General features: G+C 45.0%; 2 protein-coding genes and 1 pseudogene across 2 annotated transcripts; all 3 read left to right on the top strand.

Moving 5' to 3' along the window:
- Nucleotides 1-36161: 36161 nt before the first annotated feature.
- LOC143363927 (uncharacterized) lies at nt 36162-37013 on the top strand. The gene has a single exon (XM_076804457.1). It carries the CDS (start codon nt 36162-36164, stop codon nt 37011-37013), a length of 852 nt encoding a protein of 283 aa, XP_076660572.1.
- An 8395-nt stretch (nt 37014-45408) lies between these two features.
- On the top strand, nt 45409-46176 carry LOC143363926 (uncharacterized; annotated as a pseudogene).
- A 12268-nt stretch (nt 46177-58444) lies between these two features.
- LOC143363924 (E3 SUMO-protein ligase ZBED1-like) lies at nt 58445-60797 on the top strand. Its single transcript, XM_076804455.1, has 6 exons — nt 58445-58633; nt 58686-58993; nt 59061-59179; nt 59238-60528; nt 60650-60706; nt 60779-60797. Exons 1-6 carry the CDS (start codon nt 58445-58447, stop codon nt 60795-60797), a joined length of 1983 nt encoding a protein of 660 aa, XP_076660570.1.
- The last annotated feature ends 11292 nt before the right edge of the window (nt 60798-72089 follow it).

Genomic DNA, 72089 nt, shown 5'->3' with positions numbered 1-72089 from the left:
GTATTTGACCAGATTTGATCATTTTTGTGGATCTAGTTCCAACATTTATCGTTCGTCAGCGTAGAGGGCGTAAGAAAACCAGTTGTTTACATGGGAGACACGAAACCCCATATGGTGATTGGTCTACTCCTATACCTCGTCTGTGATAAGACATTTGCCGGTGTAGTTGCGATTCCCGACGCTACTGGCGCTGCATTCGCCATTCGGGTTCTGTCGGCATCGATCGGCTCTCTCTGTCGATCTCGAGCAGGGGGAGGAAACTCTTATGTATGACCTTGGACCGCTTAGTTCACTTGCGAGGGAATGAGCATAGATGGCACCACGTTCACAGCCCTCACATGATTAAACGTGATTGGACGTGACTGATGTTCCAATCTTTCCTGCTATTGGACGCTACTATTCCTGCCAAAACCACTGCTGCATGGCATGAATGATCGTGTGACTCGTTGCGGACTGTGATATTATAACCTTCAAAACCTTCTTCATATTGTTTTAATAAGACAAAAATTTAAGTGTATTGAAAATTCGAGTAATAAGCCCAGGAAATATTGAAAAAATATTGAAAAAAACTTTGCTCAGTGTCGAATCAATTTTAGAAATAATTTTTCAAAATTGAGCGAACTCGGTGAACTTATTTCTGAGCTTATTTTTCGAATTTTACTTTGTGCATTAATTATAAAATTTTTTTAAGTTTGTTTTAGGATAGTGAGGTGCAGAGCAGTGCAGCAGCAAGTGTAAAGAGTGTACAAAATAAGTGGATGAAGATATTATCATTTGTATTAGTTTGATATTATATGTAATTATCTGTTACATGTATAATTATGTATTATTATGTTTTGAAATAAAATATTGTAAAAATAATGTATTGTTGCAAAACATATTATATCCTTTTATTATATTATATCCTTTTTTTTTTATATAAGTTTACTTCTAAATTTATGTAGTAATCGTACTGTACAGTAGATATATGTGTATGTGTATATGCGTATGTGTATGTTTGTAGAATCGTATAGCTATATATATATAGCTTTTAGTTGAGGTCAGGAGGGAATGGGTCTAGGTGGCACTGCTAATGTCCACACATTATACATGGGAGATTGCTCCCCCTGATCTCGAGTCACGCGCTCTCCCGACACATAACCGCATTATATAGACACTATTTTTTCGTAATAAAACTATTCTAAGTGTGTGCAATAAAAGCCCTGCGTACAGTTAATTTCAACCACGATCCTAACCTCCTTTAACAGGTTATGGGCCCAGAGCAGAAAGAAGGAAATTAACGAAATACGCAACTTAACCTATACGGCCACGCGACGCGCAAAAAAAAATTGCGAAAAGTGACGCCAGAGATCGATCGAAGATCTGTTCTCGCGCACAGTTCCGTGAATCGATAAGTGAATGCAAATCGCCGCGAACGCGTATACACGTGCCAACGAAAAACAAAGTGACGCCGTGTCGCCAGTGAACGATCGAATAAGAAAAATGGCATTTTCGAACACCATGAGGTTAGAAGTGCTAACACGTGAAAACTACGACACGTGGAAAATTCAAGCACGAGCTGTCTTGACGAAAAGTGACCTTTGGGAATATGTGTGTGGCGAAAGCGAGCCCCCCGTCGTAGGTGGACAAGGCGATGCCCTTCGAGCATCGCAGCAAGCGCACAAAGTATGGCTGAGACAGGATGGAAGAGCTATGTCGGATCTGATACTTTCGATAAATCCATCCGAATTAAAACAGATTCGCGGCTGCAACACATCAAGAGAAGTGTGGGAAAAATTGGAATCCGTCTAGGCTTCGAAGGGACCTGCACGTAAAGCGACATTACTCAAAAAATTAACCCTGCACAAAATGCAGGAAGGCGGGGATATTCGAGAACATACGACTGTATTCTTTGACGTAGTCGATAAATTGGAAGCAATGGGCATAAACATCAATGGTGAGTTGCTATCAATGATGCTATTATATAGTTTGCCCGACAGCTTCGACAACTTCCGGTGCGCGATCGAGACGCGCGACGATGTACCAGATGCTGAATCGCTACGGGTAAAAATCATCGAGGAAAGCGACGCACGAAAGCAGAAAACGACCGGAAACGAATCCAACGCCATGTTTGTCAAGAATTACCGATGCAGAGGAAAACCATCGAAAAATGCAGAGGAAATCCATCGAAAAACCAGCGGAAAACCGAACGAAGGTAAATCATCATCTCATCCTGTTAAATATAAGTGCGGATATTGTAGAAAGACGGGACACAAGACCGCAGACTGTTGGAAGAAGAAGTCGACCAATTCAAGGGGAGATCCTGACGATGAAGCGTACCTCGCAACTGCATTCATCGACGAATCGGCACAGCTTTCCAGCACCGGATCGGACAAAAATCATTGGTGCCTGGATAGCGGATGCACATCCCACCTATGCAACGACAAAAGTTTATTTACGAACCCGGAGGAAACACGCAGCGGATTAAAACTGGCCAGTAACGCAACAGCTCAAATAATCGCAAAAGGCGACGTGAACGTCATGACATCGGATGGCAATCAAGGCAAGTCAATCAAACTTGAAAATACCCTATACGTTCCCGAATTGAGGACTAACTTATTGTCCGTCGCCAAGATTGTAGACAAAGGCAATGAAATAATCTTCCGAAAAAGTCATGCTGTTGTCGCAGACCCTCGTGGAAGAGTTAAACTAATCGCTGACAGAAGAGGCGATTTATTTTATCTGCGTGAGAATAGTCAACGGGCTTGTGTTGCAAGCAAGGACCGGTCTAGTGCACAAATCTGGCACGAAAGACTCGGACACCTGAACTCCAGGGACACGTCATCAATGCTGAAGAATTTACTTCAAATGAAGATCAACGACGCGAAGAGATTACATTCATGCAAGATATGTCTAACGGGAAAACTTACAAGTCTCCCGTTTACATCTGTTAACGACAAGTCGAGTTTGCCTCGTAGCTGAGGCAAATACTGTCTCAGTCGTAATCGGAAGAACTGGGAAAACGAGTATGACGGAATCGACGGACAAACGATGGATCGCAAGAAAGAAAACTCGATGCTCAACGTGTGTGGTCGTGATCGAACTGAGATCGATCAACCGTCGCGCGGCGCACGCGCCACACCCGCCCGCTCCCCTCGCCCGCCGCGAGCTGCTCGATCCACCCGTGGCGCACGCGGGGGTTGAGGAGGGGTGCGACGGGGCAAGCCGCGCGCACGCGTTGTCGATCAGCCTTTGTCGTGCGTTTATTACAATTATGTACATACGGTCGATTAAACAATAAAATATAATACAATGCTTGAAGTCGGTTTTATGCCGTTCCCGAACAACATCCAAATCCAAGCGATCGTCAAATCTCTTGGATATCGTGCATACGGATCTGTGCGGCTCGATGCGAACTGCATCAATTGGAGGCGCACGTTACTTCATGACATTAATCGACGATCACAGTCGATGGTGCGAGGTATATTTCCTTAAGAGTAAGGACGAGGTAACTACCAGGTTCATCGAATACAAAAACTTCGTTGAGACGCAGACCGGGCGCAAAATAAAAGCCGTTCAGTCGGATAACGGAACGGAGTATTGTAATAACATATTAAACGAAATTTTCAGTAAAGCCGGGATCTGCCGACGTTTAACAACCGTTCACACACCGGAGCAGAACGGAATCGCCGAACGCAAAAACCGCACCTTAGTCGAATCGGCGCGATGCATGCTAATACAATCGGGACTTCCACCTAAATTCTGGGCGGAAGCAATTGCCACCGCCAACTTCATACGCAACAGATGCATCACCAAAAGCCTGGACGGTAAAACCCCTCACGAGATATGGTCCGGGAAAGAACCGAATATCAGATTTCTCAAAACATTCGGATGCAGAGCATACGTGCTGGACAAAACCCAAAATAAGGGGAAGTTCGATCGAAGAGGAATCGCAGGTATCTTCGTAGGATACTCGAACGAATCCAAAGCGTATCGCGTATGGATTCCGAGCGAAAACAGAATTCGAACGACAAGAGACGTGAAATTTCTGGACGAATTCGACTCGGAAGACAAGTTCGACGATATCATCACAGAAGAAACTGCAAACGGAAGGTTCAGAATCATAAGCATCGGAACCGCCGATACCAATGGAGAGACAACACCGGAAGAGCGAACTACGCCCGCAACCAACACAACGCCCGATCATTCACCGGATACGGAAAACAATACAAACGAAGAAATTGGTCCGAGGCGTGGTCCAGGAAGACCTCGAAAGATAAAAACCGGAAAACCAGGTCGACCGACCAAAGAACGACCAGCGTTTTTGTGGAGCAGGTCGTCCGCGGATGGCCGAAAAACATCAACACGGCGACAGGTGAATGCCCGAGCGAGCGCGTGCGAATGAATGTGAGAGAGTAAGGAAGGTGCGACGACCGCGAGCGATGTAGGTGATCCGATTCGGGTGTATGTTTAAGGACCATCGGCCTATATATGCGAGGTAGGTCGCGGTCGCGGAAGTAGAGAGTCAGAGTTTGGCAGCGAGAGAGCGAGAGAGGGAGAGAGAGAGATAGAGAGAGAGAGAGAGAGATTTCGGCAGAGGACCGATCTTGTGGAGCAAGTGTAGCCGACTCAACGTTTAAGTTACTAAACGTATCACATACACCGATATATATTGATTTCGACCAGCCTGACACCAAATCCCTACATAAATTATATAATGATTATTCTGTAAATTAATTTTAAAAAAATAAATACCTTTTCTTGAACAAGTGCGGTCTTTTCTACCTTATATGATATTGTCCTTTCGAACGTTCCTTGATACTGAAATTCTGTCTGATCCGTAATTAGAATTGCGAGGTGATATATTTTACTACTTTCCGATGTGAAATTGCTAATATAAAGATACAGTGACAAAACATCGATCCGACATATGGTATGACCCCATACGACACTCTGCCGCGAACATTTCACTCAGCACAAAATCGCCGATAGGGACATCAGAAAGCAATCGATCCGACACAGTGACAAAACATAATAAAAGTAAAAAAAAAAATGCGTTAGTCGACAGGATTTGAACACTGGTCGTCCGGCTGAAAACTTGGCACGCTGGCAAACCAAATCTTGTTGTACCGTAGAAAAAATACGGCATTACACAGGAAATAATGAAACTCGAAAACTATTCAGTATCTGCCGCTATAATGATATATATTCGTGAACAGGACAATGAGATCTATAAGTGTGCAAAGTTTCAACAGAATCGGTGACTCGAAGGTCGTGGCGTCTTGCGAAACGTGCAAGGGTCAGAAACTTTTTCAAACTGCCGCTTCAATATTGCAATGAGCAGTTTATAAGTGGTCAATTGTCCTTCCTGAAGGTTCAATCTAGGTCTGTTCAGAGGCCAAAATGCGAATTTCTGCCTCATCGTCGAGTAATTTGCAATATTCGGCAGCATACATATTGTACATATGTAAACCTCTACTATCGATTTGCATTATCGACCGTATTCTATCGCAACGTACAGTGTTTGAATGGTGCCTTTTTTCTAGACATTTTACGTCTTAAATAAATAAGTAATCAATTAAAAAATGCATACCACCGTGTTTGCGCATGTTTTTGCTACGTCTGTGCAGAGCCTTTTTTTCGATACGAACACTAAATCTCTCGAAATTAAGAGAATCTCTCTGCGACAGCCATCTTGTGACGTCATACTTGCTTCAGAAAGCGAGTTTTCTGCCGAATATTACAAATTACTCCACGATGAGGTAAAAATTCGCAATTTGGGCTCTGGACAGACGTAGATTGGACTTTTAGGAAACACAACTGACCACTTTTAATCCTAAACCTAAAAGTCATAAAAAACCTATGGCACACCAAAATGACTAACATTCAAACGGAGAAAATATCCGTCTCCGATATAATGTTAACACGGATAAGCGGACAGCGAAACTCGAGAACCGTCGTCGCCGAGGAGTGGATCACACATGTCGGCTATATCTCGGTGTGAGATCAGAAGACCGCTACTAATCCAATTACAAAACTTCTTTATTTTTCGTTATTTTTTAATGAAACTTTTACCAACATATTCGTGGCATTCTCTGATTAAGATGAAACCAAATATGATATAATTCCGAAACACTCGGCGAAATGTCAACGGATATGTACATAGTTGACGTACTGACGTTACTGTTGCCATAAACGCCCTTTCTCGCGAGTCCAGTGCGTATTTTCTCTTTGCGCGTGATCTGACGGCTCCCATTAAGGCAAATGTCTGAAAAAATCACAGACAGCGGAGGCTGTCCATCGAATAGACACTGTCCAAAGATCGGAAGCCAAGATGACAAACGGTGGAATGCACGCCCAAGTCACATTTGAGCGACGCAATTAGAGGAGAGTGAAAACCCCGAAGAAGTCGTCGAAATACGTGAAGAGGAAATCATCTCGGAAAACGAATAAGGGGGCACTCTGAAGGACGTCTGAGTGACTTCCCATCTCAGACGAGAGCCACCTCCCAGGATCGAAACAGGGAAGAATTTCACGTGACGATCGGCTCGATATTCGGAGATCCTCGTCGAGACCTCACAATAGAGGAATGTCACGAGCCAGGGGCCAACAACAGCTCCGAGGTCCACCTAAGAATCGAGGGCGTACCCGTTAAAGCTATTGTCGACACCAGAAGCACGGTAACGGCAATGTCAGAAAACTGGTCCAAAAACACCAAGATCAGTTAGACAAATGCCCCATGTTACCAGTCACTGGTGCATTCGTGATACGAGCTACGGGCAATAAATCAGCCCGATTGAAAAAACAAATATGGGTAACCATCACCCACCCAAATATCACGCTTGAAGCCCCGGTGGTGATAGTTCCCGGCCTAGTCTGTGACTTCATCATCGGCGTCGAACGTTGCGACGATCAAAGGCAACGATCGACTTTGCCCAAGACACATTGGTAATAACGATCAATAGAACGAGAGCCTCCATCAAAACGGGTCAAGAAAGTGCCGATGAGCAAGCATCGGTATAGGCCTGTTGGGGTCACGCGCATGCCCAGCCGAGCGCGGCGGAACGTGCACGAGCTTGCGCGGCGGGAAGAACAAGTTCGCATCTCGCGATGATGCTGTCTTGTGTTTGCGAATCGATCGTTTTACCTTTCGTGTTATATTATGCAGTATCATATTGTTACGATGGAAGCTGTCGATTGCGGCGATCGAGAGAAGTTGGCCGTCGTATCGATATTGTGGTATCCGGCCAACGGGGTTGTTGTTAAGAAGAAGACAGACGACAGAACCTCTCGAGTCGACGAAGCGAGAGCACGCACCTGTATCGCATCTTTTAACATTGTCCGTTGACAGCCAATAAATAGTTATTTACTTGTTGGTAGTGTTCGGTGTTGTTGTTTAGTTGAGGGATGTGTTCGCCGGCGAGGCGGAGCCGAAGCCTCCGCAACATTGGTGTCAGAAGTCAGACTGGGCATCTCCAGAAGGACTGCCCGAAGAGACAAACACAGAGGATGGGAAACGCAAAGAAGTCATAGTAGGAGGGGAGACTGTGACTTCACCTTCTTCTACCCCTGTCGTGCTGAAGACTTATTTGAAGAAAGATTGTACGGCCATCGAGGGATTCATCGATGGAAAAATGGCTACGATAATAATCGACACGGGATCGAGCGTAAATCTTTTGGGGACGGATAAGTTCAATCCCAGAAGTAAGCTTGGCGCGGCGGAAGGACTTCTGGAAATCAAAATTGTGTCCATTTCCGGGGAAAATTTACCGATTCAAGGCAGGTACAAATGTCCCATTAAAATCAATAGTTTCGAAACAGAGGAAGAATTTTTCCTGATCGAAATGGCGGAGGAGTGTATTTTGGGGAACGGATTCCTCCAGAAACACGCGTGTAGGCTCGATTATTGGGCGAGGAAACTACAAATAGCCGAGAAGGAAGAGGTCGGCTTTATCGGTCAATAGATACGTAATAAGGAGGATGCAGCTTTATTAGCGAAGATGGAAGAGGAGACTCCGGTAGCGGAAGAGGTACAGGAGGTTGCGGTTCCACCTGTACCGAAGCACTTAGAAGATCTTTTCCAGCGTTGCTGCTCGGCCTTATCTCCGCCACGGAAGACAGCATTTGCGAAAGTAACACATGAATTTCAGGATATATTCGCAGAAAATCCTGAACATGTTGGGAATTGTGATGTTGTCCAACATAGGATTGACACAGGAGATTGTGCACCAATCAAACAGGCACCGCGACGTCTCCCTTTTCACCGACGAGACGAAGTTAAAGAATTACTCGCGAAGATGGAAAGGCAGGGAGTAATTGAGGAGTCGAAAAGTCCATGGTCCTCTCCTATCGTTCTCGTGAAGAAAAAGGATGGCAGCACGAGATTTTGTGTGGACTATCGGCGGTTAAATGATGTCACGAAAAAAGATTCTTATCCGTTGCCGAGAATTGAAGAAACGCTAGATGCTCTAGCTGAATCGTCTTGGTTTTCAACCATAGATCTGCAAAGTGGATATTGGCAGATTATGGTTGACGAAAGGGACCGTGAAAAGACAGCATTCTGCGTGGGAGAAGGGCTTTGGCAATTCAGAGTGATGCCTTTCGGACTTTGTAATGCCCCTGCCACGTTTGAACGTCTTATGGACACGGTATTGAAAGGCCTTTGTGGGAAAATCTGCCTAGTATATCTAGACGACATAATTGTTTATGGAAGAAGTTTCGAAGAAAACATGGACAATTTGAGGACTGTCTTCGTACGCCTGCGCCAAGCCAAACTATTAGCGAATCCAAAAAATGCAATTTCTTCTGCAAAGAGGTGCGATACCTTGGACATATCGTTTCCGAACGCGGGATTAAAACGGATCCCGAAAAGATAATGGCAATCCAGAAATGGCCAATTCCGAGGAGTAAAACGGAATTAAGGAGTTTTCTCGGACTTTGCACTTATTATAGAAAATTCGTCAAAGATTTTTCTTCCATCGCTAGGCCACTACATCGCCTGACGGAAGATAAAATTACGTTTGTATGGTCGGAAGAATATCAAAAGGTATTCGAGTGGCTGAAGCAGCGTCTTTCCGAATCTCCGATATTAGCTTATCCTTTATTAGACGCAGATTTCATTTTGGATACAGATGCGTCGAATTTTGCCATTGGAGCAATCCTCTCGCAAGTTCAATGTGAAGAGGAGAAAGTTATTGCATACTTTTCAAAAATGCTGGGAAAAGCAGAAAGGAATTATTGCGTTACAAGACGGGAACTTTTGGCGATAATTAAGTCCATAGAACATTTTCACCCCTATCTTTATGGTCGAAAATTTCTGGTAAGGACTGATCATGCTGAGTTAAGGTGGCTATTGTCGTTCAAGAATCCGGAAGGACAAACGGCTCGCTGGAGAGAAAGGCTGCAACAGTATGATTTTGAAATTAGACATCGAGAAGGGAAGTTGCATGTCAATGCAGACAGTCTGTCAAGAAGACCATACGAAATTTCGCAATGTAAATATTGCCATCGCCTTGAGGAGAGGGAGTCACGTGAAGAAATGTGCGAAAAGGAAGAGCACGTGTTCAGGACGATCTGTGGAAACGCCAATTCGGAGGAATGGAGGAAAGCGCAAGAGACCGATGGAGAAATAAACTTCATTTTGCGGAGGATAATCGAACGAAATAAGCCAAACTGGCAGGAAGTTTCCGCATTTTCCCCCGTAACAAAATTTTACTGGAAAATTTGGGACTCTCTTGAAGCGAGAAAGGGTTTGCTTTTCCGGAGGTGGGAATCTACGGACGGGAAGGAAGCAGTTCCGTTACTAATCGTCCCTAGATGCAAAACCGAAGAGGTGTTACGCGAGTGTCACAACACCCCATGGGGAGGACACTTCGGAGTTCGCAAAACACTTGCTAAGATTCGACAAAGGTTTTTCTGGCCTGATCATCGTCGAGATGTTGAGGAATGGTGCCGTCGTTGCGACAGCTGCGTAGCGAAGAAGGGTTCTAGGGAGAGAGGAAAAGGCTCTTTAAAGATTTACAATGTTGGAGCACCTTTTGAAAGAATTGCACTTGACATTGTGGGCCCTTTGCCAAAATCTATGACCGGAAACAGATATGCCCTTGTTGTCGTAGATTATTTCTCGAAGTGGCCAGAAGTAATTCCGCTTCCGAATCAAAAAGCAACAACCATTGCGAAGACCCTTTTAACAGATGTAATAAGTCGCCATGGTGTGCCACTAGAACTGCATTCAGATCAAGGTAGGAATTTCGAGTCGAGTGTCTTCAAACAGTTGATGAGGTTGCTTGGAATTAGAAAGACAAGGACGACACCCTTACATCCCCAATCGGACGGACTCGTCGAAAGGATGATTCGTACATTGTTACAGTATCTGACACAGTTTGTTTCCGAACATCAAAAAGACTGGGATGAATGGATACCGACGTTCCTTTTAGCATATCGGACTTCTCAACATGAGGTAACTCGAAATACTCCGGCAATGGTCCTCATGGGTCGAGAATTACGACTTCCTTTGAATCTCCTGAGAGGCAGTAACTACGCTTCTGGAAGGAAGGAGGAGGGAGCTTACATCGGAGAAATGAGGGCTAAAATCTTGGGAATCCATGATTTTGTACGCCAACGAATGAAGATTAGTGGTGACAAAATGAAGTCCTGGTACTATGTTCACGCAAATCCGGTTTCCTTCAATCCGGTTGACAAGGTCTGGCTATTTAATCCACGACGTACAAGAGGCCGGTGCCCAAAACTCCAATCTGACTGGGAAGGACCGTATATCGTCAAGAATCGATTGAACGAATTAATTTTTCGAATAGTTCGATCTCCTAAGGCAAAACCGAAGGTTGTTCACGTGAATCGGCTTGCACCTTACAGTGGTTTAGGATAGGAATCCGAATTCCTAGACACTTTTCGCCCACGAAGAGGACGCTGCATCGAAAGAAGGCGAGGGTGCGACTCCGTTCCGGCACCTCGATCACTTTCCATTTGTGGAAGAGACAGTCCTAGGAATTCGGGGGAGGAAGTGGTATCCTCGCGAGGATACGTCCTCAGGAGGGTACCCCCTTTCCCGACTGGTCCACAAAGAGTGGTGCACCAGTCACCATATTATCGCGGATAGATTTCGCGATGATTGGAGGTGCATCCTGGAGAGGACTCGGTGATCGCCCGGGGAGAGGGCAGCACCCGGGAAAACGTCAAGAAAGAAGCACTCAAGCCACAAGAGTCAAGGGGAAGGGCGAGAAGTCGACGGAATAACTACACTGAAGCATTAAGGGAAATACCTCGTGCCAGCGTCCTGCTCAGGGTTTTTAGGTGGTTTTCCCCTGAGACAGAGGACAAATGTCGGGACGTTTACTGTCTGATTAAGGCCACCGGGTTAAAGCAAATTTCTTTTCTTTCACCGACTTTTCAGACAGAGGTTAACATGTCAAGGAGCCGTCTTTCGATTACGAGGCATGAAGGTTGGGACGTTACCACAGACGAATTTAGCCGCGGTCGGGACGCCCGTTTTTCGAGAGGGGGAGCAGTGTTACGATGGAAGCTGTCGATTGCGGCGATCGAGAGAAGTTGGCCGTCGTATCGATATTGTGGTATCCGGCCAACGGGGTTGTTGTTAAGAAGAAGACAGACGACAGAACCTCTCGAGTCGACGAAGCGAGAGCACGCACCTGTATCGCATCTTTTAACATTGTCCGTTGACAGCCAACAAATAGTTATTTAGTTGTTGGTAGTGTTCGGTGTTGTTGTTTAGTTGAGGGATATGTTCGCCGGCGAGGCGGAGCCGAAGCCTCCGCAACAATATCGTTATGAATAAATGTAGTTTACACTACGCGTACTAGAGTGTTTTCCCCGAATACCCCGGAACATCCCAACCTCAACAAGGCCTTTAACATTCGCGGTATAGGCCGCGAAACTCGGGTACACATCCTCGCCGCAGTGGCGCGAACGATGTCCGCGAAATTAATAAAAGCGATCCATGATCCAATTTTTCTGGGTCCCCGCTCTCATTTGATTGATACGTAAGCATACAACGTGATCGGCGTGTCATTGAGATCCTATACGTTCCTGCTAGGGTGAAAAGTTCCTACGAACTCCACACGAGCACTAAATCTCTCGATATTTACGATAATGTCGAGCCCACCTTGATACCCGGTTGCGTCACGCTCGCCCCACACGGACCCCGAGCGAAGGAGGTCCGTGCAGTCCCTAGAAAAACGAAAGCTCGCTCTTGATCGCCCTTCAGTCGCGCTCACATCTAGCAATTCCATTCCAAAGCGTTACTATATCAAGCGTCTTCTAGTTCCTACTATTTCCATATTGTATTCTATTTCTTATATCGTTAACCAGCATAAAGGTCGATGCACATCTCACCGGCCCGGCCGGCCGGCTCAAAATTACAACCCTGGTTTTGGTCCTAGCGTTTACTAACGGCAACCGTGTCAGACTTTGGAACCGAATTTCTTCTCTGGCCTCTCGACCCTTTCCAGATGGCCTTTCGAGAGCGCGTTGACAGTTCCCTGCTGTGCGTGGCACAAAAAAAAAATGTTTTTAGGGGCTCCACAGCTCCTTAGGTAATCTATCCGTACCTCTCCTTTACAACACCATGGAAATAGGAAACGTTCCTGGCACTTAGTGAAACAGCATCGCACATCCTTATACAGGGTGGTCCACGCAATTGTTTCAAGTCATAACTCCGTTATTATTGCATTTACGAAAAAATGATAAAGGAGAAAGATAAATGGTTCGAAGAGCACTACATCTGTAGGCCTTACAATAGGGCAGCGAAGCAGCGCGGGTAAGTGCCGAGTTTAGCAATCGTCGCGATTCCCGAGTCAGATTACGGACGAACGTGCCGATTGGACCGAAAGTTAGGAAAATAACGTCTAGATCCGCGGTAAGGTCTCGCGATAGTTTTTAAAACGCAAACGTGACCCGCGGGACGTAACAATTTGGTGGCAGCGGTGGGGTACGCCTGACATTCGCGATGGCTACCCCGGCAGATAATACGCGCTCTCGTGCATTGACCCAAGACGAACTCGCCGCTTTGCAGATCCAATTAGAAAACAAAGAAAGCCGCCTATGTAGAGAACCCGCCATGGCTGAAAAGAATCGCGCTCGTCTCGAAAACGAATACAAAGCAGTAGAGCAGGAAGTTGAACGCGCTCGCGAGGAAATACAGCGTCAGGCCGATGAAGAGCGCGAAGCAGCTCAGAAAGAAATTGCCGCTCTGCGTAACGAGCTCCTAGCTCTTAAACGTGAAGGAGACAACTTGCCAAGACTCCCGCGAGCCGATTCGAATCCGTTGCGACATTTCGGAAACAATCGTTCCCACGACCGACACCCTCAGGACAACGACGCCGCGTACGACAGTGAAAATGCAAACGTTTTGATCAAAGCCGCGATCGATGCCGTACCCAGTTACGACGGAAACAATTTACCGGTACTTCAATTTACGCGAGCATGCAACCGGGCCCGTGACTCGATTCCCTTGAACGCCGAAAGAACGTTGACCAAATTAATCATTAGCAAGCTTCGAGGCGCCGCGTACTCCGCTGTCGAGGATAAAGTTCTAAATTCAGTTTCCGACATTTGCAATCGGCTAAAGAATGTGTTCGGGTCGGATCACACGGTAGACCACTACCGTGGAGAAATGACCAACATAACGATGAAATCGAATGAGCACATCCTCATGTACATATTAGTAGAGTGAAGGATCTCCGCACCGCTATCATCGACTGCGACCGTGACGCAGACGTTGAAAACATTAATAACCTCACGCGTAGAAGCTTCATCCGGGGATTGACACCCGAACTCCGCACAGAAATACGACACATGCGGAATGACTTATTAGACGTGTTCGATGAGGCCATCGCGTTCTTCAAGGAATTCGAACTAGACAAAGCACGGTTCGGAAATAAACAAGTTCGGTTTACAGGACGCGATGTCCAAACAAGTAGCCGGGATGGGTACCTCCCACAGCGGTCACCCTCGCCTTATCGCCCAAGCGGTTACTCGAGCGGGCCGGTGATGAACCCAAACAACGACTCGCGCCGGCACGAGCCATCACGGGCTGATATCCGGAACGAATCAGGTTACGGTAATCGCGCCACCGCATACACCAACCGGCCGCGCGATGAACGGCCCACCGAGCCGCATCGGTATAATTCTTATCGTGACACCGCCGTAAACAATAATAGCGCGCGACCAAATCGAGACGCATATACTGTTAGGATAAGTTATATTAGTAAGCGCCAGAGGGCCCCCCACCTTGTGACAGTCACATCACAGGCCCTCCACGAACACATGTACGCGGTAGTAATAAAGCAGTGATAATCATCCGCTATCTAATTAATCACAGACCCATCCCCGTATCCCGGACACGGACACGACATATACACCGCCACAGCGTCGCGACGATAACGGAGTAGCATCGCGCGCACCTGCGAAATTATGTAATTATTGTAAAACCCCAGGCCACGACATACACGAGTGCCGTAAGACGGAGTACAACAATAGAGTACGCGAACAATCGGGAAACGGGTCAGCCCTCCCGTCCGCATCGAACCCTCGACGGGAGGACAGCCAAGCAGGCCAACCGATTCGCGCGATCACGATCCGATCGGAGCAAAGCCAACCCGAAGAGTCGCGCGAATAACCATTCGTCCGGGCGACGACGTTTTAATTGTCAAGTTAGATATACCAGAATTGAAGGCTAAAGCAGACTTCCTTGTACACACCGGGGCCTGCACAAATATTATTAAGTTATCCTCATTAAAACCCGATATATTAGTCGATAGATCTAAGCGCGTAATTTTAGAAGGAATAGGCGAAGGGACAACTACCTCCCTCGGCGTATTCCTACCAACGGACTAGCCGGCTCACGCAAACCTTGCTATTTCTAATTCAAATTCGAATTCAATTTCCAATTCGAGCGAAAACGCTTATTCAAACCCAATTTCCAATTCTCATTCTAATTCTAAAATCAGCTCTCACAACTTCCGCGTAGAGGAGGTCAATGGCATAATCCTTGAGACGGAGGCCATCATCGAGGCCATTTGAGGCGGAGGAATTTCTTGCCGACCTGATAAAGTTGTGACAGTAAATATCCAAATATTTTTAAGATTCTTCAAATAAAATATAATACTATTTTAAAAACTTATAAAAAGTTTGTCGCATATTTTAAAATAAATACGAATATTTACTATTTACTATTTAAAATATTATTTTTTCCAGCTCTGGTACTAGCATGCTTGCGGAAGCCCTGCAGATCCCACCCGAGATACGGAGATACGGAGGAGCAGATGGTGAATTTCCGAATATGATCCTACTAAATTACTAAATATCTGTTATTTTTAGTCTGTATTTTAATAGTTTACTTTTTATATGTTACAGAAGGATATAATACGCGGCAGTTATTACATATACATATAGTTATATAAATATATACTTATTATTGTATTAAACAGGGTGGCCCACATAACTCTGAACAGCTCAATATCTCGAAAAAACTATGCCATCGATTTTAAAGTTCTTAGTCTTAAATTGCATGGAACTGAAGGGCCTTTCTGACTACATAAACGTGAAGTGGCCTCCCTTCCCCTTTAACGTGGGAGGGGAGGTACCTTTGTAATTTTAAATGGAACCCCCTATAAAATGTTACATATTTAGATTCTACCGGAAAAAACAAGTCAATTTTGTCTGAAACATTTTTTTGTCAGATACTTCCATGATGAGATATAACAGTTTGAAGTTTCGAGTTGTAGGTACTTGAAGCGCTCGGAAATAGCGTTATGGAATTATACGCGCTTGAGTCCTTTGCTTATTCGTGAAGAAACACAAACAATAATATTTACAATTCTCGCCGACGTGTGTCCCCCCAGGAGGGGGGTGGCGAGGGCTGGGAGGGCGCGGGGGTCTCCCCCGCGTCAACGTGTGCCACGGTGGTGGGGGCGGAGTGGGGTTGGCGCGGGGAGTTTCCCCGCGCCCTGTCATGCCCCTAGAACTGGGGGCGGCGAACTTGGGGACCCGGGGGGTGAGCTGACCCGGGCCCCCGGGGGGGAGCATAGCTCCCTCCGTGATAGGCCGACACCCCCCGTATAGATATATAGATATACATATATCCATATACAAAAATCAATAATGAATGTTAGCCGACGTGACGGGCACGTCGTTCATTTGTTTCTGCGTCAGATGCCTATAGAGATGTCCTAGGCGTTTTTGAACAGAGGCATCTCGGCGCAACGCGTTTGTTTTTTTATAACGATTCACTCTCAGTTCGAATCCGGCAGCACACGGGAGAACATGGATAAAATAAAGTATTTGCATTTTATTCACGAGTATACCTGCTTCCTAAAACCAACACCCCGGGTTAGTTTCCCGGTGTGGCGAGGTGTCGGTCCGTCGCTCCCCGATTGGGGAGGGGGATCCGTGGGGGGTTTGGGGAAAGGAAGGGTCGGGGCGTGCCGGATCGCGCCTCCGACGGCCCTTCCTTCCGGAGGCGGCGTTTTCTTGCCTCGGCCGGGGCTGGTTCCTTCGGGAACCGGCTCCGAGCGGGGCACGGAGACTCCGGGAGCCGTGGGTGGACCGAGCTGGGGCTCGGGAAGCCCAATCCGAAGGCTCCAGGGATGGGGACACCGGGTGGGTCCCTCCGCCCGGGGTCTTATAGTGTACGCAGTGGGGGAGGTTAACCCCTCCCCCGGGGTATGATGATAGCTGGGAGGTGTCCTGTTGAGTACTCGCGTGATCCAGGCACCTCCCGTGTAGCTTAGGTGGGCGTGAGGGTTTAGTGGGTAGTCTCCAGGGGTTCCGCCCTCCGGGGAGAGTCCCATATAACCCCGGCTTCCCCCAGGGAGTCGGGGTATGTATAAAGCATTTCCTCACGATAAAAAAAAGGGTTAGGGTTAGGTTTAGGGTTAGGGTTAGGGAGAGTCGATCGGCTACCACCAGTGAGGCCGTGGGTTCGGTTCCCGCGGCGGCGGTGCCCTCGTTTTTCCCGAGATCCTACAATTGGGGGCTCAGCCGGGATTGGGGGAACACCGATCGCCGCACGATGGCGCTGTGAGAAAAACTGCGAATTTGACTTCTCCGAAGGTGGTGCCGTGTGCAACGAAGGTGTTGCCGTGTGCAACGGGCCATAATCAGGTGTGGTCCCTGTGACAACAGCGTGGTCGAGTGTACGAACGAAGGCGGAGAAATTGCATTACACTCGCCGAAATTTCTATAAAGTCATCGTCATTTTCATAGATATTTTTAAAATATTACAATTTCTGTTGCTTTATCGTATCTGGCCTTGTGCTTTGTTGACACTCTGATAGAAGGACCGCGCACTCAAGACCGCATTGTTTACTATTTACGTTTTTTTTTAATTATTTCTGCGTGGTGCAGAACACAAGTGCGAAGTTTCTATAAAGTCACTTAGTGTTTCTCTGGATTCTGAGCAGAGAACTACAGGAAATTGCAAACATTCTAAAAGTATTAGTTTTAGAACTCATAGAAATCCTGTTTTTTATAATTTGATTCGCGTGTAGTATAATGCCGAGAGGAAAAGTACTAACAATTGAAGAAAAAGCATCGATCGATGCTTATAAAAATATGGGCTGCTCTAATCGCGCAATTGCTAAGAAAATTAATCGGTCATATACTGTGATTAATAATTATATCAATTTACGCGAAAATGACGGAAAAAATCATTTTAAAGGTGGTAATAAAAAATTGTCAAAGAGACAACATTCATTATTAATGAGGTCTGCGGCTAAGGAAACGAAAAATGCAGCACAATTGCGAGCTGAATTGGAGCTCCCAGTAACAAGAAGACGTGTGCAACAACTTTTAAATTATTCTGGGCAATTTGTGTGGACAAAAATGCAACGTAAACCAGGCCTTAAAGAAACACATAAACAGGCCCGTCTTGATTTCGCACGGGCACACATGTCCTGGACGAAAGAGTGGGAGTCTGTCATTTTTTTCAGATGAGAAAAAATTTAATTTGGATGGGCCTGATGGCTGTAAATATTATTGGCATGATCTGAGAAATGAGAAAAGTGTGACAATGAGTCGTAACTTTGGCGGTGGTTCCCTAATGATATGGGCTGCGTTCAAAGCTGACAAAAGGACTCCAGTGTGTTTCATAAAACACAAAATGAATTCTGAAAATTATACGGATTTGTTAGACATGGTTCTAATACCCTTTACAGAAAATATTGAAGATGACAATTTTATTTATCAGCAAGATAATGCTGCAGTGCACGCGTCGAAGCACACAAAGCAGTGGCTTCTTGAAAGAAATATCAATGTTTTGCTATGGCCTGCTTGTTCTCCGGACATAAATCTTATTGAAAATGTTTGGGGTATCATTGCGCGACATGTTTATAAAAACTGCAAACAATACAACTCCATTAGCGAACTAAGGGATACGGTGACTGAAGCATGGGCGTCTGTTAAAACAGAAACGCTACAAAAGTTAGTTTCGTCAATGCCCAATCGCATTTTTAATGTAATTCAAAAAAATGGAGGTTACACTAAATATTAAAATAGATATAATAAAAAAACAATTGTTAATTTCAACTTTATCCGTATAAAACGAAACTGACATTATAGAAATTTCGCAGTCTGTTCTGTGTAAAATTATATTTTTGTTTTCTTTTATCAATAAATGTTATACTTATGTTTTTAAATCGGCGTGTATGCTTTCTTTATGTAATCCCGAAATGCTACCAAATACAAATTTTTCATTGGTAATGGTATAATTATAAGAATTCATTACAAAACACAGTGACTTTATAGAAATTTCGGCGAGTGTACACGTGTCTTGGAACTCTGGCAAACAGAATATGCGGCAGCCCATGGTACGTACCGCAATACTTGCGTTTGCACGCCGTTCGCAATGCTGCAAAACGCTCCCCTGGACACGATTATACCGTTACGCGATATAACGATCCGTCAAAACAATGAGCTCGGTTACAACACCGCAACGAACAATTGATTGAAACTTGTTCGATTTGTAATTGGAACGGTTAAAACTGCTATGCTTTCGAGAGGATGCGATCAACGTTGATTCCATCGTGAATTTTTATATAGTTTGATGTATTTTGATATCTCTGCTCCACCAGAGAGGTCCTCCAATTAATCCAGTTCTTGGCGAATATATAGATTGCATTCAATAGTTTATCTATTTAAATTCTTTAGATGTTTTAAGTGCTTGGAATAATTAAAAATTGAAAATGATCTCGATTTTCTAATATTCTGTGACACGCAGGTGGTTTGAGATCAGATAAATCAGGGCTGTTTAACTTCTTTTCCGCCGCGAGTCACACGACGCTCCCACCATTCCCCCTCTACAATCTCCTCGGAATGACAGCAAAATCAATTGAAAACAAAATTCTAAACAAATCCCGGGAAATCTTGTTGTCTCATTCTGCCGCGCTTCGCCTCGCTTGCTTTCTTCGTTGCGCCCAATCCCCTCCACCAACGTCCATCGCGTAGAGAAGCACACGAGCGAGACGGAGCGCGGCAGAATGAGACAGCTACGATTCTCCTTTCCCCTGTGACTGCCTAGCTTGTGGGACGACGTCGTACGCAGTGGGGGTTTCTTGTCGAAAAAGGAACATAGGAAATGGTGTTAAAAATGGAGTTTAATTAATATTGGCAACGGTAATTTTACGCATATCAAATTATCGTTTATTCGCCACGAACCTGATGATTGCAGGTAGAAAGGAGCTTCTACATTGTAATTCTAGGTATATGCAACGGTTCTGGAGAGCACACAAAATTAAGACTACAAAGCAAGAGGGGGTTTCTGCAGACGCGACAGCATTTAGAAGGAAATTGCGTTTAAATATTCATCGGGCACCCGTGCTATTGAATAAAATCTCGCTAATATATTTCGCCATCGTTGTTTCTACTTGCTGTGGACACTGCCGATGCTGTCACTAATTTATTCCTCGTTGGACTCGCCATTTCTCAATTCATCTTAACCATACCGTAAGAGAAAACGATCGACGATGAAGAGACTCGCTCATTTTCCTATTAAAAACTAACGAAATATTCGGTATAATCTGAACTACTCATTTATACTCCATGGGAACGATTGCGTGGGGCCGCGGGCCGCGGTTTTGTAAGAAACACCGTGGCGACCTTGCTCCTATTTCCGATTTCCTTTACAGCAGGAAGGAGCCGTTCTGCTGGAGTCGAGCTCCATCAAGGACGACGTGATCTCTTGTGCTTTTTGGAGAGAGAAAACGACGGTCGTTCAGGCTCGGGAATACGATCTCGTCAACACACCGTACAATCTTCTGGTCGCTGCTGGCAAGACTCTCAAAAGTATGCAATTATCCCCTTTCAATATCCATCATCATTCACATTATCATTATTGTTCATCTCAATTGAAATTCTCAGGATTTATTAGCTCATTGGACACCTGAAGACTTTATTCAATTTTTATGCCATACATTCTCAGTATCCACTGAGTGGAGGCTCTATAAAATTGGGACCCTACAAAATTAGGATTTAATGCAATTGGGACCCTATGAAATCGGGACTATATGTAATGGGAGGACTTGCAATGAGGAGACTTGCAATGGGAGGATTTGCAATGAGGGTCGGTGCGGTAGGGGGGCCTTGTAATGGGGGCTATGCAATAGCGTGTTTTTGGTAGTCAAATCTTTCTTCGGGGAACAAAAATGTCTGATGCACGTGTGAATGTTTAGGTAACGGGGTTGGTTTCCATGACACGGCGTTCGACGCGACCGGCGGTGCAAAATGGTTATCGGACGTGGGTGGTTACGCAACGGCGAGCAACGTGTTGATTCGTGTGCACGGCGCGCTGATGCTGGCTTCTTGGATCGGCACGGCGTCGATCGGGATCCTGCTGGCCAGATACTACAGGCAGGCGTGGGTTGGCTCGCAGTTGTGCGGAAAGGACCATTGGTTCGCCGTAAGTATCCAATTTTTCCTCTGACCGGGATCAGACGGGTCCAGACGGTTCCGGCGACCGTGGATCTGGATAAGGGTCTATTCATATTTTCCGGAGACGAACGCTAGTTCCGATACTACCATGTTTTCTATATTCATACGCACCCGAACCGTAGCAAGGCCACTTGAGAGAAACATGAGATGCACGCGTCAACCGCTAAGAGCCGCACACGGCGGGTGTTTGTTACCTAACACCCGAACAGTTTACACCCCCCTCTACACCACCGGGAATGCCAATGCATCCGCTGAGAGGTGGGCACCCGGTGACAATACTTTGGGTATTCGATCTCCGTCGATGCTGTCCGGCCGTCGAGTGCCACGATAGCATCCGAACAGTATCGATTTTCGAAGTCGAGAAGAGAATATTGTTTGCAATGTTGCAACGTTAACCCTTTCGCTTCGGCAGTCCAGTCCGCCGAAGAACCGTCACCGAACGGAAGCATGCGCCAGAAATGTGCACAGTGCGCGTGATTTTTGTATATACGTTCTTCTAAGTCTTAAATAATTACTATACTTAATAAAACAATTATTGACTCAGAACGTAATTTTATTATTTTATTTCACGTTTGTAATGAGAAAATAAACAATGAACGCGAAGGTTATAATATTGTTACGAGTATCGATATGTTTCGATATCGAGACATTGCGCCGAATGGTCTTCGTTGCCGCGTCGTCTTAGTGACGACGATACAACGGAGACATGACAGAGTCGGTTGACGAACGTCACTGAGGGAAGTCGCAAAGCTAAGTACTCCTCCTCTATGCCCCCCGACTAGAGAGGACGGCAGCCGCATTGGCGCGGCTGCTGCCGAATGTCGGGGGGCCGGATGTGAAAGTACGCCGCCTCTATGTGGAGGTGGTGCGGTCTATAGCCCTGTATGGGGCCCCCGTATGGCACCGCTCGCTCGAGGCCAGCACGCCCAGCCGCAAACTCTTAGAAAGAGTGCGGCGGCGGCTGGCCTTGCGGGTCATACGGGGGTACCGCACCATCTCCACCGAGGCGGCGGGACTCCTCGCCGTGATTCCACCCTTCACTGTGGTGGCGGCGGAGCGGCCGAAGCTATACCACATCGCCCGCTCCTTCCGCCGCCCGCCGGGGGTGGAACTCACGCGCGAGGAGGAGGAGGAGCTCGAGGGCCAGAATCGCCAGGCCCGGACGGAAAGTTTATCGGAGTGGAGGGCGCTGTTAACGCCCTCCACACGTCCGATTGTCCGGGCCCTCCTGCCCATATTTCATATATGGTGCGGGAGGCGGGGAAGGTTGACCTTCCGCCTCACGCAGGTGCTCTCCGGCCATGGCTGTTTTGGAGAGTACCTGCACAGAATGGGGCGGGAGCCGACGGCGCAGTGCCACCACTGCGGCGAAGATGTAGACACGGCGCGGCATACCCTGGAGGAATGCCCGGCTTGGGCCGGGCCGCGCCGTGCCCTGAGAGCCGCAGTGGGCGGGTGGGACCTCGCGCTGTCGACCGTGGTCGACCACATGGTCGGCAGCGTGGGGTCGTGGGAGGCGGTGGCCTCCTTCTGCGAGGAAGTGATGAAGCAGAAGGAGGCCGCCGAGCGGGCCCGGGAACGGGACCCGGGCTCCGCGAGGAGAGTGTGGGCGCGGGGACGACCCCCGCGCCGACGTGTGCCCCCCAGGAGGGGGGCGGAGAGGGGTGGGATGGCGCGGGGTTCTCCCCCGCGCCAACGTGTGCCCCCGGTGGTGGGGGGTGGAGGGGGTCTGGCGCGGGGAGTCTCCCCGCGCCCTGTTATGCCCCCACAACTGGGGGCGGATAACTCGGGGGCCCGGGGTGTGAGCTGACCCGGGCCCCCGGGGGGGAGCATAGCTCCCCCCGTGATAGGCCGACACCCCCCGGGTTAGTTTCCCGGTGTAGGGGGGTGTCGGTCCGTCCCTCCCCGATTGGGGAGGGGGATCCGTGGGGGGTATTGGGTGAGGAAGGGTCGGGGCGTGCCGGATCACGCCTCCGACGGCCCTTCCTTCCGGTGGCGGCGTCTTCCTGCCTCGGCCGGGGCTGGTTCCTTCGGGATACCGGCCCCGAGCGGGGCATGAAGACTCCGGGAGCTGTGGGTGGACCGAGCTGGGGCTCGGGAAGCTCAATCCGAAGGCTCCAGGGATGGGGACACCGGGCGGGTCCCTCCGCCCGGGGTCTTATAGCGTAGGCAGTGGGGGAGGTTAACCCCTCCCCCGGGGTATGATGATAGCTGGGGGGTGTCCTGTTGAGTACTCGCGTGATCCAGGCACCTCCCGTGTAGCTTAGGTGGGCGTGAGGTTTTAGTGGGTAGTCTCCGGGGGCTCCGCCCCCCGGAGAGAATCCCACATAACCCCGGCTTCCCCCAGCGAGTCGGGGTATGTATAAAACATTTCCTCACGATAAAAAAAAAAAAAAAAAGGGTTAGGGTTAGGGAACGTCACGAATCCAACCGCCACGGCGTCCAAACGGTACGAGTTCAATCGGCACGGCGTCCAAACGGCACGAGTCGAATCGGCACGGAGTCCAAAAGGAACCCGTCCAATCGGGACGTGTCCAATCGGTCGGAGTCCAACGGGGCATCACCCCAACATACATATGGGTAAGCGTACAAAAGTAAATTGGACCCGAAATAATACAAGCAAAATCGACTCTTCGTCTTGAAGGTACGTAAATTATTGTAACTGTGAAGTTTCCCAGTTAACCAAATGCTGTTTCGAACAAAGGGCCTAACCCAGTGATGAGCAACTCGAGGACTGCAGTGGGTCAAAAGTGGAAATTTAATACTACGCGCGGGCCGCAACGAAGACAACATTAAATACTTTGTTGCGTCGCCAGTTCCAATTTAGGTCTGTGTTTACGCTACGGTCTCTTAATGTCTCTTTATTGAATTTATTGTTTTAAGACCCTGGTTCACGCTTAAGCATTGTACCACTTCTTAACCACCGAACTTTAGTGATTAACAGAATATCGCCATCTTCGCTTTCCATATCTTTCAAAAATTCTTTAAACTTACCATGGTTTAGTCCTCGAGATCTAATAAAATTTACAATTTTAATAATAAGTGGAACTAAATTCGACATTTTTAAAACTTTAGCACCCAAATTTTCTTGGTGTAAAATACAATGCGAAATAAATATTTCACGGCCTGTTAAATTTTTAATATCTTTCGATAATAATCCCGACAAACCAACATTCATACTCGACATGGCTCGAGCTCCCTCTGTACTTATTCCAACAATCTTTTCCATTGGGATATTTAATACATTCAGAACAGTGAAGAGGATTAGGACGGGAGGTTTAGATGATGAGGACGAAACATTACTTCCAAGCTCGAAATATGATGCTACATCTAATGTGGCACTAATATCGACAAATACAAGTCGTGAACATGAAATTGATCAAGAAACGTTTATTAATGTCGAAGAAGTTATCATTGATGCGTCATATATAATTGATAAAACATTAGAAGTCTCTGCGGTTGAATATTCTGCAGGATTTGTGGCCATGAAATATGTTACAAAATCTGGTAGCGAACAATGTTCGATCTCGTTAATTAGCAAAAATCACGAATTCCTGGATGCTACAGATACATAAGGGGAGAACGCGCTGATCCCCACTCCAGTGCATACCAATCAGCGTGCATATCAGAGTGAAAAATCAGTGAAAACGGCGCTCCACCACCTGGTTGGTATCATTGGAGGAGCGCTGACAAATCGGAAGACGGTTCTAGGTGTCCCCTTAGGCATCGAAGCTATAGTTCTGTAACTGTTATTTCTCGATTCTGTATTTTGGTTCTAGTTTCGGTTATATTTCGATTCTGTTATTTTGTTCGGCCATATATCAGAATATACAATGTATACAAGCAAATGAATCATCGACGATCGACAATCGTATTTATGTAAGTAATCGTTTAAGCAATAAATACTAATAAATAATTATTGAAATAAAACAGTTTTGTTCCGTTATAAGGCAACGGTGTTTGTTCCAAAATAAGGAAATCGTTATCCCCTCCCGCCGCTTAGTGTCGTTACATGAGGGTATGTTACATTTTATCGTTTTCCAACGAAAGATACAGTCTTCCTTCCACGAGTGATAAAATTGTATCCCCACTACTATGGGGGAATTTCGATTATACTTAAGAAGTAACGAATGTTTAAAACGCAAAGAAGAACAGCGTGTAGAAAGAAGGAGATGCACAGAGTCGTAGCAGTCGACATAGATACAAAACTTCTTTTTTTCCTTTTTTTTTTTCTAGAAATTTTAATAGCATATTTAGATGATTTTTCTGATTAAAATGTGTCTAAACACGGCATAATTTGGAATTTTTTTACTTGTGTACTAATTCATAGTAGCTCCTCTTTAATCTTTATCTCGGGGTTTTCATCGCTCAGCTGTCGTAGTGGTCGACTTCGTGTTCTTCAGTACTGATGAAAAACATGTATGATGGATTCTTGAAAAGAAGCAGAGAAGACACAAATTTCCTATTCACGAAACGAACATTGGTGCCGTTTCTCGAGACAGAATATATCAAAACATCTTTGCGGTCGATATTCTTCCGATACCGTTTACTGCCAGAAAGAGAAGGACAACTTTATGATCTTGCGCTACCTCTCCCCTCTTGCTGACTCTCCATCTTGCTCCTCTCCCGACTCACAGGAGAACAAAGTCAAGCCAAATACAAGATGTACATATGGGCATGTTACACTTGTACCACTGCTCGGCCGACCACTTTATAGTTATAGTCGCTACATTCGAGCCTCTCGCAAAGTCAAGCCGTATAGGTAGTGTGATCCAAGAAACGGCAGAAGCCGTTCTGATCCATCTCCGTTTCTTCAACAAAACCGTATTATGTTTTTGTAAGTTTTGTTTATCAAGTAAAATATTTCCAAGGCCTCCAAATGTAATTGTAGAGAGCACGCTACTGCCCGTTCGTGTTCAAGCTGAACACGCTGTTTTTGAGTATACATTTCCACTCGCACCAACATCTTTCTTCTTGATATCTTGCTGTACTGGTCTCCGCAATTCGTTAACTTCTCTCTAATCTTCATCTTAACTTCTCTGTAATCTTCATCTTCGTTTTCATTTTCGTTGCTATCGATAAAATATCAGCGTCATGTTCTTTATCTTCGTAGTTCCTTACAGTTGTTTTGTGACAACAGTAAAACTGTGCATTATAGGATGAACAATTAGTAATGCACCAGGTTCCATTAAACCATCAATTCAATCAATGTGATGAGGCTTCCACTGTTGCAGAAGTGGTCAATGTAAACATAATGTTTTAAAGGTCTAGTAAATGACCTACTCCGCCGACAGCGGTTAAAATTCGCTACCACTATCCCGACAGTGATCACTGTTAGCATCCGAATTCCCTTCGACAATTCCAAGAGTAATCAATGAACAAGACATTGTAATTTCTTTCTAGATTTATCATATTTTTATGGTTGGAAGGACACCAAGCTCGATAGAGTTTTAATGATATTTACTTCTATTATAGTGAGCTATGGTCATTCATTAAATAAGTATACATGATCAAAATTATGCTGTGATTACACTCATTTTAATCAATCCCTCATTGTGATCACCGCGCTATCCTTCTCTATCGTCGCAAACTTCAAATAACGTAGTAAATACCTACGTCCTACACAATCATTGATACAGTTTTCGTTCGAAATAAGACGATAATGTTTTTTCTCTCTTTCTTTTGAAGTTGTCTGCTCGACACCGCTTGGTGTCAGAAGGAGAGGGTATGTCATATTCTATCCTTTTTGAAATGAAAGATATGACTGCTCGGCCAACCACTTTGTAGTTTGCCGCCACATTCAAACCTCTGGCACATTCTCCTTACTCACTCGCGGTCCGCTCAAGAACAAACCGAAGCGACATAGATACCGTAATTCATAATAGGTCGAAAGTCGTACCGAGCCATCGACTTATAGCAAAAGAAAACTGTACTCCAGAGCCCGGAGGTTTTATCACTTTCGGAGGGAATACTGTATTGCTACACGGCTGACAACTTTATGGTCTGCAACTACCTCTCGCCTCTCTCATTCTCCGTGTTCACTCTCGGGCGACTCCATAACAAAGTCTAGTCGCATAGGTACCCTGATCTGAAATACGGCGAAACAGATCCCGAGCCTTCGCCCTATATAGGCACAAAACTATAAATATACAAGTGAGTTTTTACAATTGTGTTCACGATGTTGACATCTACAACATATTAAAAAATCATCGAAATAGGTGAGGTGAGGTGGTACAGATATCGATAGTTGACCGATCTCGTCGAACAGTTTTGCGTTTTGTCAGTACACGCTAACCTTTGATCGTGGTATTTTAAGGTCGCACTGACGATGATTTAGTTGCTTGCACACATTGTATACTCTACGTTCTGTCACAGAACCGAATTATAAATGTGGTATCCTTGACTCGTGGGTCCTACGAATTGTAGATCGGAGTGCATGTCTATGTTATCGGTATGAATGAAGACGTGAAGAAATGAAGGCGGGGAAAAGTCACATAAAATATTATTGAAACATATTTGTGTGATCATTCACCGGTAAAAATCAGGAGATATAACCACAAATTAAAATGGACGAGTTTGCAATTATTTCCAACTGAGACCATTACTCTGGAAACATTATTAAAAATGATACAGCCAAGAAATAAGGATCAATATCGGATGGTCGACAGCTCAGAAGTGAGTTATATGTTTGGGGATATAGAAATCTTCACCAAAGGGAATATGATATCACCAGAGTCATGCGTACAACTAAATACATTGTCACCATCCAATTTTAAGTTATCAGAAGAATATATGTTCGAGATTCGAACGGTAACGACTTGGTCTAATTTCTGTTTGAAACCAATCTATAAATAGCCCGTTATTGTTCTTGTCTCGTACATGTTGTCTTCGTCGATGCGATCGCTTCTGTTTCGTCCTTCCTTTGTGTCGCTCCTGCTCCGTCCTTCGTTCGTCTCTCTCCTGTTGTTTCCCCAAATTTCAAACTACCCGTTTCTTCAAGATCCACCGATCGCTCCGACGGAGACAAGGATTTCTCGTATGTTCATTCTACCGTACGCTCTCAGCGGACTCGCGTCTAGTTCACGCTATATATTCGCCGATTTAGTTACGTTTTCGCAGCAGCCTCGCACGAATTCAATCGCGAGTCTCGTTCTTTCACGAACATACGAACGTCCGCTTTCTTCTCGCTTATCGATCAAAGTTAATACAATGTCACGTCCGGCGGTTCGCACGGTTCGCCGATAAACGCCTAAACAAAGACCAGTAGTACTATCACACGAGAAAATTAATAAGATCAAAATATACGTGACAACTCGACGCGGTTAGAGATACGCCGACTGATCTTCCTGCAAGACACGCAGATGAAGACCAGATTACAAATTGGACGCAAAAAAGGAAGATATCAAATTACGCCGAACCATAAGAAAAGACGACGACTTCATCTTGGCAACACACAGCTGAAGAAGCAAGAAACATCAAGAAGATCGGGAAGCAGAAACGCTAAATCAGCACTTCAAGAAAACAAAGGACCGCCCACATTATAAAAAGGAAACCAGCTCTTCAATTAGGATTCACTCTGTTCAAAACCAGTGCTACTGTGCAGTTCCGTCGACAGGCCCTTGTATCACACACGCGTCGCGCCGGCAGTAAAACAGTGTCACCGCATTTCGAAACTCCGTGCGTAAAGTGTCCGCGTGTGCCCCAGCGTCCAGCGGCCACAACCAGCGAGCGCCCAAAAACCCCACAACCACGACCTGCGAGCGTCTACCAGCGACTCGGTAACTTAAACGTTCTATCAAGCGAGTTGTTATAAGTGCTCTAGCGTATGCGCTATAAGAATTCACCCATGTATGAGCTGATTCAGAACTAGACTCTAAATAAACCAAACATTTCCCGTTTTTATATAAAAATTAAAGTACAATTATTTAACCAGCCCTCAATCTCCCGAACCAAAGCCGGTGAACGCAGGTAGGTTCAAAACTGCGCCTTATCCCCGGAAAACTATAAACAGCCCCATCTGGGACGTAACAAATTTGGTGACAGCGGTGGGATAGAGCGCAGAATTGAGGCTTGGAAAAATAGTTCCTTTAAATTGAAACAAAATGGCAAGCCCGAATAGTAGCGGTGCGGAAACTAAAGGTCCTGAATCAAAGTTATTAAAAATGGCCGTAGAACAAATCAAAAGGTCCCAAGAGAGTAACGACTTCATATCCGATCTTGGCACTAAATTCAGAGAATTGAACCAACAAATAGCGCATATGCAAGACGCACTACATTCAATAATTAACCGACCGCAACCGACACCGACGAAACCCGAACAAATGACTCCCGGAAACCCGACTCGCGTACCGACAGACTCACTAGAGAACCCCATACAAACCAAAGACGCATTAGAGACAGTACCCGTGTTCGATGGTTATAAACCTTCCGTATTTCAATTTTTAAAAGCATGCGAAAGAGCTAAAGCCATGCTTCCACCAAATAAAGAATCATACTTGGTTAAATTACTAACAAATAAACTTAGAGGACATGCATTTATAGCCATCGAAGACGCAAACGTAGACACCACAGAGGAATTCGGCACAAAATTAAAACTCATGTTCGGACCACAAAAAACGGTCAACCAATATAAGAGCGAATTAGGGAATATATTCAAAAACCCCCACGAAAATATCTTGGATTATATAAGTCGCGTAAAGGATCTGCCACACGCAATCATGGATGGAGAACGAGACACACACGGTGAACTCTCGGAAACACTGCAACGCAGCATACACTTTTACGTCACAGAGGCTTTTCTAAAAGGTCTACCGTCGGAAGTCCACATACGATTGCAATTGGAAGGCTTCACCAGTCTAGAAGAGGGATACGCCAATGCAATCAAGATCACGAAGCAAATTCAGCAAGAAGAAAAACGAGTCAGGACATTCCACAGAGGAGCGGCTCTGCCACAGCAGAGATATCAATATCGATTTCCTCCAACAGATATCAAGGCTCCCCGAGACAAGATAACTACACCGGATTACGCTGGCGTTCCGATCCTTCTTCGTACCGCAACAATTCCTATAATAATAACAATAATGGAAATTCAAACAGTCAATTGAGACCCAACAAACAAACAGGAACCGATAATCGGGCTAGAGGAGCCGACTCGCCTGTCACCTGCAATTATTGCAGTAACACAATCAAAAAACCTTTGATTCAAGGCAAAGGTGGAATCAGGCGAGATAGTGCCCTACGCCCAACAGAAGGCGGGAAACGAGAGGTACTCCCCAGGGACAAGCGGCGCACCCAAGGGAGCAGATTTTACAGAGCGCCGATCAGTAAAGAAAATAAATCCTGCTCCACCCGCACCAACAGAAACCACATCGTCCAACCTACCCCAACCCGAAGGATCCTCGATAAATTCAAAATCTCCAGTGACTTTGTTGTCTCTGCCATCCTGAATACGCATGCCCTTCTCCTCTGTCGTGAGAGTCAGAGATGGAAAAGGACAATGACGAGAATCCCAATAATCAGATTCGTTCGATTCCAATCCCAGATCCAATAGCGCATTATCTGGATGAGGAAGCTCAGTTGCCTCCACTGCCTGGAGTGGAGTTCTTAGAGCAAGAATCCCATATGCGCATCACGGAAAATGACGAGCTTCTTTCTTTTCCTGAATCCCTGGGTTTTGCTGACGGATTTCCTGACAGTCCTTGCATTTCGATGGAAAGCGACAAAGCTTTCCCGTAGTGACCATCAGAGCGAGCATCAGAGACTCAGGCGATCTTGCACACCCATCAACTTCAAAGGAAATCCCAACCCTCGAAATTGACCATTATAAAATTTTCCTTAGATCACCGAAGTACCAGAAGGGATTCACGATCCCAACCAGAACTCATCTTATGACTCTAGGTATGGGTCATCCTCAAGAGATAGTTAGATCAGGTTGGAAACAAATTGCACCAACTAGTGAAAAATGGATCCAGGAAAGAGATTCATCCCTCTTAGAAGCCTTACTTCGATTCGCGCCTTCCGGAGTCAAAATTCTTGAGGTATTTTTCACCGGGGTAGTAATGGGCCAAGAATCAAGAGAGGCCAAATAACCATACCACCTGAAAGCGATAGACTAAATTTAATCAGAGAAAAGCATATGTCTGCCGCCGGTGGACATAAGGGCGTAACGAAGACCTACCACCGAATTCGGCAGTTACACTATTGGGAAGGAATGAAGAAGGATATCCAAAATTTTATCCGCACATGTAACGAATGTCAGCTAAGAAAATTGACAAGAATTAAGACTAAACAACCTATGGTGTTAACAGACACTCCAGGAGAAGCTTTCTATGAGCGCCAGAAGAACAATGACATTACGAGCAAGGGGGTTGGCACGTTATGTGCCAAGAAAATACTGCCAGGACTTGGGCAAGATGCCGAGATTGTGGCCTAATGCTGGCAATAATCCGTCCGGCACACCAATGCAACCGATGCATCGAAGAACATCTCGAGATGTCGACAGATGAGTGGTGGTGTGGGGCGGCGGCACGGTGGCGCGTAGGTCGCGCGTCGTGCGCCTGCGCCAATTGTTATCGCGACTCGTTCTGGAGTGTCGCGAGCTCTCATTCTGAGTTTGTTTAATAAACCTCGTTATTTCGGTCGTTACCCGACGTGTTTATTACTCGTGAGGAGTGGGCCTCACGTGCTTAACCTATATCCTCCTTGCCGCGACCGCGTGGCGCGTCCATCTTGAACGCAGTCCGTCTGGACATTTATTTCGTGCGTTCTCGCCAGAGAACGCGTGGCCTCCGGCCACTGGTGACCCCAATCTCTCGTGTGTTACGAGATCTATGTTCCTAGTCCCCACGACCGTGGAGGACCGTCGGAACTCATCAGTGCGTACATCTGTACGCCTCCACCACTAAAATCCCCACAGTGGTTGGTTGAAGCTGGACAAGAGGTCATCACCCGTTGTCCTTAGAGCCGCGGTGGAAGGGTGGGACCTCTCGCTGGCGGCCGTGGTCGACCACATGGTCGGCAGCGAGAGGTCGCAGATGGCGGTGGCCTCCTTCTGCGAGTACGTGATGTCCCGGGAAAGGGACCCGGACTCGGCCAGGAGAGTTTGGGCGCGGGAACGACCCCCGCGCCGACGTGTGAACCCCCGCGAGGGGGCTGTCGAGGGAAGGGACGGCGCGGGGGTCTCCCCAGCGTCGACCGGTGCCCCCGGGAGTGGGCATATACCAGTAGACACAACATACTTACTTAAGAAATGTAAACTCAGCGGAGCGATACCAATTTGCAAAAGAACATCCCCGAATTTAGCATTTTTACATACCTCAAGCTGCGAAAGTGAAATGCTCAAACAAACCAACACCAAAAGCCCCTGTTCAACGGCATTGTTTAAAGTTACGGAAATCACATACATCCCACTTGAACAAATAGGCAACTATATCATAATCCCAGAGAACACCATTGAAGTTAATTTACTTTGCAATAATCAAACTGTCACAAAAATCTCAACGCCCACCTTGTTCAGAACATCAGACGACTGTGTAATACTTACAGCAAATACCATAATGAAGTTGGGCGGAACCAACAAACAACTGACATACGAAACAAGACTCAAACCATTAGACTTTAATTTCTCGTTCGAACAAATAGATTTAATATACGAACAGGTCAGGCGAGCACCTCTCACATTAAACACACTCTCAGAATACAAAACTAATCTAGACGAAATAACACAGACGCTACAAAGCATAGAGAACATAAGACGAACCAAAACCTGGAAAGAAACAGCAAAACGTTAGGACCAATAGCACTGTCCACCCTCACAAAACTATTTCTATGTAACCCCACAGGAAACGTTCTATTATTTTGTAAAAATTGTTACAACAATAACTCCAATGCCAACACTGAGGTATCCGAAGTCAGAACCATAGAAGCCACCGCACCGGTACCATACAACAGCAGTCCTCCACCGAGTTACGACCAACCACCACAATTCAGGTTACAAGAAATGAACGACATCGAACTAGACATCGCACCTGTCAGGAGAAAACGAGTTCGTTTCGGAGCAACGAAAGTCTAATGAGGGGGGAATGTCACGGTCCGATAAGACCAAGACAACAATCCTCGCACCACGTCACCAGGCCCAAGTTCACGACTGATTGAGCACCCGACAACTTTGAACCATTAAACAGTCCCAAACCTTTGTACCCCAAATAAGATTACCCATTAATATATAAGACCCCAAACCCGTGTACCCAGCAGTCGACGATCACCTCTGCTACGGCACGTCTCGCCGATCCAACTTCCAAAATAAAAAGCAAGTTCGAATTCCCGAAATCTTCGAGTATTCAATCGCGAAAGTGAAATACGGCGTTCCTTCGCGAAACCAGCCATTTCACCGTAACAACTGCTCTGTCCTCGTTACAGCATTCGAACGCGCCTCCGGAAATTATTCGAAGTCAAATAAACCGCCGAAAAAGACAGATGAAAATGTACATGTGGCAGCCTGGGCATCGCGCAGCGACGAGCACGCCGACGAACCGCCAACATACATTGTATACGCGGCGGCGCGGCGACGGTCCACGGGAAGTTGCAGAGAAACAAGCGAAGATCGGTTCCGAATGCGGTCGAAGGAATGCCATCGAACTGTAGCGTGGCCAGTTGACCACGCGAACATAGCTAGATATATATATATATATATATATATATATATATATATATATATATATATATATATATATATATATATATATATATATATATATATATATAGCATCGATTAATGGCGCGGAGAGGGAAATTTAAATATAAGATGTAATCGCGTATTTAATACATATGTATTCTATTTGGGCGCGATAGTTAAGAGTAGGTAAAGAAAGACCGGGAGAGTTCCATAGAGATCCTTGACGAAATTCGAGTCGGCGAGACTAATTGAAGAATTTAGAGAAAGTCACGCAACCACTTAGAGTAGCTTCTCCAATTCAACATAAATTAGGGATAGTCGAAGTCCGGAATCAGTTAAGGACAAGAGGTCATAAATTCTCAGTCAAGGACCTCTTGGAACTCCCTCGGTTCGGTCCCACATGGCCCCACGTCCCTTGTTTTGGCGGGGCTCCACCCTCATGCGTACCCCACTCCCGTGCGTGCGCTATTAAGATCCATCCACTACCAATCACCATCAAGCAGCAACCGGAAGACGAGTGATCCGACGAATCAACGGCTAGCCAGAAGATCCCAATTTTCCTATTGGATAAGGAAGCGAGACGAGAAGGAAGAAGCTAGAAAAAGGATTCGAAGCTCCAGGATGAGACAGAACTCATTGTAGAACTGAGGGAGTTACATCTTCTAATAAAATCTACAACATTTTTTCGCTTTTAACTCTGTGTACAAAGTTTATTTCTTAACTTCCACGAGCAGAGCGCTTCAGCGCTCCACGGGCACTCGAACCCACAATAAAAACCCCCATCCCACCACACTGCGACGCAACAGAACATTCGCTCGCGAGCGTCGGCCAGTATTCACTTCAGAGCAGCCATTCGTGTCAGTGCCGTGTGTTGTAAGTACGTATTATGGCGATTAGGTTTGGAGTACACATTTTGATTAGTTTTCCCGAAAACAGGCCATTTGTTCGCACAGTACGGCGGCCTCTTTATTTTCCGAGATATTTGCAAAAACTGTCTATTTTGATGTAAACTTCTGCCTATTTTGAATGACTGAATTTGTTCTTTAGGGCGGGGGAGGGTTCTTTGGTTAAAATGTACAAGGAGATTTTTATTATCAACCCTATGAAATTATCGAGTCGATGTTCTCCCATTTTGCAATCAAATTCACAGAAGTTATTTATTCATGATCACTATAAGTTGTTTCTATTGTAACCGTGTCGGTTACATACACATATACCGCACGTATCGGTCGGCGATACGACCCCACCACCGTACCATACTACGTTGTTCGCGAGTCCGGAGATAGTGAGGGATCGCGAGATATCGCGATCCTTGTCGAGTTGCGCACGCATCGATCCCCACTCGATAATGATCGAAGGAGGTCGATGCGAGCCAGCGATCGAGCACTCTACGTCTGGAAGCGGTCCGAGAAACACGCGTTTAAGAATTGTGTCTGTTCGACGAAACACGGTATCCGTTCGAGGAGTCAAACCGACTCGGCAGAGCAAGGCAAACCGTCCTTCCTGCTCTCAACGCGTACGCGCCTCAAACCGAGGAGTCACGAGTGCAAACCGCGCCGTGGCACTGTCGAAACGTTTTATATAAAGCTCCGTGACTCTCGGACGTGACCGCGTAGTAGTCAAACGAAATTACATAATCTTCACTCGCCTAAAGATTGATCGAGAAATGTTTAATTATCAATTCCGAGGTGAAGAATTACTAGTGTCAGTGTAGATTACTTGCAGCGAGCAAGTCGCGAGTACTATTTAGGAGCGACGGCGAGTGGAAGGCGCCGTGTGTCGGTACGACACGATTTTGTAAAATTTAGAGAACTGCGTCGCGCAGAGATAGAAACGCGTCGCGAAGCGTGCGATTATCGCGTCGAACAGACACAGTAGATTCACTTCGTCCTTCAAATCTAAATATTAGCATAGGGTACGTATAAGTATCGTTTCAAAGATACGGTACGTACTGTAGCGACTCGACGGCTACCACGTCCCCGGAAAAACCCGGTTCGGTTATATGACCGGAATTACCCCGAGGGTCTTTACCTAGGCCCATTACGAGCCAGACGAGGATGGGTCTGCCGTACATCTGGCAACCAGACTCGCCTGGCCCGATATCGTCTTGCCGGTAAATGGCCCCGTGCAGCCGAGAAACTTCCCGCGGACGTTTCCGCATCTGGCAAAGTTTTCCGGGGACGACCTTCGTCTCCCCTCCATGGGACTCGTTGTCCTTTGTTAGTGGACAAAATAAAAAGCCCTCCGTAGGCGTCGGAGGGTCTCACTTTTCGCCTCTTGCTGCGACCGAGTCGTGGCAGTCGTCGTATACGATCTCACTCCCTCGCGCCTCGCTAGTCCGCGTTCGAATTTTGTATATTCCGCGAGCTCCGAATAAAAGTCTACGTCTCAACCTGAAAGTGGATAGATTTCCACGGTATCCTGTTCCGCCTACATCCTATCCACTTCAATTGGTGACCCCGACGTGATCGCGACGCGAAGATACCGTATTAGTGCGCGAGTGTGTTAGTGCGATACATAAACCCAAGCTTGACTTTTGTTACACACGATGGCGACCGACAGTGTCAACGAGCGTGTGGCGGTGCGCGTTCCGGAATTCGACCCACAGGACCCCGAGTTGTGGTTCTGTATCGTGGAACGGATTTTTGCCGCGTCTGGAATCGTGGCTGAGGTGGCAAAAATTAATTACGTGACGAGTGCACTTGGCCCGCGATGCAGGGCGGAGGTCCGCGACGTATTGCTGGCCCCGTATGCGGCGGGCGCGTACGACACACTCAAAAGCGAATTAATCCGCCGATTGAGCATCTCTCAGGAGCAAAAGACGCAACAACTCCTGGAGCGGGAAGAGCTCGGAGATCGGAAGCCGTCGCAATTTTTACGGCACCTGCGTAGCCTCGGAGGCAGTTGCCTCACGGAAACGCTCCTGCGGACCCTGTGGCTTGGCCGCCTACCCGCAAGCACACAGGCCATCCTGGCAACCCAGAAAGAGACCCCGCTAGACAAGGTTGCCGAATTGGCGGATGCCATCCTGGAAACGCACCCCAGCCGCCCAGCCATCGCCGAAGCAACGTACTCCGGACCAGCGACGACGTCTACCCAAGCAGCAGTTTCACCGTTACCGGCCGAAGCGCTGTCCGAGCGGATGATGCGGCTCCTCATCTCTTTGCAAGAGAAGACGGAAGAAATGCAGCAGCAGATCGCGGAAATACGCTCATCCCGGAATCAGCCGACCCGGAGGTACTACGACCACCGACGCCCACGAAGCTCCTCCCGGGGCCGTTCGCCAAGGAGACAACACGCGCCGAACGGAGTATGCTGGTACCATACCACGTATGGGGCGAACGCGCAGCGTTGTAGTGAGCCATGCAGCTTCCAGGGAAACGCCAGGGGCAGTCGGTAATGACGGCTAACGACCATGGCCCGACGTTTCGCCGTCTGTTCATCTTGGATCGGCAGACGAAGACGCAGTTCCTGGTCGACACGGGAGCTGACCTCTGCGTCTATCCAAAATCTTTGATCCGCGGCGCATGCTCGAACTTTGGATACGAGCTCTCTGCGGCAAATGGTACGCCAATCCCCACGTACGGGACGACTACGTTGACGCTGAACCTGGGCCTTCGTCGGGAGTTCACCTGGCAGTTCGTGATCGCCGACGTCTCAAAGCCAATCATCGGGGCTGACTTCCTGGCGCATTTCGGCCTCCTGGTGGACGTCCGGAATCAGCAGCTGATCGACCAAACGACCACCCTGAGCACGAAGGGAGCGGCAGTACGTGAAGAAATCGCATCGGTAAAAGCGATGCAGGGAAACACCGTTTTCCACGCGCTGCTGGCCCGCTTCCCCGCCATCACCAAGCCGCGAGGGACACCTGGAGAAGTCCAGCACGACACGCGACATCACATCGCCACGACACCAGGACCATCCGTCGCTTGCAGGCCCCGACGACTTGCACCGGACAGGCTAGCCATCGCCAAGAAAGAATTCGAAGCAATGGTAAGATTAGGCATAGCGCGACCGTCAAAGAGTAGTTGGTCGGCGCCACTACACCTAGTGCCAAAAAAAGACAGCGATACGTGGCGTCCGTGCGGCGATTATCGTGCCCTTAATGCTCGAACCATACCCGATAGGTACCCGGTGCGACACATCGAGGATTTCGCACAATCCATCCGGGGGAAAGCCATTTTCTCTACAATAGACCTCGTACGAGCGTACAATCAGATCCCCGTCGCGACGGAAGATATAAAAAAAACAGCAATCACAACCCCATTCGGACTTTTTGAATTTCCGTATATGACCTTCGGTCTCCGCAATGCCGCGCAAACGTTCCAGCGTTTCATCGATGAGGTATTGCAGGGGCTAGATTTCTGTTATGCCTACATCGATGATATTTTGGTTGCATCTTCGTCGGAGTCCGAGCATTTACAGCATCTAGAGCACTTATTTAAACGTCTGGAAAAATATAATGTAGTAGTCAACCCCGGGAAATGTAGGTTTGGCCAGAGCGAGGTAAAATTCCTCGGTTATACCGTTGCCAAAGAAGGATCGCGTCCCTCCTTAGAAAAAGTAGCCGCGATTAGCAATTTCCCCAGGCCCGAAACCGCCAAGCAACTTCGCCGTTTCCTGGGTATGGTAAACTTCTACCGTCGTTTCATACCCAGGGCGGCCGAGACCCAAGCCCCCCTGAACGCGATGTTAACAGAGAACATCAAAGGCAATAAACCCGTAATTTGGACGGACAGGGCTCGCGACGCGTTTCGGAAATGCAAAGATAGTTTAGCCCAGGCTACCCTCCTGGCTCACCCGCAGCCCAACGCGCCGCTGTCGCTTACCTGCGACGCTTCCGATTTTATGGTGGGGGCCGCTCTACATCAGAATTGTGGCAACGACTGGGAACCGTTAGCCTTCTTTTCAACAAAACTATCCCCGACAGAACAAAAGTATTCCGCTTTCGACAGAGAACTACTAGCCATATATTCATCGATAAAACATTTCCGGCATATGCTAGAAGGCCGAACGTTTACCATCTACACGGACCACAAACCACTGACATTCGCTCTTAACAGTAAACCAGACAGACATACTCCGAGACAGATAAGACAGTTAGACTTCATCGGGCAATTCTCCACAGACATTCGACACATTTCCGGTCGGGATAACGTAGTTGCGGACGCTTTATCCAGGATAGACGCGATCGACGAAGGGATTGATTTCGAAAAACTAGCGGTATCCCAGGCCGCCGATGTAGAGTTGAGAGGTTTCCTACGCGGGGATACAGGCCTAAGTTTTAAAAAAGTAGCAGTACCGGGAGTGACGGGAGCTATTTATTGCGATACAGCTACCGGGATAGCACGACCTTTCCTCACGCCCCCATTCCGGCGAATAGTTTTTAACGCGCTGCATAACCTAGCCCACCCCGGAGTTAACGCAACGGTCAAAATCGTGACACAGCGTTACGTATGGCCATCGATGAAGGCAGATATTAGAGAATGGGCCCGCAATTGTTTGCAATGCCAGCGCGCGAAGGTTGTAAGGCACGTTACCGCTCCCCCCGGGTCATTCCAGGTACCGTCGGCAAGGTTCGAGCACGTGCACATCGACATTGTAACCCTCCCCGTCTCCGAGGGGTATCGATATTTATTAACTTGCGTCGACAGATTCACGCGATGGCCGGAAGCATTTCCTCTTGCCGATCAGGAGGCCGCGACCGTTGCCCGAGCCTTTTATGAAGGCTGGATCTGCAGATTCGGAGTTCCCCTGCGAGTCACAACAGACCAAGGCAGGCAATTCGAGTCGCACCTGTTTAAGGAACTCTGTGCTTCAACAGGTACGACTCACCTGCGTACGACAGCCTATCACCCAGCCGCTAACGGCATGGTGGAGCGTTTGCACAGGCAATTGAAGGCCGCGATCCGATGCCATGAAAATGCCCGATGGACAGAGGTCCTTCCGACCATCCTAATGGGGATTCGCTCTGCCTGGAAAGACGATTTAAAAACGACGTCGGCGGAATTGGTGTATGGTGAGACACTTCGTCTACCAGGGAGTTTCCTAGCGCCAACACCAACGTCCACCGACACATCCTTTTTCGTTAAAACCCTACGAGAGCACTTCCAGGACATCGGACCGACGGCAGCAACGCCACATCGCGTTCCGCGGATATTCGTGTACAAAGATTTAGATAAGGTAGATTATGTATTTTTAAGGAACGACGCGTCGCGTAAAATCTTGCAAAACCCGTACGACGGGCCTTACAGAATCATAAGCAGAAACGTAAGGACATACGTCCTAGATATTAAGGGCAAACAAGTAACCGTTTCAGTAGATCGACTCAAACCAGCATACATTTTGTCCGAAGAAATCCCAACGCAAAACACCAATGTTGTAATCATACCCTCCGATCCTGCACCTCCCGTCAACAGCCCGGCGCAGAACACAGACACACATGTAAATAACACAGCAAACACACACACGGCCTCAGCTAGATCGACAGACCAAACAGCAGCGCGTTATACAACCCGCTCCGGCAGACGAGTGAGGTTCACCGAGAAGTACCAAGCGGGATTCCCATAAGGAGCAATAATAAAAAAAAAAAAAAAAAAAAAAAAAAAAAATCGTATCAGGCGTAGTATAGGCATGGCAGTGTACATATCTACCTAGGTTATAAGATCCATTGATTTATTCTGCGACAAGCTATAAAAAAATTGCGAATGTGGGCGCCATATACCTTAAGTAAGCGTAATTTTTATTCCGGCAAAATTACTGGTAGGGGGGTGATGTAGCGACTCGACGGCTACCACGTCCCCGGAAAAACCCGGTTCGGTTATATGACCGGAATTACCCCGAGGGTCTTTACCTAGGCCCATTACGAGCCAGACGAGGATGGGTCTGCCGTACATCTGGCAACCAGACTCGCCTGGCCCGATATCGTCTTGCCGGTAAATGGCCCCGTGCAGCCGAGAAACTTCCCGCGGACGTTTCCGCATCTGGCAAAGTTTTCCGGGGACGACCTTCGTCTCCCCTCCATGGGACTCGTTGTCCTTTGTTAGTGGACAAAATAAAAAGCCCTCCGTAGGCGTCGGAGGGTCTCACTTTTCGCCTCTTGCTGCGACCGAGTCGTGGCAGTCGTCGTATACGATCTCACTCCCTCGCGCCTCGCTAGTCCGCGTTCGAATTTTGTATATTCCGCGAGCTCCGAATAAAAGTCTACGTCTCAACCTGAAAGTGGATAGATTTCCACGGTATCCTGTTCCGCCTACATCCTATCCACTTCAGTACTATACGGGTCGAAGCGAGACAGTCAATCATCGCATGATCGCGGTGGTTCTTCCGAAACCTCTACAGAGCGTACTCTGAGGCTACGAAACGTACCAAAGGGTAAACTCCTGGGTTCCGAGGGACTGCCGAGGTTTTTCTGTGAGTCTCGTCTGGATCGAGACTATTTCACTTCGCACAATCAGGGTTTTTCTGCCGTGACCTTAATCGAGGGTACTCCGAGGCCACGCACCGTGCCAGAGGGTACTTTTCTGGGTCCCGTGGAATTACCGAGGTTTGGTGTGGGTCTCGACCAGATTCGAGGCGATTGTACTTCGTACGATCGCGGCTACTCTGTCGTGACCTTATCAGAGCTTGCTCCGAGGCCACGTATCGTGCCGAAGGGTAGACTCCTGGGTCCCGTCGAGCGACCGAGGTTTAGTGCGAGTCTCCCCCGAATCGGTACGAAAGAGCATCGCACGATCCCGAGTATTCTGTCGTGACCTTTGTCCGAGATCACTCCGAGGCCACGTATCGTGCCAAAGGGTGAACTTATAGGTCCCGTGGAATAATCGAGGTTTAGTGCACGTCTCTACAGAATCGAGACGATCGCGCCTTGCACGATCGAGGACACTCTGCCGTGACCAATATCCGAGAATACTCCGAGGCCATGTATCATGCCAAAGGGTAGACCCGTGAGTCCCGTGGAGTGACCAAGGTTTAGTGTGCGTCTCCACTCAGGCCACTTGTCCGAACATCGTCCAGGTGCCTGGATGGTCTGACGGGTACGACGTCGTTCGATCGCGGATTTCGGGTCAGATAGGAGCGATCGGACTTTGCACGGTCACTGACACTCTGCCGCCGCCTCGCCCGAGACTGCTTGGAGGCCATGATTACGTGCCGAAGAGCAGAATCATTGGAAGCGTGGAGTGACGGCGATTTCGTGTTTGTCTCCATCCTGATCACTCGTACGATTATCCGGCCGAGTGTAGGGACGGTCAGACGGGTCACGAACTGCTTGTCGCGGGGCGCGATCCGTGCTGAGTGATTTTCTAAACCGATTCCGAAAACCGGGCGTAGAGTCGAGCGAGCGTACCGCGAGCGTTTTTCACGCGTTCATAATACTTTGTTTATGTGTCGCGAGCCGTCGGCACGGGAGGCCGACCTATTGTTCCACACGGTACCTGGAATTAACTGTATCCAAACACACACGACGGTTCTTACGAGAATATATCATCTTTTGTTACCTTATCTGGGCTACGAATATCTCATTTAACTCGTCCATACCTCGCCGCTTTCCAGTGCCTGGAGGCACGAATCCATTCCTGCTCGCAAACGTGCAGGCTTCGAGAAATTAGGGTAGTAACCGGCCCTGCGAGACGGTTAGGGATAGTCTCGAGACGCGAAGTAGAGATACGAGTAACAGCGTACGCGAATCGGTAGAAACGGTAGGAAAGAACGGTTACACTATATATGTATTCATTGAGTGATACATGTTATTATTTATTTTCAGTGTTTTCAAATGGGTGAGGTTCGCCAACGGATGCAGTGCTGGTTCGCTCTTTACCTCACGCACTGGTTCCTCGGTCACCCCAGCGTCTCATGTTTCCTTTTCAACGGTTAAGAAGTAATTTTGCAGGTATTTCCTCATTATTTCTTTATCAATGTTTTAATTTGAATAGATTTTGTTTTCTTGAACTTGGAATTTATGGGATATGGGTCGTAGGGATTGGTGTTTCCTTATGACTTCTGTGAAATATATTCTTTACGTTCCTTGAGTTTTAGCGCCTTATATATACCGGGTGGTTCACGACAAACAGGCCACCTAAATAGCTCCGTTAGGATTAGAGATAGAAGAAAATGTTAGAGAGAAATGTTGTACTGTTAAAGGGGGCAAATATGGTGATATAAAAAAATGTTCCTATTGTAGTCGTTTTCAAGGTCTTTTGAAGGTCATCGATGATTTTCAAATAGCACCACATATTTTTAACTTCACAGTGTTGTAGCTGATGTCAAGACGAGTTCAATGATGATATGTAAATTTAGCAAACGATACCTCTGTAAGTGTTTCCCAAGCTGGCGTAGTTGAATTTATAGCATCAGTGTCGAACGATAGACGTCAAACGAAGCTAAAGGATGTACTGCATGTACCCGAATTGCATACAAACTTAATGTCAGTGGCAAAAATAACTGACAGGGGTCATGAGGTTGTGTTTAAGAAAAATATTGCTCTGATCAAAGACCAGGAAGGGAAAACAAGACTTGTTGCAGATCGTCAGGGTGATCTCTTTTATATTCGACAAGGAACAGAACACGCGAATAGTGTGGTTCGTGAACAGTGTTCAGCCCTAGAGTTGTGGCACAGAAGATTAGGTCACTTAAATTACAGAGATGTCATCGAGTTAAGCAGAAGAGGCGCTATAACCGAGTTTGAAGCAAAGCCGATGCCAAGTAAATGTGAAATTTGTCTCAGAGGGAAGCTAACCGCTGTACCATTTTGTAAGCGGAAAGAATCAGCTGTTCAGGTTTTGGAGATTGTACATATGGATGTCTGTGGACCTATGCGTACCGAATCTCAAGGTAAGGCAAAATACTTCATTACCTTTACCGATGAGTTTACTAGGTGGTGTGAAGTAAGGTTCCTGACAAGTAAGAAGGATGCCCTAAAAGCGTTTAAAGAATATAAAAATATGGCCGAAAAGCAGACTGGGAAGCATATCAAAAACCTCCAGTCAGACAATGGAACAGAATTTTGCAATCATGAGTTTGATACTTTCCTGCGTATGGAGGGCATTAAAAGGAGACTGACAGTACCCTACACTCCGCAGCAGAATGGCATCGCGGAGAGGAAAAATCGGACACTGGTTGAAATGGCTAGGTGCATGATCATGGAATCAAGAGCGCCATCATCTTTTTGGGCAGAAGCCGTTGCAATGTCAAATCACATCAGGAACCGATGCCCTACGAAGTCTTTAAATGGAAAAATACCATACGAGTTATGGACTGGTAGGAATGCCAAGTTAAAATATCTACATTCTTTCGGCATTAAGGCGTATATTCTGGATAAGTCGCCAAATAAGGATAAATTCGCACCAAGAGGAAAGGAAGGCATGCTGGTGGGCTATTCCGACGAAACGAAAGGCTATAGAGTCTGGATACCACAAGACAGAAGAGTTACCATTGCTAGGGATGTCCGATTCCTTGATAAATATAGCAATGAGGGAGAGTTTCAAGATATAATATTATCTGCTGATATGGATGATCGACACGAGCCAGAGTCAAGTGTCGAAATGGTAACTAATCAAAATTGTGGTACTGATGTTATTTTTTCAGAAGCTGAACAAAATCAAGGTATAATCTTACCTGCTGAAATGGAAATTAGTCAAAATTACGAAGCTGAGCAAAACCAAGATATACTGCCAGATCCTCACTCGCCTAATAAAATAAAACGGACACGTGGTAGGCCGCGTAAGGTATATACAGGAAATGGAGGGAGACCAAAGAAAATGTATCAATACACTCCAGTCCAAAATCAAGTTAGCCAACAGACTGAAGACGATGCTACTGAAGGATGCTTAGAGGAAACTGTGAATGACGAGCATTATGAAGATGGTGGTACGACAACGGAGAGCGACGATGATGCATTTATTGATGCGGTTTCTGGTGACGAGACCGCTTGCTTTTCCGAGGTCACCATACACGAGGCAATGGCGAGTCAAAATGCCCATGAGTGGAAGGAGGCGATTTACTCAGAAGTTAAAAGCCTTGTGGACAATGGCACATGGGACATCGTTCGTAGACCCGTGAGTAAAAATGTTGTAACCTGTCGTACAGTCTTAACAAATAAACGTGCTCCTGATGGATCGATTGTTCGACGAAAAGCACGAGTGGTTGCTAGGGGTTTCTCACAACGCCCTGGAATTGATTTCAAGGAGACATTTTCACCAGTAGCGCGAATGATTTCATTACGCAAGATTTTAAGTTTGGCAGCTAGATATAACCTGAAACTACATCAAGTGGATGTTGAAACCGCATACTTGAATGGACATTTGGAAGAAGAGGTATTCATGGAAAAACCTGATTTCTTAGAGGAAATGCTAAAATTGATCATCAGCCGTGAGGATAAAAAGAGCATGGCGGTCAAACAAGCCCAAAGAATGCTCAAGGAAATGCATCATGGGGGCGAGGTATGTCGTGTCCGTAAAGCTCTGTATGGTTTACGCCAAGCAGGACGCCAATGGAATGCAACACTAAATAAAAAACTTCTTGATTTGGGTTTAAAGGCAACAAATGCCGATTCATGTATATATTTTGCTCGACGCAGAAATGCCATTATGTTATTACTAGTATATGTAGATGACATTATAATTGCATCAGATAATAAGGATTGGATACAAGATATAATTCAGGGTCTTCAGAAGAATTTCAAGATAAAGGATCTTGGACCCGCAAAATACTGTTTGGGAATTGAAATAGACCAAACAGAGGATAAAGTGTCAATTTCACAGAAGGGGTACATTCAAGATATATTACACAAATTTGGAATGAATGATTGTAATCCTGTCTCTACGCCACTGGATGTAGGAAGTCGTCTCGTCAAAAATGAGCAGAATGAAAACGATGGAGAAAGGAAGCCCTACAGAGAGCTAGTCGGGGCTCTTATGTATTTGGCCACCTCCACCAGACCCGATATTGCTCATTCAATGAGTGTGCTGAGCCAATTTAACGATTGCCATAACAGCACACATTGGAGAGCTGCTAAGCGCGTGCTTAGATATCTCAGCGGGACTTCTAATTATTGTATTGTTTACAGAAAGACGGATGAAAATTTGTTGTGCTACGTAGATGCTGACTGGGGAAGCTGTAGCATAGATCGAAGATCATATACTGGTTTTTCATTTTTGCTGGGTGGCGGCACCGTGAGTTGGGAATCACGAAAACAACGCACCGTTGCCCTATCTTCAACGGAAGCGGAATACATGGCAATAGCAGAAGCAGTCAAGGAAGCCATCCATTTAAGAACTTTTCTCCATGAATTAGGTTTTCATGATATAGCGAAAACAGTTCTTTTCAACGATAATCGAGGGGCAGGACTGCTTACACAGAACCCTGTTTTTCACCACCGCACAAAGCATATTGACATGCGGTATCATTTTATTAGAAGCGCTCTGAAGGAGGAGGATATCAGATTGGAATATTTGTCAACTAATGAGATGGCAGCTGATGTACTCACCAAGGCGCTACCGCGACAAAAACACAATTTTTGCGTGGATAAATTAGGAATTGTTCAAGATGTATTAAATAGAAATTAAGTTCGCTTATACGTCAGTATTAAAGGGGAGTGTTGAGAATTAATACTCGACAGTTATTCGCGACATCTGCATAAGAATGCGTCTATCGGACTGATCGTCTTTTGTTTTCTTGCGGTGATTCCGTTTTGTCTGCGTTCCTTCTTTTCTGGAACACTCCACATTCTTCTCTACGCGCGAAAGCATGTAATTTTCGTATATCAAATAAAGTGTGTTAAAGTCTACCATTAGATCCACGTCCATATAATCCTAACAATTATGTTTCAGAATAAATTGACCAAGTTGATAAAGCGGGCGGAGTACCGCCAGCGGATGCGGGGCTAAAAAAAGAGAGGCTGCTTTCATCACACACAGGCGATAAAATAAGCTAAAATAAATAATAATAACTATATATTAAAATAATAATAAATATAATTCTTATTATATAATTTAAATACAAAGTCATTATAAATTATTTTTATAATGTTATTTCCAAGAGGCCGCGGGGAGGTGGCCGCGGCATCAATATTAATCATAATTATTATTATAGATGATTTCTTTTCTTTTCGTTTGTTTGTTTGTTTGTTTATTTCGATGTTTTAGTTTGTTTTGTTTGTTTGTTTCTGTTTAAATTTAATTTTACTTTGAATATTCCCCTAACATAAATTATATAATAAATATTCTGTAAGGAAATAAAAATAAATAAATAAAAAATAAATATATATAAAATATAAGTTTGTTTGTTTGTTTATTTTCATGTTTTAGTTTGTCTGTTGTTTCTTTGTTTCTTTTTGTTTGTTCGTTTTTGTTTAACGTAAACGTAGGGGACGGAGCCGTTGGCGGAAATCGCCGATTATGTCAGCGAAAACGCAAAAACGACCAGCGTTTTTGTGGAGCAGGTCGTCCGCGGATGGCCGAAAAACATCAACACGGCGACAGGTGAATGCCCGAGCGAGCGCGTGCGAATGAATGTGAGAGAGTAAGGAAGGTGCGACGACCGCGAGCGATGTAGGTGATCCGATTCGGGTGTATGTTTAAGGACCATCGGCCTATATATGCGAGGTAGGTCGCGGTCGCGGAAGTAGAGAGTCAGAGTTTGGCAGCGAGAGAGCGAGAGAGGGAGAGAGAGAGATAGAGAGAGAGATTTCGGCAGAGGACCGATCTTGTGGAGCAAGTGTAGCCGACTCAACGTTTAAGTTACTAAACGTATCACATACACCGATATATATTGATTTCGACCTGCCTGACACCAAATCCCTACATAAATTATATAATGATTATTCTGAAAATTAACTTAAAAAAAATAAATACCTTTTCTTGAACAAGTGCGGTCTTTTCTACCTTATATGATATTGTCCTTTCGAACGTTCATTGATACTGAAATTCTGTCTGATCCGTAATTAGAATTGCGAGGTGATATATTTTACTACTTTCCGATGTGAAATTGCTAATATAAAGATACAGTGACAAAACATAATAAAATTTAAAAAAAAATGCGTTAGTCGACAGGATTTGAACACTGGTCGTCCGGCTGAAAACTTGGCACGCTGGCAAACCAAATCTTGTTGTACCTGTAGCGTCCGGTCGCACGCACACAAAAGAGTCTTTCTTTCGTGCAAACGGCCAACGCAATTTACGACTCTCGTTCGACGAAGCTATTTTTGAGTGGACATTTTCCAGACCTAGTCGAAGTATGTTTATTAGAGTTTTGTCCCAAAGTCCTCAATAGCAAACTGAGACCGTCATAAATTAAGAGACGAACTGAAGGGCACTTGAAGCGGACCCAACGGTCTATCGACACTTGGGTCAAGCATGGGTGGCCCGGAGGAAAGTCCCATCATCTTCTCCGATCACCTCGCCGTTCCGAAAACAAACACGCCAAGGGCGAAAGGAACGGGGGTGAGACGAAGAAAAAGAACAGCTCTGATTGGAAGGACCCAAAGCGTGGGTTAGCCAATCAGGGTTGTTTAGGATTTTTACCAGGGCAAACGAAGGCGTTAGAATTAAGTTGCACAGGACTTTCGAGGATTCAGTCAGTAGTCGTCGCGAGATACACTTCGGAGTAGTAGACAGTCGTCGAGCGTTGTTCGAAGACACCTCGCATAAAATTGTACAGTCGCGAACAATACGTGTATATATAGAGATTAAATTGAGTTCGCCAGCAAGTGTAGTTGATGATAAATAGACCCTATCCACATACCGTAGAAAAAATACGGCATTACACAGGAAATAATGAAACTCGAAAACTATTCAGTATCTGCCGCTATAATGATATATATTCGTGAACAGGACAATGAGATCTATAATAAGTGTGCAAAGTTTCAACAGAATCGGTGACTCGAAGGTCGTGGCGTCTTGCGAAACGTGCAAGGGTCAGAAACTTTTTCAAACTGCCGCTTCAATATTGCAATGAGCAGTTTATAAGTGGTCAATTGTCTTTCCTGAAGGTTCAATCTAGGTCTGTTCAGAGGCCAAAATGCGAATTTCTGCCTCATCGTCGAGTAATTTGCAATATTCGGCAACATACATATTGTACATATGTAAACCTCTACTATCGATTTGCATTATCGACCGTATTCTATCGCAACGTACAGTGTTTGAATGGTGCCTTTTTTCTAGACATTTTACGTCTTAAATAAGTAAGTAATCAATTAAAAATGCATACCACCGTGTTTGCGCATGTTTTTGCTACGTCTGTGCAGAGCCTTTTTTTCGATACGAACACTAAATCTCTCGAAATTAAGAGAATCTCTCTGCGACAGCCATCTTGTGACGTCATACTTGCTTCAGAAAGCGAGTTTTCTGCCGAATATTACAAATTACTCCACGATGAGGTAAAAATTCGCAATTTGGGCTCTGGACAGACGTAGATTGGACTTTTAGGAAACACAACTGACCACTTTTAATCCTAAACCTAAAAGTCATAAAAAACCTATGGCACACCAAAATGACTAACATTCAAACGGAGAAAATATCCGTCTCCGATATAATGTTAACACGGATAAGCGGACAGCGAAACTCGAGAACCGTCGTCGCCGAGGAGTGGATCACACATGTCGGCTATATCTCGGTGTGAGATCAGAAGCCCACTACTAATCCAATTACAAAACTTCTTTATTTTTCGTTATTTTTTAATGAAACTTTTACCAACATATTCGTGGCATTCTCTGATTAAGATGAAACCAAATATGATATAATTCCGAAACACTCGGCGAAAACAAGAAACTACAAGAGAAAGTAGATATTGGTCCCCTCCCCAAGAGGAGACCAAAAATCATAATATTTGGAATCCCCTCGGAGACATCTGAGGCGGAAATCCATAAAGCAATCAAGAACCAAAATCTTGATCTCGATCCAGAGGCAAAATTAGAAGAGGAGTTCAAACTCCTCTTCAAAACCGGCAAAAAGAACTGTGAAGCCACCAACTGGGTGGCGGAGGTGTCAACCAAGACCCGGAAAATCCTGCTGGACAGGAACCGGGTCTTTATAGGGTTCCAAGCCTACGGGCTCAAAGATTATATAGCTGCAACGAGGTGTTTCAAATGCCAGTCATTTGGACACGTTGCAAAGCACTGCAAAGCAAAAACCGACACGTGCGGGCACTGCGGTAAAGACGGGCATAGTTATGATAAATGCCCGTCGAAAGAAGAGAAGCCTTCTTGCATAAACTGCAAGAGAGCAGGCAGACCATCCAATCATGGTCTGCGAGACAAAAATTGTGCGGCGTTTAAACACGCAATAGAATTATGCCTTAGTCGCACAGACTTTGGCACTTGAGAAGCAAAGGCAAAATAACCCTGACGATCCTTCGCAGGTAATACCTCTACAACTGGGTATTCGGGATCGTAGGGTGAAATAGTCATGAGAACGGCTACCACACCGTTGACGAAACCTGCTAGAGACCGAGCGCTAAGCTGGTAACACCGCCTCCTCGTGGCCCCCGCTGGTAACGCTCCTGGGTCGGCGCAAGCCGATTCGGTAGCGGCTAAGCGAGTTACTTCCCGTACGGGACGGTCTACCTTTGTGATGATCCTTAACTGGTGAACGAGGGGTTTTTCCAATGCCCAGTCCACAACACCTACGGACTGTTTCCTTCGCAACTGATGGAGTTAGAGGTAGAGTGCCAAACATGAACGGCCGACCTTTCCGGTATGGGGCGAATCCCCGAGGTACGGAACTCCCCTCACGGGGGGTGGTCTACACTACATGGGTGCTGGGAGGCGCATCACATCGGGTCACCTCCAGTCGCAGTGGCCTTATCCTCTTCCACCGGCCTGTGTTGTACGCTTTCAAAGCTCGTGGGAAACTACGTATCGTCCCTTTGACAGAGAAACCAGTTCGAGGGAGGAGAATTTAGAGGGAGAATTGCTTACAGTTTTTGAACTCTTCCAGATTTAATCAGATGATTTAATCACAGATTTAATCTGTGACCAATTGATATGATCATAAAAAACCTGATGACGAAGAGAGAAATAATTAACGCGTTTGCTACTAGCGTTTGTTACTAGCGGTTGTTTTGGCAACAAGCTTCATCATATGATATTCTTCAAAACGTCCTCTTTTAAAATGTGGTATCATATACGATCGGTAAAATATCGACGGAAATAGAAATAATTACAGTATAACCTCGCCTGTTGCAACCTCATTTATTGCAAGAACTCCTCGTCCGTTCCACGTTCAGTGTCCCCAGATGAGGAGGGAGAGCACGAATTGAGGGGACAAAGTTACCCTCTGTTTGGAGAAGACTTGTAGGAGAGGAAATTCGAGCGGCAACAAGTATTGATCTGGCGACTATGTCCGTTGTCAGGGACGCCATTACGAGTTGCTGGGTCTTGTTGCGCACCCTTGATTTCGCGTTCTAGCGGGAAAACGATACTTCACGTCGCTAGACCTTAAGGATGGGTTTTTTCACATTACGATGCACGACGAGTCGATTAAGTATACTTCGTTCGTAACCCCTCTGGGCCAATTTGAATATCTTAAAATGCCATTTGGCCTAAAGGGAGCGCCGCTCAAATTTCAAAGATTCGTTACCACGATATCTAAAGATTTGATCAATTCAGGGGATGTATCTGTCTATCTAGACGATTTTTTAATCGCAACCACCACAATCGAACATCACTTCCGGGTACTTAAGAGGGTGTTCACATTGTTGGTAGAAAATAAGCTAGAATTACGACTAGATAAATGCAAGTTCCTGCAAACGAAACTAGATTATCTCGGGTATACGACTTCGAACGAAGGTATTAGCCCAACAGAGCGCGGTATAGAGGCGATTGAAATGCACGCGTACGAAACACTCAAAGCAGCTCTGGTGGACGCGCCTATTTTGAGTATTTACGCACCGCAGGATGAAACGGAACTGCATTGCGACGCGAGCGCAGTTGGGTTCGGTGCCATTTTGATGCAACGGAAGGCAGATCATAAATTCCATCCGGTTTTCTATTTTTCCAAAAGAACTACACCGACTGAGTCAAAGTATCACTCATTCGAACTAGAAACACTAGCTATTGTTTACGCCTTACGCCGGTTCCGGGGTTACCTTACGGGTATCGCATTTAAGATTATTACGGACTGCCAAGCATTGAGCATGACGCTCAACAAAAAGGACACGAATCCGCGGATTTCAAGGTGGGCTCTCGAAATGCAGTCCTACGACTATACGCTCGAACACAGAATTGGCGCGCGAATGGCCCATGTCGACGCACTAAGCAGACAGATACTTGTGGTCGAAGATAACTCATTTGACAAAAATCTAGCATTATGTCAGGACGGGGACGAAGTCATTGTAAATTTAAGAAATTCTTTAGAAAAATCAGAACATAAACATTATGAACTACGGGACGGACTAGTTTACCGCAAATATCATGAACAACTCTTATTCTATGTGCCTTCCTCCATGGAATCTAGCGTCATGCATCGATATCATAACGAATTTGGTCACGTGGGAGTGGATAAGACGCTCCAAAATATTATGAGCAGTTACTGGTTTCCGGATATGAAAAATAAGATTAATAATCATATAAAAACCTGTTTAAAATGTATAGCGTTTTCGCCGGATTCCGGTAAGCCTGAGGGTACCGTACACTGCATCCCAAAAGGAGACAAACCGTTTACAACGTTACACGTTGACCATTTAGGCCCATTGTCGAAAGCGGGCAACGCGAGAAAACGTTTTATTTTCGCCGTCATAGACGGATTTACGAAATTTGTAAAATTGTACGCGACGAAAACAACGAATTCGACCGAAGTCATTAATTGTTTAAAATCATATTTCGTTACGTTCAGTAGACCAATACAGATTGTGTCAGATCGGGGAAGCAGCTTTACGTCTCGCGATTTCCAAGATTTCATGAACGAATATGGCATTCAGCACATCAAAGTCGCGACTGCGTCTCCGCAGGCCAATGGCCAAGTCGAACGCGTAAATCGTTCGATTATCCCGATGATAGCTAAACTAAGCGATGAACGAAAAGTTCAATGGATTAGTGTCCTGAACGAGGTAGAATTTGTATGTAACAACACTATAAATAAATCCACAGGAGAATGTTCGAGCGTGATCCTGTACGGCGTAAAGCAACGCGGAAAGGAGAGTGATAGTTTACGCGACTTTTTGGAATCGGCCGGGGTCATAAATAAAAAACGGGAATTAGACAAATTGAGACAGGAGGTCAGCAAAAAGATTGAAATGGCGCAAACAAAAAACCGCGATTATTATGATAAAAAACACCGAACACCGACAAAATACGCGGAAGGCGACAAGGTCATGATCCGAAATTTCGACAACACCCCCGGTGCGTGCGCGAAACTAACGCCTCGGTATAAAGGACCATACGTGGTGTCCAAGGTTTTAAGGAACGACCGGTACGTCATTCAAGATATCGACCGACACCAAAATTCGCAGATTCCGTATCGAGGAACCTGGGAAGCCGCGAATTTGCGACGATGGCTTCCCGCTTAAACAGTTATCTGTATGCGTTAGATTTAAGTTACAATTGCGTTATAGATTACCGGCGATGAGTGTGTATGTGTGAGTAGAGTGTGCTCGGTTAATCGGTCTGTATGCGTTAGATTTAAGTCACAATTGCGTCATAGATTACAGGCGATGAGTGTGTATATGTGAGTAGAGTTTGGTAGGTTAATCGGGACGATTAACTGTCAGGTTGGCCGAACTGTAAGAGCGCGCGAGCGCACGATTTGCCACAAGGGGTAGCAGGGCAGCGACGACGTCGATGGAATTCGACGATCGCGACGCAATCTGACAATCAGCGGCCATGGTCCGCGGCGCAGTTCGCCTAGACAATTAACGGCGTTGCCATGTACGGGCGTGAAAAAATAAAGTTTCGTTAAGTTTCGTTGAAATAAAGTTTCGCGATTACATAGGTGACGTTGAAAGATTCGAGTTCAGCTCTGGGAAATTCGTTATACATAGCCCACTAACAGGTTTAAATGAAAGGGTATCTGTCAGCATGAACAAATTATGGCGCGCTGGAGTAGAAATAATTTTAGTGAAAGGAGATCTATCTGAAATGATCTCTCATGAAATTGAACCCAGTAGTTTCTTTTCGGGATGTGAAATAAGGACCAACCCGGTGTTGATTTTCTTACTGGACGATGAAAGTAAGCTTCTCGAATTTAATGACTGGTTGTTGGCTGAACTCAATGAAGAAGAGAGAAGTCAAATGGAGGAGTCTATGTCGGATATAGTGATCCACCCTGATTGGGTTACAGGATCTATGGCCCTCATAGAAAATAAGTGTTATATGATTAACCTAAGTTGTAGAATTTACTTTTGCACTATAGAATAGGTTACATTTGTGTAACTAAAATACAAACTAAAATGATTGGAAAAGTAGTACTTTTCCTTTGTTTAATTTTTTCCGTTTTTTTTTCCGTTGCCATAGTTTGCGCCAAGGTGGAAGCAGGAGACAACAAGTATGCGGGAGCGGATTGTCGTGCCTTCGAAGAAACCGGCACGGTGTTGCGTTGTGCCGGAGAGCAATTTGCCAATCGAGCGATAACCGAGAACACTCTATTACAGTATATAGACCATGTGCGACAGCAACTTAGTGGGGGGTCCACTTACACCAGCATTGGCCTTACGATGGGCCGTGACGCAAGGCTTATGGTTGGGGTCCAGAAAGATCCCTCTTTCGAAAAGCAGGAGAAATTCATACGAATGTACACGTCGCGCCGGTAACAAAGTAGTGATCCCGCTATCCAGAGTTTCGGCGAATTAGTTACAAAATCAGTTACGCGAAGGTTCGTGAGTGCCCCAGCGCCCAGCGGCTACAACTGGCGAGCACCCTCTAGAGCCCACGAGTCCGACTTGCGAGCGCCCCTTGAAAATCAGCGACCTCGATCTGCGAGCGCCCCTTTCGAAACACTTGTAAGCCCTCTAGCTTATGCGCTATACAAAATCCCTGCTTGTAAAGTAAAGTCAAACTTCGAATATCTGATTCAGCACCTAATTCTGAATAAATCGATAATTTTGTTGTTTTTGTAAAATTACGGGTACAACTTATTTAACAAATCCTCAATTTCCCGAACCAAAGCCGGTGAACGCAGGTAGGTTCAAAACTGCGCCTTATCCCCGGAAAACTATAAACAGCCCCATCTGGGACGTAACAAATTTGGTGACAGCGGTGGGATAGAGCGCAGAATTGAGGCTTGGAAAAATAGTTCCTTTAAATTGAAACAAAATGGCAAGCCCGAATAGTAGCGGTGCGGAAACTAAAGGTCCTGAATCAAAGTTATTAAAAATGGCCGTAGAACAAATCAAAAGGTCCCAAGAGAGTAACGACTTCATATCCGATCTTGGCACTAAATTCAGAGAATTGAACCAACAAATAGCGCATATGCAAGACGCACTACATTCAATAATTAACCGACCGCAACCGACACCGACGAAACCCGAACAAATGACTCCCGGAAACCCGACTCGCATACCGACAGACTCACTAGAGAACCCCATACAAATCAAAGACGCATTAGAGACAGTACCCGTGTTCGATGGTTATAAACCTTCCGTATTTCAATTTTTAAAAGCATGCGAAAGAGCTAAAGCCATGCTTCCACCAAATAAAGAATCATACTTGGTTAAATTACTAACAAATAAACTTAGAGGACATGCATTTATAGCCATCGAAGACGCAAACGTAGACACCACAGAGGAATTCGGCACAAAATTAAAACTCATGTTCGGACCACAAAAAACGGTCAACCAATATAAGAGCGAATTAGGGAATATATTCAAAAACCCCCACGAAAATATCTTGGATTATATAAGTCGCGTAAAGGATCTGCCACACGCAATCATGGATGGAGAGCGAGACACACACGGTGAACTCTCGGAAACACTGCAACGCAGCATACACTTTTACGTCACAGAGGCTTTTCTAAAAGGTCTACCGTCGGAAGTCCACATACGATTGCAATTGGAAGGCTTCACCAGTCTAGAAGAGGGATACGCCAATGCAATCAAGATCACGAAGCAAATTCAGCAAGAAGAAAAACGAGTCAGGACATTCCACAGAGGAGCGGCTCTGCCACAGCAGAGATATCAATATCGATTTCCTCCAACAGATATCAAGGCTCCCCGAGACAAGATAACTACACCGGATTACGCTGGCGTTCCGATCCTTCTTCGTACCGCAACAATTCCTACAATAATAACAATAATGGAAATTCAAACAGTCAATTGAGACCCAACAAACAAACAGGAACCGATAATCGGGCTAGAGAAGCCGACTCGCCTGTCACCTGCAATTATTGCAATAACACAATCAGAAAACCTTTGATTCAAGGCAAAGGTGGAATCAGGCGAGATAGTGCCCTACGCCCAACAGAAGGCGGGAAACGAGAGGTACTCCCCAGGGACAAGCGGCGCACCCAAGGGAGCAGATTTTACAGAGCGCCGATCAGTAAAGAAAATAAATCCTGCTCCACCCGCACCAACAGAAACCACATCGTCCAACCTACCCCAACCCGAAGGATCCTCGATAAATTCAAAATCTCCAGTGACTTTGTTGTCTCTGCCATCCTGAATACGCATGCCCTTCTCCTCTGTCGTGAGAGTCAGAGATGGAAAAGGACAATGACGAGAATCCCAATAATCAGATTCGTTCGATTCCAATCCCAGATCCAATAGCGCATTATCTGGATGAGGAAGCTCAGTTGCCTCCACTGCCTGGAGTGGAGTTCTTAGAGCAAGAATCCCATATGCGCATCACGGAAAATGACGAGCTTCTTTCTTTTCCTGAATCCCTGGGTTTTGCTGACGGATTTCCTGACAGTCCTTGCATTTCGATGGAAAGCGACAAAGCTTTCCCGTAGTGACCATCAGAGCGAGCATCAGAGACTCAGGCGATCTTGCACACCCATCAACTTCAAAGGAAATCCCAACCCTCGAAATTGACCATTATAAAATTTTCCTTAGATCACCGAAGTACCAGAAGGGATTCACGATCCCAACCATAACTCATCTTATGACTCTAGGTATGGGTCATCCTCAAGAGATAGTTAGATCAGGTTGGAAACAAATTGCACCAACTAGTGAAAAATGGATCCAGGAAAGAGATTCATCCCTCTTAGAAGCCTTACTTCGATTCGCGCCTTCCGGAGTCAAAATTCTTGAGGTATTTTTCACCGGGGTAGTAATGGGCCAAGAATCAAGAGAGGCCAAATAACCATACCACCTGAAAGCGATAGACTAAATTTAATCAGAGAAAAGCATATGTCTGCCGCCGGTGGACATAAGGGCGTAACGAAGACCTACCACCGAATTCGGCAGTTACACTATTGGGAAGGAATGAAGAAGGATATCCAAAATTTTATCCGCACATGTAACGAATGTCAGCTAAGAAAATTGACAAGAATTAAGACTAAACAACCTATGGTGTTAACAGACACTCCAGGAGAAGCTTTCTATGAGCACCAGAAGAACAATGACATTACGAGCAAGGGGGTTGGCACGTTATGTGCCAAGAAAATACTGCCAGGACTTGGGCAAGATGCCGAGATTGTGGCCTAATGCTGGCAATAATCCGTCCGGCACACCAATGCAACCGATGCATCGAAGAACATCTCGAGATGTCGACAGATGAGTGGTGGTGTGGGGCGGCGGCACGGTGGCGCGTAGGTCGCGCGTTGTGCGCCTGCGCCAATTGTTATCGCGACTCGTTCTGGAGTGTCGCGAGCTCTCATTCTAAGTTTGTTTAATAAACCTCGTTATTTCGGTCGTTACCCGACGTGTTTATTACTCGTGAGGAGTGGGCCTCACGTGCTTAACCTATATCCTCCTTGCCGCGACCGCGTGGCGCGTCCATCTTGAACGCAGTCCGTCTGGACATTTATTTCGTGCGTTCTCGCCAGAGAACGCGTGGCCTCCGGCCACTGGTGACCCCAATCTCTCGTGTGTTACGAGATCTATGTTCCTAGTCCCCACGACCGTGGAGGACCGTCGGAACTCATCAGTGCGTACATCTGTACGCCTCCACCACTAAAATCCCCACAGTGGTTGGTTGAAGCTGGACAAGAGGTCATCACCCGTTGTCCTTAGAGCCGCGGTGGAAGGGTGGGACCTCTCGCTGGCGGCCGTGGTCGACAACATGGTCGGCAGCGAGAGGTTGCAGATGGGGGTGGCCTCCTTCTGCGAGTACGTGATGTCCCGGGAAAGGGACCCGGACTCGGCCAGGAGAGTTTGGGCGCGGGAACGACCCCCGCGCCGACGTGTGAACCCCCGCGAGGGGGCTGTCGAGGGAAGGGACGGCGCGGGGGTCTCCCCAGCGTCGACCGGTGCCCCCGGGAATGGTGGCGGAGTGGGGTCGGCGCGGGGAGGCACCCTGCGCCCTGATGTGCCCCCGCCAATGGGGATGGTGGATTTGGGGGCCCGGGGTGCAAGCTGACCCGGGGCCCCAGGGGGGAACATAGCTTCCCCCGTGATAGGACGACATCCCCCGGGTCAATTTCCCGGTATGGGGAGGGGTGTCCGTCCGTCCCTCCCCTAGGGGAAGCGGATTCGTGGGGGGTTTTGTGTAAGGAAGGGTCGGGGCGTGCCGGATCGCGCCTCCGACGGCTCTTCCTTCCGGTGTCGGCGTCTTCTTGCCTCGGCCGGGGTTGGTTCCTTCGGGATACCGTCCCTGAACGGGGCACGAAGACTCCGGGAGCTGTGGGTGGACCGAGCTGGGGCTCGGGAAGCACAATCCGAAGGCTCCAGGGATGGGGACACCGGGCAGGCCCCTCCGTGAAACCCGATGAATTTGCCCAAATAATAACGAAAAAGGCAGGACATATGGCCCTTGTGGCCGGGGAAGTAATACACATTATTAAATGTGTGCCAGTCGATGTAAAAATTCGACACACTGCAACCTGCTTCACTGAATTGCCAGTCCAGCATGTAAATAAGTCACAGTTTTTAACACCTATGACTCGCATCATCACCAATCATGGAACACATAGAGATTGTAATCAAATACTACCAGTAATGTATGAAATTGATCAAACTTGGCACAGAATTACACCAAAACCCGTAGAAATCACCTCAAGTATTACAGCCACTTAAAGAACCAATATGGCGCTACGTTAATCCATCAAATTTGGCTACCAGTGGAATCTACACTCAAAGCGATCTTAATAACTTAAAAGATGACATCATGTTCCCAGCCGAAAAATCAGCCGTATTGAATTCTGTGGCTCGAAGCATAACTGGTAAAACCTTACCAGACGGATCAATTTCCATAATGAACATGATAAATGAAGAAACACTCGACAAGATAGCAGAAAACACAGCCGAAAAATTATGGCACGGATTCATTACATTTGGATCCTTCAGCGCAGGAGTGTTAGCAGTCTTTATAATCCTCAAATTTATAAAGGCAATTGCTGACACAATAATACACGGCTATCAGCTGCACTCGCTATAAATTACTAACTTCAAGTTCAAGAGTTTATGAAAAAATTAGAACCCAATTACACGTGTCCATGCAACCAAACCATACTTCGTCGTTTACGTATTATGGAGGATGCAGTACGAAACAAAATGGAAAATCAATTAGCACAAGTGTCTTTTGTTGCCCTTGATACAGATTGCTGGACCTCGAGATCTCAGGAAGGATATATAAATGTTAATGCCCACATTATAGACGATCAATGGAAGCCGCATATTATGACTATTTGTATAGAGGAACTAGAAGAACGCCATACAGCAGAAAACTTGGCAGATTGCTTGCAAAATGTGGCTATTCAATTTGGCATACAAGATAAAATAGTCGTCATAACGAATGACAGTGCAAGCAACATTGTATCTGCTGTAAATCGTTTGCCTAACGTCGAGTTTGATGTAACTTGTGCTGCTCATAAAATACATTTGGCAATACAAAGTGCGTTGAAAGAAGGAGATGTGTCTCACGTCCTTGCGAAAGCAAGCAAAATTGTGGCACATTTTCGACACTCGGTGTTGGCTTCGAAAAGTTTGGAAATGAAGCAGGAGCAATTAAACTTGCCAAAATTAAAATTAATCCAAAGTGTTCGAACGCGGTGGAATACGGAGTTACAAATGTCCGAGAGACTGGTGGAAAATCGCAGCGCGATTACAAATGTACTCGCCGATAGAAATATTACAAACCAGAAACAGGCACAAAATTTAGAGATGCTGGAAAGTGAGTGGAAAGTCTTGGAAATACTGATACAACTTTTGAAGCCTCTCGAAGTTGCTACAACAATTTTGTCAGGAGGAATTCTTTCAATGGTTCAACCAATTGTGCGAGCCATCATTAGCAATCATTTGATTCCTGCAAAAGATAAGTACAATGAAGAAGACAACATCATTGTAATCATAAATGAATTGACCACGCAACTGTCAACGCGGTTTTCTTTAGAATGGTACTTGGAAAGTACAGTTCTAGTTCCAGCCGCAAGTAAAGCTTCCTTTCTGGATCCTAGATTCAAGCAGCTTCTTTCAGAAACCGGAACAGCAAAAATTAAAATAAGAGAAAGCATTGAACGCGAAACAACAGAATATTCTCTGAATATTGGAGAAACTGATGAAGCTGAAAAAAACAGAACTAGAGCTCTGGATTTTATTTTCATGCGAGCCGGCGGTAGGCAGAACACATCATCCAGTCAACAATACATGTTGTACCTTGCGGAGCCAGAGATAGACGCGAACATGGACCCATTTGAATGGTGGAAATCGCATGAACAAAAAATGCCAATTATTGCACAATTGGCCAAAAAATACTTATGCATCCCTGCTACCTCGGTGGCTTCAGAACGAGTTTTCTCTGCAGCAGGAAACATAGTTACACCGAGCAGAAATTGTTTAGCTAACGAAAATGTGACAACGAATACATTCCTCCACCAAAATAAAACTTACTTGTAATATTATAAAAAAATTGCAAAAATCAGAAAGTAAGAATAATACAATACATTAATAGTTTTATTTAATTTTGTTAGTCGTAGTACGTAAAAGTGTAAATAATATAATCAATGTATGTAGCATGAGCGGTGTGACCAGTGCGACGAATGTTGTACGTATGTATATGCATGTATGCATGTATGTATGTATGTATGCAATGTGTATGACTGAGATATCGTTAATTGTTACTATCTGTTTTGTTTTTTCCAGTGTTACTTTGTCTTCATGAAATCTTGTTTAAAATTTATTTGTACAATAAATATATTTTTTATAACTGTATGTTTGTGTTTATATTCTGTCAAAATTCTGTAAAATTGTTTAGCCTGTCTTGCCGTTCTTTCCGTTTAACCCGCGATATCCGATTTCACATAATTTAATAAAATTCATTGAGATTTTGTTTCCAAAGTATTACTTTTCAAGTACATTCATAATATGATCCCGAAATTTACTAATAGAATGCAATTTCTTAAATTTCATTTAATTACGAACAATCCAAACGGAAAGTTCAGTCTCAGTCACCGGTGACTGACATGGCGCTTAACGTGTTAATATTTTTATTTATCAAAAATGGTGACATGCTATGAAACTCGTAAGTTACAACTTCATCTTAATACCTGAAGTATATTGAGATCCAGAGTAGGTTTTCAAACACTTAAATCCAGATATAAATGTGGATTAATTAATCCGATAAATCGCATTTTTTATTGCAGTCTCAAACACTCTCTACAATCGTATTGATTTTTTTAGTGGGTCTTTACAAACATTTAAAAGTCAATTACGCGGGATTACCGGAAATCACCATACCCTTTGTACCGTGAGTTTTTGTGCATCACCCGTTTTTTTGTTATTTTATGTATAGTCTTCTTTCTTTTATGTAAACCCTTATGTAAAAAGGACTTCTACCCGTCTATAAATAAATAAATAAATCTTCATACATTTCGAAGACGGAAATTTTTTGCACTTCCGACTTCGACACTTCGAAACTTCGAACCTTCGATTCGTTTCCAGTTAACGGATAAAAGGAATAAATTTTCATAATTTGTTTCTATATTCACCATCTGAATTATTTCAATAATTTATTGTTAAGATAATATATTTATTATTTGAATTATCATTTCGATAGTTCACTGATGAAATAATTGTTTAAATAAATAAATTGTTACAATTTGTTTCTATATTCATTATTTGAATTGTTATTTCAATTATTTATTGTCAAAATAATGGTTAAAATGAATAAATTTTCAAATTTTGCTTCTACATACATTATGTGAATTATTTCAATATTTCATTGTTAAAATAATTATTTAAAGAATGTACAAGTATTTACATAATGAATATAGAAACACATTTCTATAGATTATAAAAATTTCCGTAGATTATAAATTTTTATACTCTATAGAAACGTATTCCTATATTAATTATGTAAATACGTGTACATTGTCTAAACAGTTATTTGCTACTTTGTCAAATGCTAATTTGTCACTTTGTCAAATATAGTGTTACGAGTATCGATATGTTACGATATCGAGACATCGCGCCGGATGGTCTTCGTTGTATCGTCGTCACTAAGACGACGCGGCTAACTTCTCGGTTTTATATATTGTATACATATATAAAACTTTGGAAAATGCCGACTTGAGTAGTAGCGGAAGAGAGAAACGAAAATTGAGAGAGATAGCTAGCGACTAGACATGGTTGCCACATATCATCCTTCGCCTCACTGTTGCCATGTCATCAATCCCGTAAATGTACAAGCGTTTCGTGAAACTGATTTCTGCATGAGCCCGATTCAGCCGACCAACACATGCTAACACGTACATTGCCACGGGCGCGTAGATATATGCAGGACTCGTTGTCACATTACCTTTGAAATGAAACTCGAAAGGCGGTCACGTGTATGCAAAAGCTAGGGAAATCATTTGATTTATATTAAATTGAATCAGTTTATTCTTAACAGTATAATAATTTTATACATATATTACCAGGACTTCTTTTAAAAAGAAAATGAGCCGGAATTTACTTCCTGTCAGAAAGAAAATTATATTCAAAATGAAATTTTATGCCACGAAGCGCATAAAAAATTAGACAAAATTGATCATATTTTTTTTACTTTAGATGTCAAATCTGAAGACAAGAAACAAACAAATACAAATTTACAACTAAAGATCTCCTTTTTTTTTGTGAAGTTTCGCGATTAATTACGTGACATTTTGGCGATCCTGCCAGGATAGTGTTTACTGTTCTTCGGAAAACTGACCATTTATTATTACTACGAGAGAATAATAAGATCAGGGCTACGCGCTACACCAGAAGACGAACACACTATTACGGGCCGACCAATGTGAAGAAAGACTCCAAGTGAAAACTATTGATTCAACCGGTCAACTCTACGGAGCACCTACTACGAAGAATTATATAGGTAAATACTGGATTCATTTGTGAAATATAGAGTGAGAAGGGACAGCTTCTCCAGTCAAGATTCAACTAATTCAAGCGAAAGTAGAAAATCAGTAAGAATGGCAAGCGCACAAAAAAAGGAAGAAAAGACTGAAATTAGACAGCTCCTTGACCTGATGCATATACAAAGCGAGAAGACAAAAACAAGCCTTGCTGAAATGAGAAAAATGTTACTCATGGCAAATGAAGAAAACAGCAAACGAGCCAGAGAAATCGAAACGTTGGGTAAAAGCTTAGCAAGCTTACGAGTTGCAGGAAGGCTTGCGCCATCCGATTTCGGTTCATTTATGACCAAGGACGAGAGTGTACGCACTGCTCATACAAAAAGGAACTCTAAACAGAATAACCTGACAAAACCTGTCAAAGAACCAAGAAGAGAACCATCCGACGACGAGGACGAAGAAGAAGAACCCGGTCGAGACACCTGCGAAAGATCAACGCATTCGGCAAAATTATCAGTACAGTTTATCCCAATACTGAAAGGAAGAGACGACATAGGAGTCGAGGGATTTATAAAGAAAATCCGAAAAGCCCGCTCCCGATGCCGAGAAAAGGAAGAACTATTGGATTTGATCATTGCCACCCGCATAACAGATGACGCAGAACGAAGCATCCGCCACCTTGATATCGAAACATACGCAGAACTGTACGACGCATTGCGACAATTCGTGAGTATTCCAACCACAGCAGACAGTGCGAGAGATCGTTTACGACAAATACGACAAGGTGTTACAGAAAGCGTGCACAGTTACATTATCCGGTTCAGAAAATTACTCAACGAACTGACATATGCACTGCAATATGAACACAAAAACGATATCGAACGACGAGTCGCAATCGATTCGGAGAACAGACGTTCAGTGAAAATTTTCATCTTGAACCTCAGAGACGACATCGAAACAAGAGTATCCGCCGCATCACCGAAAGATTTGATGGAAGCACAGGAAGCCGCCTTCCAGGCAGAGACGACCATCAGCGAAAAGAAACGCTTACGCTCAGCACAATACCGAGTACCGACAACTGCACCACCAATATTACGCAATCGCCGCGATACAGCTGCACCGATCAGGCGTGACGACAGCTTTAACCAACCAAGAGCTGCACCAGCACGAACCACCAACAGCTTTCAGCGAGCAGAACAACGAGCTCTGATAGAACGCAGAGAAATGAAATGTTTTAAGTGCAATCAGATAGGACACTTGGCTAACCAGTGCGCAAATTTTCGTGTACCCAGCCAACAAAACCTACCGCCACGGAGAGTGAACAACATATACGAGGAGAATTCAGACGAATACCAAAACCCCGACTCGAACGAATCAGAGTTAACACAACAACAGGAAGATTGCCCACTTTCTCAATACAACGAACCACCGACGGAAGAACAGAACAATTACTCGTTGACTCAGGCTCAGGCATTAATCTAATTAAAAGACGATCAGACTTTAAAACAGTGAAATGTGAACCACGAACATTTTATACGACCACCGACAAATACCATACTAACGAAAGCATGATCATAAATTTCATGAATAAGAAACATACGTTTTATATTGTTGAACAAAACTTTCCGTTAATAGAAGACGCCATTGCAGGCCTACCATTTCTTGAAAACTATGAATATGCTTTAACCAATAACACGTTAACCTTAGACGGGAACACCATTCATTTGCAGAAACCGATCGTATCACCACCAGGTCAAATCACCGCTCATACCGTATACCTAGAAGGAAAACTCACACGAGTATGCTTTATCAACTCTGGTAAGCAAGATTGCATTATCTCTAATGATATTACGAATATTTCAGAAATCGAACATATTGCAAAATTTAAAGAACTTGTGAGAATTTCACACATCGAACATGAATTACGCGAACCAATTGAAAAAATTTTATTGCATTATTCAGACGTATTTAATTTAGAATCAGACTCTTTACCATGCACGGACTTGACAAAACACACGATAACGCTCAAAGAAGACAAAATTATAAACACAAAATCATATAGACCACCAGAATGCCATAAGCAAGAGATAAACCGACAAATGAAAGAAATGTTAGATAAAGGAATCATCGAAGAATCGGACTCACCCTATAATTCACCAGTATGGGTTGTACCTAAGAAGACGGACGCATCAGGCAAACAAAAATGGAGAATTGTAATCGACTTTAGACGCGTAAACGAATTAACTGACCAAGACGCATATCCACTCCCAGAAATCGACGACATCCTTTCCCAATTAGGAAATTCCAAATACTTTTCCGCACTAGACTTATCCTCAGGATTCCATCAAATACCTATGAACCCCGCTTCCAAGAAATACACTGCATTTTCCACACCGCAAGGGCATTACCACTACAACCGAATGCCATTTGGTTTAAAGAACGCTCCAGCAACATTCCAACGCATGATGGACACAGCATTAAGAGGATTAATAAACAACAACTGCTTCGTATATTTAGACGACATTATAATTTTTGGACAATCAATCGAACAACATAATAAGAATTTAGCAATTGTATTGCAAAGACTCTGAGAATTAGGACTAAAGATCCAACCAGACAAGTGTGAATTTTTAAAGCCAGAATTAGAATATTTAGGACATATAGTAACAGCCGAAGGAGTCAAGCCAAACCCAAAGAAAATCGACGCAGTGAAAAATTTTAGATTACCAAAGAATCCGACTGACATAAAATCATTCCTAGGACTATCAGGATATTACAGAAAATTTATACGTAACTTCTCAAAAATCGCAAAACCGTTGACAGAATTAACAAAGAAAGACGTATCATTCCATTGGACGGACAAGACTCAGAACGCTTTTGATACATTAAAAAGATCCTTACGCGAACACCCAGTATTAAAATACCGAGACTTTAGTTTCAGATGATGCAGCTGACAATTGCGCAGCCCTAATCGGGTGGCTGCTAGTCATTTTTTTAATTACGTGCGGTTTATTTCGGCTCATCTATTACGCCTTCCACCTAATGGAAGATGTCTTCTAGCATAATTACGCTATAAATTACGTGTTTCAGATGATGCAGCTGACAGTTGCGCAGCTCTAATCCGGTGGCTGCTTGTCATATTCCTGATTATGTGCGATTTATTTCGGCTCGTCTATTACGCCTTCCACCTTATGTACATTTTGATAAGAAGAAGAAGAGGTTTAATCTTGGTATTGACGCGAATGTGCTGGAATCCATGAAGAAGAAGAAAATTAATCTTTACGACAATCGTGAAAAGAGGTATTTGTTGGATGGGCGTGATAAATATATGTGTGGTGTTGTGCCTGGTGGATATGTACATTTTGATATTACGCCTTCCACCTAATAGAAGATGTCTTCTCGTAATTAAATATAATTAACGTAATTAAATATAAACTCTTTTTATACCCCGATGAAATTTTACGAATCATTTTTTTAATATCTTCGAGTTTATTTTTATGATTCCAGAACTCTAACGCAGCTTCCTCATCCCTCCAACAAGTAGTAAGTGCACAAACAACTGTCTTTTTTATTATTATATTTGATCAGTAGTATTTGAGTTTGACGAGTCTAGTGACCGTGGAAACAACAAGTGTTCCTACAGGTAGTAATCTGTTTCCTAGCTAGGTAGGGCAGGGCTGCTTAACTTGTTTTCCGCTGCGAGCCACACGACGCTCCCACCATTCCCTACAATCTCCTCGGAATGACAGCAAAATCGATTGAAAACAAAATTCTAAACAAATGCCGGGAAATCTTGTTGTCTCATTCTGCCGCGCTTCGCCTCGCTTGCTTTCTTCGTTGCGCCAATCCCCTCCACCAACGTCCATCGCGTAGAGAAGCACATGAGCGAAACGGAGCGCGGCAGAATGAGACAGCTACGATTCTCCTTTCCCCTGTGACTGCCTAGCTTGTGGGACGACGTCGTACGCAGTGGGGGTTTCTTGTCGAAAAAGGAACATAGGAAATGGTGTTAAAAATGGAGTTTAATTAATATTGGCAACGGTAATTTTACGCATATCAAATTATCGTTTATTCGCCACGAACCTGATGATTGCAGGTAGAAAGGAGCTTCTACATTGTAATTCTAGGTATATGCAACGGTTCTGGAGAGCACACAAAATTAAGACTACAAAGCAAGAGGGGGTTTCTGCAGACGCGACAGCATTTAGAAGGAAATTAGACTATCTTGACAAAACATTCCAGAAGGGGATGTTTTGAAGATTTCCATATTAGGAAATCATACGGTGCTGTTACTGAATCATGCTTCGTGCCAGCTGCGTCCAGCCGGAGTACAATTATTAAACAAGGGGCCTGTTGGGACGCTTTTCGTTCTCAGAAAAAGAGATTAGAACTTCTAATCGAAATGAACGTGGAGATACGTCTCCATACGTAACAGCTTCATGTTCCGTAAGTAACTCAAAACGTTCAAATACGTCATTATTATTACTTTTATTGAATTTTATATATGAAAATACAATATACCTTCAAACTAGAGTGTTATAAAATCATTTTCACGAAAAAATGACTTCATTAGTTTTTCGTCACAAAAATCTATTTTTTGCAAAATCCTGAGGTCGTAGACAAATTTTGAGACCAGATTTGAAATCAGCGTGAAAAAATCTATGGGAAATGATGTATAGCATGTTAGAAAAAATTTTTTTCCGGGCGTGGTATTGAAAAAACTAACATTTTCTTGAATTTGTGCGCGTTTAACGAATTTTCTCGAGGTTAAAAAACGTTCGGACCACAATCTCTCTATTTTTCCCATATTCTACTAAGTTTCAGCTTTCACTTAAAAAAAATTTCATCGCTCTACCGCATTCCTATCGAAAGTTCCTTGATTTTGAATCCGATTTCGTCCAAATTGCCCACTGTGCGGCGGTGCCCTCATTTTTCCCGAGATCCTACATATCTGTACAAAAATGTTTACTCCAGTAAAAATACGCGTTTGCAAAATTAATTGATCTTCGCACACAACTCGATTATTTGAAAATTAATTCACTGTTTCATTATAGATATAAACATGCCAATTTTTATCATTGTCCCGTGCTAATTACCACGGATCCCGCACCGAGACACTTGCTCAACGCGAGGCGTTTTGCAACGATCATGCTAATTGAATTTACGGGATTAAAGCGTACGCGTTGCCGTAGTAACCGTGATTTCCATAACTGTAAAGCCACCGATTATGTAATCCTTTCTGTCTGACGCAGGGCGATGACAGTGTCACGTAATAATCAAGAAGAAAATATAAAAAAAAAACTTTATTGCTCAACCGGAGTTGAGTACCACTCAGTTAGTTACAAAGATTATTACAATGATTGAAATACACGGAGAACGTACGTAGGCGATACTAAAACAAAACTGAACGCTCGTGCCCTGGGGCGGCGGCCTCTTATACCGTCGGAGACAACTGACCGCTGAGGATATTTGATCCCTTCTTATCAACAGGACTTCTCCGAAGGTGGTGCCGTGTGCAACGAAGGTGTTGCCGTGTGCAACGGGCCATAATCAGGTGTGGTCCCTGTGACAACAGCGTGGTCGAGTGTACGAACGAAGGCGGAGAAATTGCATTACACGTGTCTTGGAACTCTGGCAAACAGAATATGCGGCAGCCCATGGTACGTACCGCAATACTTGCGTTTGCACGCCGTTCGCAATGCTGCAAAACGCTCCCCTGGACACGATTATACCGTTACGCGATATAACGATCCGTCAAAACAATGAGCTCGGTTACAACACCGCAACGAACAATTGATTGAAACTTGTTCGATTTGTAATTGCCGGGAACTCCAAATATGGACTGCCCGCCGGGAATTTTCCGGACCGAGACGTACGGAGGAGACGTATGGACTACCGCCCCGAAGAGGAGGTATTGGAGAAATTTTATGGGCCGATAGATGGGGTAATACCACCCCATTACCCTGAAACGTACCGGAATCTTCTAAATTTATACTGCGTGGGTATATCACAGCAAGAAGCATCGTACGTGTACCACCAAAATAGGATATGCCGGACATGTTATGGCCGCCTAACTCCAAGAGAGCACTGGTACTACGAGCAAGGGGGCTGGCACATCGTGTGTCAGCTGAACCCGGCCCAGACCTACTCCAAATGCCAAGACTGCGGTCGGCAACTAGGAAGGGTCCGTCAGGCATGGGAGTGCACGGAATGCATCGAAGAGCACTTCGAAATGAACGTGGACGAGTGGTGGCTGATCCACACTGGCTACGCCCAAGAAGTAGTGACCCGATGGTGACAAGCGCACCCACACCATGTACACATTTTTTTCTTCTCTTCTCATTACATTTGGATCCTTCAGTGCAGGAATATTAGCAGTCCTTATAATCCTCAAATTTGTAAAGGTGTCATGTCCGGTGGTTCACGCGACTAAGGGCTCCAGAGTAATACTAAACCGTAATGGATACAGCAAAATCTGGGATAAGCCATTCTCTCTTAGTAAAAAAGAAGATTGCGAGATTTATGGTGGCGGAGCATTAGTCGTTGAAGAGGCTAAGGTTGGCGAGATATTATGCGTCGTAAGTCCGATCCGTAATGTGGTCCAGTTTCTTATAGTCACTGTTGCCGGAAACGAACATGAAACGAGACCTGGGGCTGTGTTCTACAGCCTTAGGCCGATAGAAACAGATGAACATTTCACGAAATGGACACCTAGTAGTTGGGTTGGGGTAGCTGGCATGTCTGGATGCCCCATTTTCAATACTAGAGGGCGAATGGTGTCGCTTTACGGATTGGGCCGAATAGAATCGCAGTCAATCATGGTCCCAGCAGACAGAGGCAGTGAACGTCCGGTGGTTCGACCGCCAACGAATAAACCCTCAGATGAAGAATTATTATGAATTATTATGGACATCCGATGATGTCGCGCGAGGAGAAGTGAAAATAGGATTAAGATGTATGTTAAAAATTCTACGCAGTAAGGTAGCACGAGAAACGACTCCAACTTATCTTCCTGTAAGACACGCAGATGAAGATCAGTTTACACCCTGAGAACAAACAGGAAAGGTGTCCAATTATGCCAAATTATAAGAAAAGAAGCCGACTTCATGGTAAAAAGATCCTGTCGGCATACAGCTGACTAGTCAGGAGACATCAAGAAGATAAAAAGATGCAAGGTAGAGACTCCTGTGCCAGCATCTTTGAAAAACAAAGGACTGTCCATCTTATAAAAAGGGGGACCAACTCCTCAAATTCAGTTATAAACAGTCAGTCAGTGAGACAGTCGTGAACAATCAGTTATTCAGTCATAGTCAATAGTCCAGTAGTCTCTTTTGAAGTTAAAATAGTTCGTTCAGTTGTTTCGCGACAAACCGTTTCAAAGACCAGTGTCAGCAGTCGGAGTATATTGTAACCGAATGCGAACCCGTGATCACGGTAATATTAATATTATTATTATTATAATCAAACTATTTGTAAGCACTCCAGTTTATGCGCTATATAAACCATATTTGTAAAATCAAATTTGTAATCTCTGATTCAGAACCACACTTTAAATAAATCAATAATTTTGTTGTTTTCAAAATAAGGGTACAAAGTTATTTAAACGATCCTCAATTTCCCGAACCATAGCCGGTGTATGCAGGTACACTCTCCCCCACGAGAGAATAGTACCGCGAGAGAACCGATTTTCGTCCGTCGCTGCGCATCTTCGCCCTGATTGGTCCCTTCCCAATGCACAGCGCATGCGCGCATTAACGCCACGCGATCCGCACAAAAACAGATTATTATTAATCTGTACAAAAGCGTGATAGCGGAAAACCCGGGGATAAAATATAAGTCGCTGATTTTAAAGCTTGTCCAAAAGACAGGCATTGGTAGAGTCACCGTCACCAAAACCCTGGCGGAATACAAATCTACGGGCAAAGTGACGTCGCCAAATAAAAAAAAGCGGCGCCTAAATATTTTGGAAAAAACTTCGGAAGCCGACATAATGGCGATAAGGAGAAAAGTCCACAGCTTCTGGCTAAATCGAGAGTTACCAACTCTAAAAAAAATTGTAGCTGATGTGAACAGCAACGAGAATTTGCCGTCATTTAGCGAAACTACCCTCCATCGACTATTGCATCGTATGGAATTTAAATTTATTCAGCGAAAACGCAACAGCGCCCTCATCGATCAACCCCATATCATCTCCTGGCGGCAAAAGTAAATGACAATCTACATTCAAAAATGTTTTTTTCCAAAAACTCAGTTTCTATCCTCGTTTCTTACAAAAATTTATTTCTTACTACTTTGTAGGTACCTCGAACACATCGAAAGTTTTCGTTCGGAAGGGCGGTCTATTTACTACCTGGACGAGACATGGATCAACGCCGGCGATTGCAAGTCCCGGCAGTGGACAGACACCAGCGTTACGCTCCGGGTACAAACGGGTTTGTGCTCCCCTGCTCTAAAGAACAAATTCGGTCGTTCAAAATAGGCAGAATTTTTCATCAAAATAGACAGTTTTTTGCGAATATCTCGGAAAATAAAGAGACCGCCGCACAGTGCGGACAAATGGCCTGTTTTCGGGCACTTCTCGTAATTTGGTTATTAATGTATATATTAATGTATATACAGAGTGGTTGGTAACTGGTGGTACAAGCGGAAAGGGGGTGATTCTACGCGAAAAAAGAAGTCGAAAATATAGAATAAGAATTTTTCGTTTGAGGCTTTGTTTTCGAGAACATTGAGTTTGAAAATGCAGCCAATGTGCGTGTTATTCGATAGGAATTGTCTGCTACGTCTGACCATGACCTACCAATTCTACTTCCTACGCATACTAAAGCACGCGAACCCGGCGGATCTTTAAATTCGATTTTCTCGAAAACAAAGCCTCAAACGAAAAATTTTTATTCTATATTTTCGACTTCTTTTTTCGCGTAGAATCATCCCCTTTCCGCTTGTACCACCAGTTACCAACCACCCTGTATATAAGGCGCTAAAACTCAAGGAAACGTTAAGAATATATTTCGCAGATGTTATAAGGGAATAGCAATCCCTAAGACCCGTATCCTATAAATTCCAAATTCAAGAAAACAAGATCTATTCAAATTAAAACATTGACAAAGAAATAATGAGAA

The sequence above is a fragment of the Halictus rubicundus genome, unplaced genomic scaffold (assembly GCF_050948215.1).
Source record: "Halictus rubicundus isolate RS-2024b unplaced genomic scaffold, iyHalRubi1_principal scaffold0175, whole genome shotgun sequence".
Lineage (NCBI taxonomy): Eukaryota > Metazoa > Arthropoda > Insecta > Hymenoptera > Halictidae > Halictus > Halictus rubicundus.
Note: the sequence above shows the minus strand (reverse complement) of the source record. Positions and strands in the feature narration are given on the sequence as shown.

Excerpts from the sequence above, each read along its gene's own strand:
- LOC143363927 (XM_076804457.1), top strand. The coding sequence starts at position 36,162 with ATGGCGACCGACAGTGTCAACGAGCGTGTGGCGGTGCGCGTTCCGGAA.
- LOC143363924 (XM_076804455.1), top strand. The coding sequence starts at position 58,445 with ATGGCCCTTGTGGCCGGGGAAGTAATACACATTATTAAATGTGTGCCA. Across the intron at positions 59,180-59,237 it reads TACGTATTATGGAGGATGCA|ATTGCTGGACCTCGAGATCT; the intron begins GTACGAAACAAA and ends CCCTTGATACAG. Across the intron at positions 60,529-60,649 it reads CACCAAAATAAAACTTACTT|CATGAGCGGTGTGACCAGTG; the intron begins GTAATATTATAA and ends CAATGTATGTAG.